General features: G+C 36.9%; 3 protein-coding genes across 4 annotated transcripts; 1 reads left to right on the top strand and 2 right to left on the bottom strand.

Moving 5' to 3' along the window:
- Positions 1-23,372: 23,372 nt before the first annotated feature.
- Positions 23,373-23,795, bottom strand: LOC108996634. Its single transcript, XM_018972633.1, has one exon. It carries the CDS (start codon positions 23,793-23,795, stop codon positions 23,373-23,375), a length of 423 nt encoding a protein of 140 aa, XP_018828178.1.
- An 18,939-nt stretch (positions 23,796-42,734) lies between these two features.
- LOC108996631 (probable serine/threonine-protein kinase PBL7) lies at positions 42,735-46,273 on the bottom strand. 2 transcript variants are annotated; one of them, XM_018972631.2, is made up of 6 exons: positions 45,933-46,273; positions 45,021-45,259; positions 44,636-44,771; positions 43,512-43,770; positions 43,240-43,372; positions 42,735-43,127 (listed from the first exon to the last, which is right to left on the bottom strand). In XM_018972631.2, the coding sequence occupies exons 1-6, from the start codon at positions 46,084-46,086 to the stop codon at positions 42,855-42,857; spliced, it is 1,194 nt and encodes a 397-aa protein (XP_018828176.1). In that variant the 5' UTR covers positions 46,087-46,273; the 3' UTR covers positions 42,735-42,854. The 2 variants fall into 2 exon arrangements, with proteins under 2 accessions (XP_018828176.1, XP_018828174.1); XM_018972629.2 differs by having other exon boundaries at positions 43,512-43,782; positions 45,933-46,227.
- Positions 46,274-52,362: 6,089 nt separating this feature from the next.
- Positions 52,363-53,926, top strand: LOC108999031 (phospholipase A1-IIdelta-like). Its single transcript, XM_018975826.2, has one exon. The coding sequence runs from the start codon at positions 52,468-52,470 to the stop codon at positions 53,734-53,736; it is 1,269 nt and encodes a 422-aa protein (XP_018831371.2). The 5' UTR covers positions 52,363-52,467; the 3' UTR covers positions 53,737-53,926.
- The last annotated feature ends 18,163 nt before the right edge of the window (positions 53,927-72,089 follow it).

Genomic DNA, 72,089 nt, shown 5'->3' with positions numbered 1-72,089 from the left:
GCCCAATCGGATAAGGCTCATTAAGGCCCATGAAATTGCATCACCAATGAAAGGTTGGTGGAGGAAGTTTCCCCCTGCCATGGATGTCCAATCACTGCCCAAGTCAACCTCAAATAATGGTTAATAGGAAGACCAAAAGCAACCTCACTACCACCCTTTACATGGAAGCTTCTTTGGCTGAAAAACCTTGTGCTGTAGCACATGGTATTACCTATAGTTTTGGCTGACACCACATCATCTCCTATCACCCCTATAAATGTATAAGTGTATTCCTTGTCCATTTCACTGGCCTTTTATCACTTTTGAAGCCTTTTATTGGAGGGAAAACTAGAGGAATGCTCGGACAGTTTTTCTGGCCTTGACTGCTCAAAATTTTTGAAACTGTTATAATTTCTTTCTCACAAATTACCCCTCACAGAAGTTGTTCCTCTTCAAGTCTATTTTTTGTTGGTATTTTTCGTGTAAATTTGCATGGTCATTTGGGGGTGAAAAGTTTGTTTAAGCATGAAGAGGTGATTATGGGCGATAGTCTGGATAGTGTGTGACTCTTTGATTTTGTTGACTAAGTTATTGACAAGATCTTGGTCAGATATTTTTATAATTTCTAGTTAACATGATAATATAAGCATTTTATGAAGATTAGCTTCATGTTATAAGTTTTTTATGAGAGTTTTACATAGATCTAAAATGTTGAAAGTTGGGAGTAGGAAAATAGATTATGTTTTCAATCATCTTAGGTCTTTTGTTGTGAATGCATGCTCCATTGGCTTTGATATTTACATATGATGCTCATCGGACTTTGCTCTACATGTTAGAATGTTATTTTGAGAATTTATGGTGTTGATCTTAAAGATATGAATTATTATGCATGCAAAGGTTCAGATATGTCTTGTATTTGAGGTTTCTAGATGGATCTATGTTTTTATGCAATATTTGCCTTGTGATCTTAGATTTGATGCTTAAATATGTTTTAGGAATTGAATATGAACCATATAATGTTATTTATTGACGATTTAGTTCATGGAAGCTTTGGATCTAATAGTTTAATCACAGCCAAATCTCTTAGTGCTCGGTTTTGGAGAAAAGGGTAAAAACCCATTGTAGTTTGATTTTTGTGACTTGTTGTGGTTTTCGCTTAATGATTCAAAGCATGATAGTTTTTAGGAATGTTTTATAAATGTATTGAGAGTATATTATTGAACTTTTGTAGTTCTTGGAGTTGTTTTGAAAAGAGATAGACCATGAACATCAAGGGTTGTTCTTTTAAGGTCAAAATACTTGAAGTTTTATTATGAAGAAAGTTTTGATTTTTATGATATAAGTTTTGTTGGTAATTCTAGCATGTTATTTAAGCATAGGATGTGATTTTTTTATGTTGCATAGTTCTGTTTTAGAATGAATGATAGGGTTTGAAAGAATTGCAACAAAAGTCAAGAGTTTTGACCTATACATGTTTCGGTCTATGCTTGTTTGATCTAGTTGTGTTATGTTTTAAATTTTTTTATAATTAGATATTTGGACTTAGGACAAAATTATATGAAGAATGTAAATTTTGGTGAGTTTTAAAGTTAGGATATGAAATTCTTAAGTTAAGGTAAAATGGTATTTCTTCACGTGTAAAGGGGTCAAATGGTAATTTTACTTTAAGTCAGTATTTTTATGTTTCTAAGTTTATTAGTGAGGATTTTTTATCGTTTAGAAATCTCTCCTTATGGTTTCCTATTTATTCGCGCATTTTATTCTTCACACTATGCTCACTGTAAGTTAGCTTCTAACTTACTGTCAAAATATCGTGTATGTGTGTTGGTAAGAGAACAATCATTCATGTTCTTATATATGTCATGCTATGCCATGTCATGACATATATATCTGTTATGCTTTATTATATCACGATTTGTATATCTATTACACATTATATTATGCCACGAAATATATATCTATTACACATTATATTATGCCACGAAATATATATCTATTACACATTATATTATGTCATGAAATGTTTATCTATTATATATTATTTTATGTCACAAAATTTTTATCTATTACACATCATGCCATGTCCCGAAATGTTCATTTGTTTCATGTTATGCCATGCCATTCATCTCACATACACGTCACATTAAGTTATGTCATGTTATCAGTTATTATGTTTCATGTCACATCATGCATTGAGTACAAAGTATATCTCAAAAACAGCATTCTCCCATTAGTCAAGTCTTTTTACATTTCCCACGACTCTAAATGATAGGATAGGATAATATCCTAGTGAAACTTCTTTTTTCACGCTGGAGTGTTAAACTAATATGAAATTCTATAAGTTAACAAGGTAAAGATCAACAGGCTTCGAATGAGGTCTTAATAACTGGTCACCAGAGCGAAGTCAGGCACCAATGCCGATGGTGTCACCCACATTTCAATTTCATATGATACCTACTCGTGAGGGTGCAGTACCTATCACGGGATACATACATTATGTTTTTCATAGCAAGTGCAGATGTGTGGCACCCTCAACCCCCACGTGTGATTTGGTGAAAGTCGTGACACCGGAATGATGACCACATGGATCATACACCCCATCGCCATGTGCTAGCATGTGCAAGAATCCAATATGTGTGTAACATAAATAACGCAACGGAAAAATAAAAGGTAGTCAAAGCTAAGTATCAGAAAATTCTAAACCTTACAAAAGAAAGTCCTTCGGCTGGGAAAATACATAAAATGGTAACAAGTCTGACGAAAAATACAAATAAAAGGAATCTTTAGCCAAATCACTCCTCCGGCAGAGAAGGTCCCTCCGACTCAAACTCCTCCTTTGCATCAAAGTCTACGGGTTCATAAAACGGAACCGTAGGTAGGAATAACACAGTGAGATTTTGCAATCTCAATAAGTAATCAACATCCAACAACCAAGAGTTTAAAACATGCATTTATACAACCAACAAAGTAAGACAGCCATACAAACAAAATACCACAATATCATTTTTTCCACACTTCCCCAAAATAACACATTTCAACCAAACACTCACGCCAAAAACCCTTTGTCCCAAAATACAACCATTTTATTATGCATGCACCATGATCTCCCATATGGACCATGCGCACACCCTGGCTCCCTTCGTCACACCACGAGTGATGCCCAGCTCCACGTCCAGTCATCCTCTAGCCCCTGCCAGTAGAGGGGCCATGGAGTTAGCACGAAAGTGTTACCATCCTGTCCGAGCCTGTTGTTGCTCGGCGACAATCCAAAGGACGTCACTTAGTTTATTACGCTCTCAAGTGACTAGAGAAGCTCCACTGAGATAATGCATCATCTCGGCTTAGGGTCGTGATACACACGCACCCACATGATATCACTAGTACACAAAAACCCAATTTTCATTTCATGCAATATGGCATAACACAGCAAAGTTAAATAATCATACAAATGGTAATTACGATAAAAATGCAAATGCATGATAGACAGTATATTGGATGACATGACATAACACACATCAGACAATATACAACATCACAACAGTCACAATATTTCATTGTTTCACAAACTAAGCTACACTCGTAATCCCATATTCCATCCGGCCCATGGCCCAATTCTCAACAACTACTACGATTCCAATCCCAACACTTCGCAGGGCCCACGGCCCATATCAACCCAACCAGACTGCAAACAGTGTTAGTAATAAATTTATGTCATAATCTCGAGGGTCACGTTGGAGAGTTAATTACGATGCGGACAAAAAAATCTGGAAGATAGACTATGCGTCGATCTATGGGTCCTGCGATTGGACGAGTGCATGCGTTGCTATGCGGAAGAACACAAAACAATTAGATTATCTCAAAAATGTAAACCAGAAACTAAAAGCAATGCAAGGCAGATTTGGCTCACTGAGATGACGCCAAAAGTAGTGGAGCAGTGGCGGGGCAGCGACAAATTTGGTCGAGACAGAGGACTTTTGGTGGGTTTTTCATGAAGAGGATACCAGATCTAGGTTGCTAGTGGGTGGTAGAGAGAGGTGATATGATGGGGTACAGCAGAGCATGGCAGGACATCAACATATTTGGGCAATGAGAAAGAGAGGGAAAGGGGAAAGGAGGGAGCTGCACCGTGTGTGGGTTAAGCGAGGAGGTGGTTGCTGGTGAGAGGGAAGGTCGCTGGTCCGGTGGTGGTGGCCAAACTGCTACAGCGCCATTGGGCTGAAGAGAGGAATAGAATCAGTGAAGGAGGAGGGAGGCGTCGGCAGTTGAAGGGAGAGAGAGGAGAGAGAGGGAAAGTGGAAAATGGGAGAATTAGGGTTACTCTTAGGGATTAAATCCCAACCATCCATCTAAGGGTCCTTTGATTAATCTAACGTTGGAGATTAATCCTGAAAAATAAAATAAAAATAATAATATTAATAAATAAATTAAAACACCCTAAGTTTTTGGGGTCTCACAAGATGTCTGTGAACTGATACGTATGTTAAGGCACTCATACCTGGTGCAGATACATGTGATGTGATGCACTATCAGTAAGGACACATGACTCACGGGGACCCATGTAGCACCCACATTTCACTTTTAATTAACAAATTTAATTATTGAACAATATTTCAAGTTCATGTTCAGTTTCAATTCAGTTTCAGTTCAGTTCATGTTCATTTTTAGTTCAGTTCACGTTCAATTTTAGTTCAGTTCAGGTTTAGCTTTAGTTAATTTCATGTTCCGTTTCAGTTCAAATCATGTTATTTCACATTCAGTTTAAGTCATGTTACGTCACGTTCAATTTCAGGTTCACATCAGTTTAGTTCAATTCATGTCAGTTCAAGTCATGTCGTTACATATCACGCTATTTGTCAAGTCACATCAAGTTACTCATGTTCACGTTTTGCATTCATGCTTTTACTATCATGCATGCATCTTTAAACTGTCAGTTTAAGTTATTTGTTAACTTGCTGAGATTTGTAATCAAATCTCATCGTGGTAGTCCCAACTACCATTCCCCCATAATGGTAGACCGTGTGCTAGGATCAAGAGATGTAGCAGACAATCAATTGGAGGCAGTCGACTAGACAGTGATGGCCTGACGTGGAGGTCATCGCTTTGATGCTCTATTTTATCGAAAGTATTATGGCATCCTTGAGCTAGTTGCGCGAGCTACTCAATGGATTAGTGTGACGCCCCCAAATTCCGCTTGGGATCGGACGGACATTTGAAGTGTCGAGACATGCAACACAAAGTTACATGCCCCCGTTCAAGACATATAAGATTCAATATTCCTAACATGCATCTAGCATTATGCAATATTCGCAGCGGATAATTTTTTTCTTTAGCAATACTATGCACCAAACTAAAATATCCCAAATACTTAAAACATACTCTATACTTAACGACATACTAAACAACTAAGATCACAATAATAGTCCATAAGGTTGTGATCAAAAGAGTGCTGGAGATTAAACTCCACCAATACAAGTAGTAATCTGAGGTAACTATTGTAATACCATCTACGTCGCACCGTCGCTTAGTCGGCCGTTTCCAGTTGGTCGATTCCCGGTTCTCCTTCAGATCCTATAACAAAATCTACCATTCGGGGGGAATGGTAGTTGGGACTACCATAGTGAGATTTGATTACAAATCTCAGCAAGTTAACGGAAAACTTCCACACAGGTTAATGATGCATGCATGGCAGTAAAAGCATGAATGCATAATCAAATCATAAGTAATCATAGCATAACTTGACATACAACATAACATAACTGGCATAACTTAAACTGAAACTAAAGCTTAGCATGAACGTGACTTGAAACATAGCATGAACGTGAACTTGAAATATAACATGGACTTAAAACATAACATGAACGTGAACATGTATAATTTGAACATGAACTTGAGCATGACATAACATAAATGTGAACTTGGAACATAACGTAAATGTGAACATAACATAACATGAACTTGAAACATATTCTTGTCTCATGGGATTACCATGATTGCGTGAACGTAAACTTGAACGTAACATAACGTGAACTTGAAACATGACTTGAACGTGAAATACATGAACTTGAAATCTTATTCAATAGACTTAATCATTAAAGTGACCATATGGGTGCTACACAGGTCCCCTTGAGCCGTGTGTCCCTGCCGATTACCGCATCACATCATAAGTTTCTATACTAGCTGTAAGTGCGTTAATACGTACTCCACAGTTGTTATGGCCCCACGTATTCTACGTGTCACAATTGTTGTGTCTCACGTAGTGTATGCTCCACAGTTGTTGTGGCCCCATACTTCATGCTCCACAGTTGTTGTGGCCCCATGACTTATCTGTTTGTGTAATACCCCGTGTTTTTTTTTTAGCATATTTATTTATTTTATGTGGAAGATTTTTTTTTATAATTAATTTAAATATTATTGTTCTTGTTTTGAAAATTTATCGAATTTTTCTCGTTGGATTTATTTTATATTTTTTTTAAGTTGTGAAATTTATTTTGATGTGCTTTCTTGATATTAATCAATGTTTGTATTTAAATTTACTCTTTAATTTTTTTGGTATTGTTGAACTCTTCTTGTTCGGACTGGGCCTGTTTAACCGTGGGCCGAAATGCATGGAGTGGACCTGTAAGCCCAGCCCGACGCAACCAGGAAGCAGTTTCACTTCCTTACCGCATGCACGTACGTGATCTTCTAGGGTTTTAATCTTCTAAATGCATGTTTTCTCTCTAGAGAAGTGGCGGTAGCAACCCGTGCAGAGCTGCACTCCACCCACGGCCAGCTCAGGTCAATCTCAACCACGGGCAACCATTGCGCCACGTGAGACGCTGAGCAAGTGGATCGCACGGCAAGACTCGCCCGCGCACGGCCAAAAGCCATCCTGCATCCCCAACCGTCTCCTGGAAAGCGCAACCTCCCAAGGAAGTCAAGTCACCGCTTGCTCCTCCTCAATGCTGCCTTACGTCGCCACCGTGACCCAGCCGTGAACCCGTAGCCTTCGATAGCCATCCCGCAGCCTCTGTTTTTCACTCCCGAAACAGAGGATGGTTCTCCTCCTACCGTGAGCCATTGCAACCTTTAACCACCGTGAGGTTCTTCACGTTGCGGCTCCAGAAACCGCCGGCGAAGTTTTCTGTCACCCCCAGGTCCGCCTCGCTGCACGGTATCTCCCTCTCTAATTTTCTGTCTCTCACGTTCGGTTAATTCTCCCGTAAGCTCTCTCTCACCGTGCATCTCTCTCTCTCTCTCTCTCTCTCTCTCACTTCCTCGTCCAGTGCATAGCCACCGAGTGCACCACCTCCCGTCGCACCTCTCCATCTCGGTGAGTCCCTGCCGCCGCTGCTTGTTTTTCGCTGTTTTCTGTTGTTTGTTTATCGCCTGTTTACGTATAGGGTGCTTATATATATGTGTGTGTGTGTGTATATTTATAAGTAAAGTTTTAACTTGCACTTACTAGTTTTAACCTAATATATATTAGGAAAGTTCACGGTTTGAGTTTCGGCTGAGAAGAAATTTGTGTGATGAGTTGATATTTAATTAGGATTTTGTTTTAAGTTTTAATAAATATTATATTGTATTTTGATAATATTGTTAGTTAATGTAAATAAATCTTTTTTTCATAAGAGGAGAGTTTTTCATGAATTATTTTAGGAAAAGTTTAGTAATCAATGTATTCTTTTTATTTATAAAATATTGTTGGTATGTTAAATATTTTGAATATTAATTTTTATTGAGTTCTATAATTATCATAATACTTTTTCGATAAATTTTTCTTCACCAGTGCGATTTCGATTAAGTGAATATTGTTGGTCTTAGAAAAGGTTGGTATTTTAGGTATTATGAGAATTTTAGGTTTTGAGGTTCTTAAAATAGGTTCTTTTAGCACTTTTAAGTTTTAATATCGAAATATGTGGTTGGTTGGAAATTTATAGAAGTTACGTGATTATTTATAGGTGACGATTAATAATTGTTCGGCATTTTTGAGGAAAGTTCTGAAAAGCTAAGAAGTCCAGGTAAGCGGGGTTCCTATGCTAGACTTTGCATTAAATAAAATGAACTGATGTCCTTTTTGGAAAATGTGCATGTTTTGTTATGAAAAGAAACCTGAAAACAACCTCAGATAATTGTTCTGCATTACTTATGAGATCCTGTTTAAGAAAAAAGTATTTTCTGTCATGACTAGTGTAGACATGAGCTTATTTTTGACATTCTGTTTCTGAAATTTGAAAAAGAGAGCGAATATGAAATTTTATGCATAAAGTATGTTTTGTGATCTGATTCTGTTCTGTTTTGTACTATGTTATGACGTGGCATCTGAAAAATCTTTGGCATGACTTTCTGACTCTGATTCTGACTATGATATGGTGATTCTGATTCTGTTTTGCTCTGATATATGGCCTTGTCACGGGATATAACAGTGACCTCTGGCCCTGTCATGGGAGATAATAGTGACCTCTGGCCCTGTCACGGGATATAATAGTGACCTCTGGCCCTGTCACGGGAGATAATAGTGACCTCTGGCCCGCCACGGGATATAATAGTGGTTTTCTGTTCTGAGTGCAATCGCTTTGATAACACGGTGATTTATGTTCTGCTTGGCTTTCCGCAGGATGCACAACCCTACCACGGGGGTTAAACATGGTCTCTGTTCTGATATGATATGATAAGACGAAGTTGTTCAGTCATGTTGTGCCAAAGGAGTCTTTGAATATTGGTTTCTGAATATGAAATATTTGAGAAGTCGCTCTGGATTTCTGATAAAATGTATTTTTTTGAGATTTGCATATTGATACTGAAATGTTTTGTTTCTGCATTCCGAACTCTATGAAAATGCTCATGTTTACACACTAGTATATGTCATCTGCTTACTGAGTTGTTGATAACTCACCCCTTATCTCCATTTATTTTTCAGATGATTTTTGAATAGACCAGCTAAGGATCAGGATTATGGAGTAGCGGTGAGATGATTATTTAAGCCTAGTGGATTACTCATAGAAGATTTCTGAGCAGTGGCGGATTTTATTAAGAGACTTTGAAGTATTCTGATGACGTTATATTTTGGAGTCTATAAATTTGTTGATGAATTGTGAGTTTTAAGTTATAGGGAGTAACTCTTCGATCCCTACGGGACCGGGGCGTTACAGTTTGTGCCACACTTGCTGTGGACACACGTAACATAATGTGTGGCACCATCGGCGTTAGTGCCTGGCGCGCTCGCGGGTGACCAGCTAATTAGGCCCCATTCGCAACCTGTTGACTGTACTTCGTCAACCCAGGGAATTTCACACCTATTTAGACACTCCAGCGTGAACAAAGGAGTTCCACTAGGATATTACCCCATCCTAGCGCTTAGGGTCGTGATTGACATGAATGACTTAACTGGCAGACATGACATTTCGTAACGTGACGTAACATGAAAGTGACATAAAAGACAGAAATCTTGACGTAGCATAACGTGACATGAACGTAAGACGACAGACATGACATACTTCGAGACATAAATGTAACAGAGAACATTTCATAACATGGCATACTTGTAACATGCAACATTTCGTAACATGGCATACCATATAACAGAAAACATTTCATAACATGGTGTAACATGTGACAGTGAATCTTACATGACATGAAATACATGTAACAGATGGCATACTTAACTTAACATGACATGCTTGCAATGTATAGGAATACGTGACAGAATATCTTTTGTAACAGATGAATAATTCATGACAGAATAAATTATGTGTAACAGATAAATATGTAATGACTTGGCATGGCACATATGATAACATGCATACATACAATTTAGTTCCCTTACTTATCACTCATACACATTAAACTGATAGTAAGTTAAAAGCTAACTTACCTCGATCGTCGCGTTCTACTAGAATAAAGCGCGAAACACGAGGAACTGTAAAAGGTTATTCTAAAAGTTAGAAATTAATTACTAACAATTAGAAATGTGAAAAGAGACAACTTAGAGTAAAATTACCATTTTACCCTCTACATGTGGGCAAATGACCATTTTACCCCCTAACTTAAGGATTTGATATCCTAATTCCAAAAAATTACCAAAATTTACATTCCTCATGTAAATTTTGTCCCAAACTCAAATCTCAACTCAGAAAAATTTAAAACCAATAACAACTATGAAAAACTCACTATGTCGAAACCTACATAGGCCATTTGTCTTATTTTGGTTGCAATTCTTTCAAGTTCCAAAACTCATGAATAAACCAAAATCTTGTAACAAAGATCTTCCTATCCTAAGTTTAAAAAACACCCATAAAACTATCCATTAAGAAAAGGCTAATTATCAATACCAAACTTTTTGTAAAAAGACCCAAACTTTTAAACAAAAAGTAAACCTTAAATCACAAGTTTTGACCTTAATAAAAACATCTCCAAGAATTCCAAAAAATAAAATCTTACTTCTAACATATTCATAACATCATCCTAAGATCAAACATGCTTTAAAACATCAAACAAAACTCACCAAAAAAGACAAAACAACACTTGGAGTTTTTGGTTTTAAACTTAGTCCAAAACAGAAATTGATTTTCCCAACTAACTATGATCAATCTCTTGATCCATGGCTTAAAGACATGTGATCTTCAAACTAACACATCACATGGTTTAAAAATGTGTCCTAAAGAAGATCCAACCATCAAACTTAAAATCACATGGCTAAAATTTAATAAAACATGGATCTAACTCAAAAACATCAAAGTTTAGGCCTAACCGAAATCCTCTTGCATAGAAAATCATATCTATAAAAATAAAACTAAATATCTTCGAAATAACATCCTAACATGTATATAAGAGGCTTAGGATCATCATATAAAAATATCAAAGCCTTTGGAATAAGATTAAACCACGAAATATTCAAACTTTCACCAAACAGAAACTGTTTTTCCACTTCCAGTTTTCAAGTTTCTAACTATAAGCAAATCTATCATCAAAAGCTTTATTCATGCAACAAAACCTCAATGAACATTCATAAACACATGTTAACAACACTCCATAAAATTTTCGGACCAAGATAAGTCCATTAGCTTGGTCAAAACTTCCAAAACATAACATACTCTCCAGTTTCACGCCCAGAATGACCTTTCCATGGTTAAAAATACTTTTGACAGACCAAATGAGAATGGAATGAGACTAATAATATATCCACGGAAACTAGACTCAAAGACGAACAACTTAGGTTAGGAATCATCATGAGAAAATACTTACAAAGGGTCGTAAATGGCCACGCAAAAAGTCCCAGAAATCTGCCCGAGAGAGCTCTTTTGGGTTTCTCTCTAAGAACGGGAGAAAGAAGTGATAAAATGGAGAGAAGTATGTCTTGCACGACTTTAGACTTCTGGAGGGAGAAGTTATGGGCTTGAATGACCCTTGATTGGAGGTGGATATGTGACATAAAGTGGAGAATAGAGAGGGGCAGAGACTGCTTGCAGCAGCTGTGAAAGATGGAGGTTGATGGAGTGGATTTCTCCTTCACATCAAGACACTATTGGGTGCAGCCAATGGCAGTGGATGGTCTGCCATGTGGGGGAGGAAACTTCTCCAAGAAGCTTTGCCAAGGTGGCCAATTTCGTGGGCCTTGGTGGGCCCCACCAAGTGGGCTTCAATTTAGGGTTCAAAGGGGGTTTGGTTAGGGTTTGAGATGCTATCAAGCCCAAAATCAGTTTTTCTTGGCCCAATCAAATTCCCAAGGTTTAAAAGGTTGAATAATGATGTCATAACAAGGATTTGATTAATTAATAGCATGTGGAAGTGATTTAATCAAGTGATTAAACACAATGCTAGAAATCGGATTAAAAAGGGTTTGGAGGCCAACTTTAGGGTTTGGGAAAACCATTTAGGGTTTTGGTTTCAACCAAGCTTTTGGGGTTTCAATTGGATTCCAATCATTTAGGGTTTTGCTAGGGTTGAAACCCTCTTTGGTCTGGCACAATTTGGTTGAACAGATGAAACACAACTTTGCTTAGGTGGCATGATCTCACACCTTGATTCCTTCACAAATCTATCTAATGGTTCTTCTTTGTGTCAAGTGTCTAATACCATTCACTAAGTGTGGCTAAAATCTTGCCAAGTGTCCAAATAAAACTTCTCTAACCTAATTTGGACATTCCACACTGTGATTTTGAAAACACTGCAATGGGTGCGCTTATCGAGGTTACTATTCACTCCAAAAAAATACATAATAAACTTAGTACTAAAAAATTCTAAATATTCATATTAACTTATAGTGAAAATCGTTTAACGAAATTCAACCCCGAAGTGCCCCTAAAAATAATTTCACAATTTTCAACAGACGTTTCGTCCGGAATTATGAAAATAAGTTATTGCGCCATAAAATCCTAAATAATCCTCTGAGTCCAATGGCGTAGACCATAACGCATTCTGACACTTCTAACTACCTCAAATAATTAAACTCATATTACTAGCACCATAGTGAGTGATAACACTAACTATGTTGACAGACTAAAACCTATGCGATTGGTCGATTCGTAAAAACTTATGGGGTTTTCACGAGATTCCTAAAGTCAATAGAAATTCCACCAATGAATTTCTAGCGGGCTGTTACAATTAGTCTAGTTACCTTAGTTGTTGCATATACTTAGAGAGCTCTGTCTCCAGTACTCTTATGGTTACAGATCTTCTAGACTTACAATGTAACTTGAACATCTATTATCTTCAGTTTATGAAATATGTTTTATGTTTGGGCTATGTCGTATCTGGAATATAGTATTCCTCAAAGAAAAAAATTATCCACTACAAATATTGCATTCTGTTTACATGCATGCTAGGTGCATTACATCTTTAATTTTCATGACCAGGGACAAATAATCTTGTGTTACATGTCCCGTCGCTTTACATTCCATTCGATCCCAAGCAGGATCTAGGAGCATCATAGAAAGAATAAAAAATCAACGAGTAAATATAACTAGAAACATAGTGCTGGCAACATTTATTTATGCTTGTAGAAAAAGGGGGAGAAGATTACAAAAGTGATGCAGTGTCTCTCGCACACCACATTCACCCCACATTACCCAATACCGTCTTAGAAGATAATCTACCTTCCTACGTCAAAAATCCTCTTGTTGTCTTCTGCTCATTGCTTTCCACAACAAACACCTCCTCGAGCTCTTTAGTGAATAAGGTCTCAAAAGTGAGATCTTATCCCACATCTAGGTCCTTTAAATAGAGTGAAAATGTCAGATGTTTTTTATGACGTATCACTGACTCCATATATGCTTGGATAGAAGTCTTTCATCCTTGTCATATTGCAGGATGACAGAGACTGGTGACCAGGGCATGGTCCACACACCCTACGATCTACCAACTCCTCAGTTCTCCTTCGAATGAGGGTTCTCCACATGGCGTCGAGCCATACTTCTGCATCCTGACAACACGACTTGTCGACCCTTCACCTTAATTGCAGTCACTCTGGATGTAACCTTTCAGATGGAGTGTGGGCTTCTGCCCTTACTATAGACACTTCTCTGAACTCTTTCGTGTTATCTTGAAACATTCCCATGACTGGTTATGTCAAGAGTTGTCCCTTGTTCTACTTTGGCTAGTAATCCTTTCTGCCCTTAAGGGTGACGACTATCCTTGCTCATATGTCGGGGTCGAGTTCTTCATCTCTATCTTGCTTTGGGATATGTCAACCAGTTTCCCAAGTGTTGGACTAGCCGCACTCAGTGTGTCCTGTTGTTGGTTCCTAAGACCATTGTAATGCTTCTCATGCTTGTCTTTCCTTCAACTCTACGTATGGTCTGTCTCCTTTCACATTAGATAGGACCCTCACAGTTTGTGGACAAAGACTACCCTAATCATGTATACAAATTGCGCAAGGTCATCTATGGCCTCAAGGAAGCCTCTTGGGAATGGTATACTAGGCTCACATAGACATTACAAGGTCTCAACCTCAAAGGTTATCTAATTGACACCTCTTGCTTTATGTTCTATAGGGATTCAATTCATCTATATGTACTTGTCTAAGTGGATGACAATATTATGATTGGGGCACATAAGTTGAGTACTGATTGGTTGATTAAGAATCAGTAAAAGGAGTTCAAAATGAAAGACCTAGGGAATTTATCATACTTCCGTAACGTATATGTACACAAAGGCAAAGAGGGTATGCATCTTAGCCAAGCAAAATATATTTTTGATTTACTTGACAGAGTTCACATGCTTGAGGCAAAACTTTACACAACACCTTGTGTGTTTGGGAAGAAATTATGCTCGAGGGAGATCTTGCTAATGATCCAACAACATGTAGACATATAGTGGGTGTCATGTAAGATTGCTCACCTGCATGCCCTAAGAGAGTCCTTTTAGTAAAACAATTGTGCCAATTCCTACATTGCCCTACTTGCATAGTCCATATGATACCACCAAAGAGGATCTTTTCACACTAGGTCCCTTACAGTTGAATGCTTATTGGGATTTAGATTGGGCTGGTGACCCAACAGATAGATACTCTACAAGTGGATATGGGGTCTTCCTAGGCAATTGCTTAATCTCTTGTCAGGACAAGAAACAATGAATTGTTGCAAGGTCTAGTACATAGGCAATGTGTTGGTCGATGGATATTTGTACCACTGAATTATACTAGATAACATGTTATTTAAATAATTCCAATGTCCACTTACAACAACTCCTCAACTTTGGTGTGATATTATGGGAGTTCTTGTACTAGAATCTAATCCTACTTTTCATGCTAGAACATAACATAATGAAGTAAGTTATCAATTTATTAGAGAGAACGTACCAAACAACAACATTGTTACACGTTATATTGCTATTGCAAACCAGTGTGCAAACATTTTCATAAAAGAGTTTGATCTCTGCTCGGTTTCTTGAACTTAGGGACAAACTCATGGTCATTCTTTAAAAAGGGGGTGTTAAGATAAGTCAATCTTCAGCTCAAACTCGTACCCCTAATAGATCAAATAAGGTGCATGAATCCACCCGAGAGTCAGTGATGCAGTTCATGTTGATTCAGTATAAAAGTCCAAGAGTGTTTTTTTTTTATAAGGAGCTTGAAGCTCAATTCATTCATTAATGATAAGACCAGAGATACAAGAGGGGATTTCCTCAATGTCTACTACAAAATCAGACGACATTAGAGCATTTTTGGCTAGAGCATGAGCCACTTTGATGGCTTCATGCCTTACATGCTTAACAGACCATTTGACATACTGTTAGAGGAATAAGAGTGTCCTGAGACACCATAGACATAGCAGACTCATCCTTGGTTTTTGATACAATAGTGTTTACCACCTGCTGGCAATCCCCCTCCAATATGACCTGAGTCAGGCCAAGCTGAAGTCCAAACTTTGCAGCCTCCAGAGCCCCATATGCTTCAACTAACACAGGCTCAGGATATAGAGATATAGTCTTCCTCAGTGCAGCCACCATCTAACCTCTATAGTCCCTGACTATGACCCCTATGCCCACTATGCAATTTGTTTTATCAACAGCAGTATCCCAATTCATTTTGAGAACTGTATCTGGAGGGGGAGTCCATCTTAGAGGTGTGCAAGCCTCCTTTTGTTGCTGGTCTCTCGAAACCTTGCATGCAACCAATCCATTCAACACTTCTGTAGCCTATTTGCAAACCACTTTAGGGTGTATGAACTCTTTTTGGAAAATATATTTGTTTCTCCTCAGCCATAGGAGCCTCGACACAATGGCAAACTCTACAAGAACTTCCATCTCAGCTGCTTGACATAACTGTTTCCATAAATCTCTGAAAGACATGGGAAGAAAGTATTTCTTTTGAATAAACTTTGAACATTGCCCCCACACATCCTGGGCTGCAGGGCAGCTCCAAATCATGTGGAATACAGATTCCTCCTCTCTCAAACATATGGGGCAATAGGGCTCTTCAATAATTATTTTATGGAAAAGGTTTTTTCTTGTGGGAAGACCATTTTTGCAGGCCTTCCATAAGAAATTTTTTATGGCAGGTGTCACATTTAGTTGTCGTAGAATCTTCCATTCTTCCCCATCTTTATCTCTACTGGAAGTTTGGGCCTGGAGCTGGGGTATCATTTCCTTGTGTAGGTGATATGCTCTTTGAACAGAAAACTGGCCATTTGTAGCACTTTTCTATATTAATTTATCTGGAAGGCTTGAGTAGCTAATAGGAATTTGAGTAATCATCTTAGCTTCATCCTCATCAAACAAAGCCTCCAATTGCCCCTTATTCCAGCCCTTAGTGTCTGGATCAATCAAGCTGCTCACTCTAGCTTGAGAGTCCCTATCTTGGCTAACACTGACCACTTTACCAGATATGGTTTGTGGGATCCACTTGTCTTCCCATATCTTAATGCTCCTTCCATTTCCCACCCTCCAAATTGAACCCCTTTTCACAAGAGTTTGAGAAGCCAAGATACTCCTCCAAATGTATGAGGGTCTAGCACCCATTTTAGCTTCCAAGAAAGAGGAGTGGGGAAAGTATTTTTGTTTTAGCACCTCAGAAGCCAGGGAGTTGGGTTGCTGAATGAGGCGCCATCCCTGTTTTGCCAACATTCCAAGGTTAAAACTTTCTATTTCTCTGAATCTCAAACCTCCTTCTGACTTTGGTTTCCCCATAGAGGACCATGAGATCGAGTGGACTTTCCTTTCCTTGTCTTGTTGACCCCACCAGAATTTGTGCATTATGGAGTTCATTCTTTTGATGAGGGATCCCGGCAGTTTGAATACTCACATACAGTAAGTAGGGAGTGCTTGGACTACAGCCTTTATCAAGATCTCTTTACTTGCTTGAGAGAGGGTCTTGACCTTAAAGTTACAAATTCTTTTTCTCATTTTGTCAAGGATGCTTTTAAAGGAACCTGTTTTTTATCTCCCCACCATGGATGGCAATCCAAGGTACTGCTCATATGAGGAGCAAGATCTAGCACCAACAATCTGTAAGATCATAGTTTGAGTTAGTTGAGGAGTATTTCTGCTAAAATGAATAGAAGTTTTATATTTGTTTAGCCTCTGGCCTGAGGCCTTCTCATACAAGGATAGGATATCAATAAGTTTGCACCATTGCAATACATTGGCCTTGCAAAATAGCAAGTTGTCATCAGCAAAAAATAGGTGGTTGATGTGAAGTCTACCCCTTGCAATTGGAATGCCAGCTAAATCACCTCAGGCCTCAACTTGATTCAGCATGTTGTTAAGCACCTCAGCACAGATGATGAATAGATATGGGGACAAAGGGTCCCCTTGTCTAATGCCTCTCAATGGATTAAACACCTGCTGAGGGGTACCATTGACCAGTATAGAGTAGGACACAGATTCCACACAATTCATGATAAGCCTAATCCATTTTTCTGGAAACCCCATCTTTGTCAAAGCAACTTGGAGGAATGACCATTCAATTAGATCATAGGCTTTACTCATGTCAAGCTTTAAAGCCATGTGGCCTATTTTCCCTTGTAACTTGATGTTCATTGAGTGGAGGGCCTCAAAGGCCACAATTATATTGTCTGAAATTAATCTATTAGGAACAAAGGCTGATTGAGTGGGTGAAATGATCTCAGGAAACACTTTCTTAAGTCTGTTGGCAACGGATTTGGATATAATCTTATAGAGGATATTGCACAAACTTATGGGCCTAAACTCAGTGACCTTCTTAGGCTCTTTTATTTTGGGGATTAAAACTATGAAGGTCTCATTTAATTGCTTTAAACTACCTCCAGAGTTGAGAACAAAAAGAGCAGCATCACATACCTCCCTTCTAATAGAGCTCCAGTGTTGATGGTAAAAGGCTGGAGGGAATCCATCAGGTCCTGGTGAGCTGAGGGGATTCATTTGGAATATAGCCTCATCTACTTCTTGATCAGTAAATTCTTTTGATAAGTGAGAGCTCATATCACTATTGATCCTGGCTTCCACACTGCCCAAACATTCTTCGATCCTTTCAGGGTGGGATGTAGAGAACAACCCTTTGAAAAAAACCTGGAATAGGTCTGCAATATCTTGTTGGGTGCTTGCTTCAGCTCCTTCTTCATTTATAATGCACTGAAGAAAGTTTGTTTTCCTTCTTTGGTTAGCACAAAGATGGAAAAAATTTGAATTCCTATCACCCTCCTTTAACCACTTCAGTTTTGCTCTTTGTTTCCAGGAGACATCCTCTTCTTCCAATAGTTGATCAATTTTCCCTTGGAGACTTTTAATCTCCTTTCCTAAATTCCCTGTATTCGAGTTTTGTTGTGATCTTAAGAGCTTGAGCTTGGAATTAAGTTTCCTTTTTGAGTTCCCAAAGGCCACTCTGCTCCATTCGATTAGCCCCTCCTTACAATTAACAAGTGAAGCCACTGTCCTGTCCACCTTGCTCGTAAACAGTTGGGGTCGCCTCCAGGCCTCCTCAATCACCCTTTGACACTCCTCTCTAGAGGCCCATTTAGCTTCATACCTGAAAGGTCTAACCCTCTTAGGGATCAAACTGCTCGTATTACTCCACACCACCAGTAAATGTTTATGGTCAGAAGAGTGGACAGGCTCTACTTCCATAGAGAAGTACTTCCAGGATTCATACCAATTAGCATTCCCTAAGGCTCTATCCAGTCTCTCTTTAGTGAACTGAGCTCCTTCCCTATTGTTACTCCATGTAAACATATCACCCTTATACCCTAGATCACTCAAGCCACATTCTTCCACAACTTCACAAAAATCCTCCATCTGAGTGTTGTGCATATATAGTACTTATCAAAATTTACTTCTTCTTGTTTCCATCTCTTTGAGTATTTGTATACTTCTCATTATGTAGCAGAGTTAAGCTATGCAAGAGAGTCCAAAACTTCTCAATCTATAACACTTATTAATCTTGCACTTATAACTTTATAAATACAATACATAACGACAAGATCATTAATCTTGTACTTAATTAATGTATAGTTGGCAAATAACTCGTTGAAAATAATTGCAACAAAATTTTAAGTCATGAGAAATATCAAAAAGTTATTTGCGACGACCGACTACATTTATTCTTGCAAATAATAGTTCAAAAAATCTTCACAACCTCCTACCACTCCACACTCTACATTATTTTTAATTTTTATTATTTTTTTCTTTTATTAAATATTTATTATATGAATAATGAATAAATAATTTAAAATAATTTAAAAAGAATAAACTCAAAAAAAAAATTTTAAAAAAATATTAAATATTTAAAAGATTTAAAAAAAATATGAAATATAAAGTATGATGAAGATTATATAACAAAGCTCATAATAGTTATATGCGAATTGTAAAGATATTTCCTTGCAAATGGTTATTTCCCAACGAATTAGCGTTGCTTTTTATATTCATGTTTTATTCAGTACCAACGTCCACGTACCATACGTGGCATGTGTCCTAGTTGCGTCAGTCCTAATTCCACGCAAATAATAATATTTTGTAGTAACGTCCAGACTTTCCTTGCAAAGTACTTGATATTACGTACTAAGGACAACCTTTTTCATTGTAAATAACTTTTTTACCAACAGGTTTATTTTCCTCGCAATTATGTAATTAATGACCGATCTGTTCTGATAATGTTTAGTAGCAACAACCGGATTTTCCTTGCAAAGTATTTCATATTTCCAACAACAACTTTTATAGTTGCAAATAATTTTATGAGTAACACTACATCTATCGAAAAAGTGTCTCGAAAATGTATTTTATTTTTTTATTTTTTCTTTTTTTATGTATTTTTTTAATCATTATAAATATTTTTTAAAAATAATAAAAAATTTACAACATCATTAAAAAACACTTCCTTAATTAAGAAAAAAAAATTACTTCAAGACACTTTTTCGGTAGGTTTAGTATTTCTGTAATTTTATTACCAACCAGTTCAGTTTTCTTACAACTATGTAATTAGAGATGGCTCTGCGTTTCTTGCAAATAATTTTCCTGCTCCCGCTCCCCTGTTTCCATTTCAAACCCACCTCTATTTTCTCTCCTCTCCCCTCACCATTTTCTCAATCTGTTGCTGCCGGCAAGAAACTAGCCCCACCTACAAACCCACCCATTTCTGATTTAAAGATTCCTTTGATTTCTCCTTTTTTTAGTCCATTGCAGGGACAGCTCACTCCATGGTAGAAGATAACACTTCCATCAGCGCCACAAGTGTAACACCCCACCAAATCATGCAAAGGGACCAAAAAGACATTGAGATTTTGGCAATAGTGACTATATGGAAAGGTCTTTTTGAGTATTTAGAGTTAAGGATTTAGTCAAGTAACTTCCATTACCTAGGATAGGATCTTTGGAAAATTCTTAGATCAACAGGCTTAGAAATGAACCTATAGCATACTATAGATCTTAGAAGGATATGAAAAAGGCTCAAACTTAGTTAACAGATAGATCAAAATTTACTCCAAAAATGGGCCCAATAACAAGGCCCAACCCAAAGCCTAAAACAAAGCCTAGCCCAACATACAAACTTGGGGCCAAAGTTTCCCAAAGACCAAGCTTAGAAACTTGCCCAGCACTCTTGGCTCTAGGAATGCAACATCTAAACTTGAGTTTTTGACCATGGCCAGACCATGCGGCGTCTTTAGAGGACCTTGGATGCCAAACCTTGCCTTCCACCATTATTCATGAGACAAATTATGAAATGGTATAACACTATAGGACAAATACACAACATGATGGCATATGGACTAGGTATCTACCGATCAACTCAGTCTCACTTCTCTCAAGAAATTGTTTCTGAAACCAAGCATCTTTTCTTTTGTATTAGGTCAAGCATAAACAAAACTAGGCTAGAAAAAAAAATGCCAGTACATGTCATGCACAATTGAGACATGTCAAAGTCGTCCACTCCACACAAACACCTCATTTAGTGCAATTGGATACCCTTCAATGCATACCATTGATTTCCTAGTCAAACTTGTATGAAACTTCTGCAACAAACACAATCCCCACTCAAGAATCAAATCTGTAAATTCAGACCTAATGTAGGGACAAGAGCTACACTTTCTTACACATTCACAAGAGGAATAGTGCACCTAAACATCAACCGGGTATCATCATGAGCTTACACCATTCAACCAAAACAAGTAAGCCCTATTTACACACCATAAGCTTTGTCCCCAAGCAAAGGAGTAGAGTTCCAATATGTTCAAATTCTAACTTGACCCCCACACATCTTACTTGGTCACAAAGATTGAGATATGGATGGAAGAAGATGGAAGAAGCCAAGTCACTCTTCTCGGCTGATGCACACCTGACTCGTCCTCTTTCAATTCTTTCAAAAGTTTAGGCCAAGTGTCCCTTACCTTCATCTCTCTCATTCACAAGAAAAGAATATCTTGTAAGAAGGAGATATCTTGGCCTCTAACTTACTCTTAAATAATGTTTATATGACATTGTATAAACACCACATTCATATTACAAATGTTATTTTGATTATGAAAGTCTTATGATACATGATGAGCATTTGGCCACTTACATGACATGTGTTGATTAATTGTTAATTTTGTATGAACATGTACTATTGAGCATGATATATGAAAATATGTCATTTTTGCATAAAGCATATTACATGTTATGAAATGAAGCATATGTCATGAAATATGTTTTGTTATGAGCATAGCATGAAAAACATTTTATCACGACCCAATACTAGGATGGGAGAATACCCTAGTAGAATTCCTCTGTCCACTCTGAAGTGACTAAAAATGGAGTGGTAACCCCTGGGTTGACGAAGAGCAGTCAACGAATTTCAATTTGTTCCTCTTAAAATGGTTCCAAGACGAAGTACGTTATGGCATCTAATGCTGGTGGGTGCATATGTTATGGAAAGCTATGAAAAGTTATGATCAATGCATTGAAAGTTCTATTTGCACAGCTTTGATGATGTAGTCTCAACTAAAGTTTGGCTATGGTCACCACCAGCAAGTACTCTTGGTGCAAATGGGGAGCATGATGATACCATATGTGAAGTAAATAAAGGAACTGATAAGAAAGATGAGATGTTTTATGGAATGTTCTCTATAAGAAAAATGTGTATCAAAGTTTTCTAAAAGATGATTAGTAATCTAGATGGGAGACATATACAGTCTTTTTCTCTGCATCATATACAAGCATTGCATGTTTATTATCTGTCATGTTCTTATTATTTATGTATATGTTGGTTGTTAACTTACTAAGATTTCAAAAAATCTCACTATGGTTGTCTAAATTACCATTACTCTCTAGAATGATAAAAGCTATGACAGGACTGGACGATGGTGTTGAATTCCAACCTCTGGCTAAGGATAATTGAGGAGGAACCAGATCCCGTTATGGAAAATGTTTCTTTATTGCAGACTTGGTTGATAAGGGTTTCAAAAGGAAACATTTCAAAGCATATCTTGGATGCATTGAATGATAGACAGGACCATTTCTAGGAACGTCACTATTAACTTCTAAGTAAGGCATTATGTATGTATAATTAAGCTTTGGGATGTTTAGTTTCATTCTCATGCAAAATTTTTACAAGTTGCCCTTTCCACTGTGATTTAATGCATGCTGCTAGAAATATGCTAGGTTGCATAGCATGTTATCTGTCACGAACGAATGTATGTAGCCTTGTATTACATATTCCGATACTCTAAGTCTTTGATCCATCCCAATTGAAGGTAAAGGGTGTCACAATAGGTATATATGCCTCCTCTCTCTCTCTCTCCCCCCATTATTCTTTTGATATTTCAAGTGCCTAAAACCTATAAGCCCTCATCCATTTTGAAACCCTAACCCATTTGATTCTTTCCTCCCCTCCACGATTTTGTAAGATTGTCTAAGATATGGAATACCCACTGATAATCACTATGTTATCTCTTCTTGATATGTCTCTCTCTCATTCTATGCAATGCCCAAACCATCTCTTTCTTTCATTCTATGCGATCAATTTTGAAACCCTAGCCCATTTTCCGTATTGGAAGGTAGTTGAAAATATTTTCATGTACTTTATATTTTTACAAGTTTACATGGCTAAAATGAACCTTGGTGATGAAATGGATATGGAGGATTATGTTTCTCGTCTAGGCAAAATTAGTGTAATTATTAAGGTTTTTTAGTTTGCCCTTTTCCCTCAACCAGTCTATAATTAATATTATTGAGGTTTTTTTGGATGTTGCGTGAATAGCCAGCTTATACTGCATCATTCATTTTCATATGAAAACTAGCATCATGATAATTGCAAGAAAAGAAGCAATTACATGCCCCCGTTTTGGGAAATGCATTGTTATTGTTGTTGTTGTTGTAATGACAACATTTTTGTAATGGCTTGAATAATTTTTCTTTCTTTTTTCACCAAATGAGAGTTTTTTTTTTAACACATTGGAGCTTTTTGTCAAGAAGACATGTGTTTTCTTTTTTTCTTTTTCTTTTTTTTTTTAATAAACCTCAGTATTTCATATATGACTTTCTTGCATACATCTTCTATCAAATTCCAGACTATTAACAATAAACTCTGGAACTGTTTCTATCCAAACTTTTTCCTCAACTAAGTGTAAGGCAACCTTTGCCAAAGTGTGTGTAGCACTATTCTTTTCTCTATAATCGAATTGTAAAAACCAATTCTTCCTATGAAATAAAACATTCCTAATGTCATCAATTAAAGAACCAAAGTAAGACAAGTTTTCTTCATCCCCTTTTACTGCCATTATGACAACCTTTGCATCTCCCTCAAATATAGCATTTTGTATGTTGAGATCATTGCACATCTGCAGAGCCTTCCACAGAGCTTGACATTCTGCAACTTCAGGTAACACAACATTCCTCCTGCTATCACATGCTGCAAGCAAGGCCTCACCCTCTTCATCTCTAATAATCATCCCCATCCCATTCTCCTCTCCTTTATATCCAAAGATGCATCCCAATTCACCTTGACAAAAACTGCTGCAGGTCTAGCCAATCTGTTCTTGTGCAAAGGAACTACAACCTGCTGAGCTTCATTGATTATTCCTTTGTTTGCTTGTTTAAAAGCCTCTAGTGTCTCATTTGCTGTTAATAACAGCATTCTAGGGCAAGTGAGTCTTTTATCAAAGACAAATGTGTTTCTTCTCAGCCATACCTTCCTAAGATGGACAGTTATCTCCTCAAGTTTAATCTTCTCCATACCTCCCATCAGTTTATCCCACAACTCCAGAAAATCCCGACCTTCCTTTTTCCATTTTGAAACACTACTCATGATATGAACCCACAGGAATGGAATCCCTTGAACCCACAATAAATTTAAAAACTCCCCAAGAAAGTCAAAAACAAGTCAATGGATGGAGAACCTAGACCCGATGAGAACTCGTTTCAAGAACCTAGATTATATTAAAATCTAGACCCGTTGAAGAACATGTCTCAAGAACCCAGATTACAAAGGAGGAACGCCACAAAGGTTGTGATTTACCTTTGATAAGTTCAAAAGTTCAATTAAGAACAAGAAGAGATAAACTCAACTCACAATGAACAAATTCATCAAATTTCATAAACTTCTTAATATAAGACAACAAAGTGTATTTAAACTAAAACCTAATTAAAACCCTAGCAAAACTAATGCCCCATCTTCCAAAAATACCCCTGAGTGAACAGTGCCGCGGCTACTGTACGTCGCTACAGTACTCGGCTACAGTAACCCTAACCCTAGTTCAATAAAATAATAATTTTCTCAACATGCCCTTGCATAGGCCCCCTTAAGTGCTTCCCACAATAAACCCAATTATTCTAAACTAATAAAATAAGTTCTTTAAATGAATTAAATAAGTTGAAAGCCTTCAAGTGCCCAAAGCCTTTAAGTCATGTTGTTGCCCTTTTCATAGCTTATCAAATGAATCAAAGCTGAATCTTCATCATTTAAGCCCTTGAACTTGTATTTGGCCCATTTGGAACTTGCAACATATCTTTAAGACTAGGCCCACCTTAGTGCCCATCAACTCAAATCATCTGCCCATACATCATTTGCTGCTGGACACTCCCACAGCACATATAAAATAGACTTTTCCTCCTCAAGACAAATTGGGCAAAAAGGGTCCTCAACATCCTTTTTTTTAAAAAGGTTTTTCTTTATAGGTAAAAGTTCATTTGCTGCCTTCCAAAGAAACAACTTTACCATATTAGGTACTTCTAAACCCCAAATGCTCTTCCATTTGTTGTCAATCTGTTGGTCTAGTGATGTTTCCCCCTTGCACCTCCTTTTCATATCGAGCTGTAGATAGTAAGCACTGCTTACAAAGAAATTCCCTTTCTTTGTAAGCTCTCTATTGCCTTGTCTTCATTCCATCCTCTGCTGAGTGGTATGCTCAGAATTTGGCTTGCTTCTTCTTTCTCAAAAATGCCATTAACCAGTACCTCATTCCACTCTCTTTTATTTTCTACCATCAAATCTGCTACCTTTGAGTCTGCTCTTAATACTAATATTGGAGACTGTACTGAGAAAGAGAATGGCGTGTTCAACCACTTATGGCCCCATATCTGGATCTTCTTTCCATCACCAACCCTCCACCTTACACTTTCCTTGATCAGTTCTCTTGCACTCCATAAACTTCTCCATATTGTATAAGGTTTGGACCCAAGCTTCACATCCATATAACTAGCATTTTTAAAATACTTTTCTCTAAAGACCTTTGCAACCAGAGAGCTAGGGAATTGTATGAGTCTCTATCCTTGTTTGGCTAGGAGAGCTAAGTTAAAACAATCCAAATCCCTGAATCCCATCCCACCCTTCACTTTCTGCCCAGCCATTTTATCTCACTTCCTCCATTGAATCCCCCCCTCCTTTTGCTGTTTCCCCCACCAAAATTTAGAGAACATGGTATTAATATCACAGCATAGCTTCATAGGCAACTTAAACACACTCAGGGTGTAAGTGGGTATGGCCTGCAACACAGCTTTTATCAACACTTCTTTACCAGCCTTTGATAAGAAATTATTCTTCCAGCTAGTCATCTTCTTCCATATTTTTTCTTTAAGAAATCTGAAAGTGTTATATTCAGACCTCCCTACAACGGTAGGTAGACCTAAATACTTCTCATAACTATCACATGCTACTGAATTACCAGCCTCCAGAATGCTTTTTTTAACCTCCATCGAAGTGTTGCTACTAAAGAAAATCGAAGTTTTGTCCTTATGGAGAAACTGTCCAGATGCCTTCTCATACTTCTTTAGAATCATTTGTAGCTTGTTCCACTCCTCAAGTGTTGCTCTCCCAAACAATATACAGTCATCTACGAATAAAAGGTGGTTTATGGAAATTTCACCTCTTGCCACTTGAAAACCTCTTGTGCTTCCCATTCTTTCAGACTGATTAAGCAAGCAACTCAGCCCTTCAGCACACAAAATAAAGAGGTAGGGAGACAAAGGGACTCCCTGTCTAAGGCCCCTTGTTGGACAGATTTTTTCACTTGGCTTCCCATTAACCATCACTGAATAGGTCACAGTGGATACACATTTAATTATGAGAGTAACCCACCTATCACAGAAACCTAGTTTTTTCATCACTGCCTCCAAATAAACCCATTCTATTCGATCATATGCCTTTGACATGTCTAATTTAACTGACATGCTCCATAACTTCCCTTTTTTTCTGGTCTTCATCAGATGTATCAATTCATAGGCTACCATGATATTGTCTGAAATCAATCTACCAGGTAAGAATGCACTCTGTGTAGGAGCTATGATCACAGATAAAACCTTCTTGAATCTATTGGTAATGGTTTTTATAATTATTTTGTACAAGACATTGCACAAACTAATTGGCCTGTAATCACTCACATTCTCAGGCTCTTTTATCTTGGGTATCAATGTTAAAAAAGTGTAGTTCAGAGAAGAGACCCAAGAGTTACCATTAAGAGCAGACGAAGCAGCCTCACAAACCTCCTCAGCAAATTCCAGTGACTTAGGTAAAAACAAGCACCAAAGCCATCTGGTCCAGGTGACTTCAAATGAGACATTTGTTTCACTGCCTACTCAACTTCAATTCTAGTGAAACTCTTAGACAAGGTATCATTCATTTCCCTTGTCATTCTTCGCTCTATGCACCTCAAGCATTCTTTTAAATCTTCACCGGTTGGGTCAGTAGTACTAAACAGATTCTTGAAGTAATGACCGAAAGTTCTTTCAATCACCAAATTTCACTGACTTTTCTATTCTGCTCATTAATAACCTCCCTTATTGTGTTTCTCTTCCTTATTTGATTGGCACAAGCATGAAAATATGTTGTGTTTTATCTCCAAGCTTGTACCAATTAGCCTTAGCTCTTTGTCTCCACCTTATATCTTCCTTCTTCAGTAAAACATTGAGCTCCTTTGACATTTTCTTTATCTCATTAATATTATCTTTGCTCTCAACTGCCTAAAGTTGTTGGAGAGCCACTATTTTTTCCTCAATCTCCATTTCTCCCCCTCTTCTCCTTTGTATGCTTCACATCAGTAAAGCCTTCTTACTTCTATTTAAAGAAGTTAGTACTTTTTCTTGAAGGACCACACAACCCTCATCCTTGTTCCACACATGTCTCATCACCTCTTCACAATCCTCCTCTAAAGCCCAATTTGCTTCATATTTAAAGCCCTAATTTTTAACCTATATCCTTTACTTTCCTTAAAGCACATGAATAAAGATAGGTTTGTGATCTGAAGTTCTTAAGGCAAGTATTTCCACCCATACTTCATTAAAATCTTCAATCCAAGATGAATTTGCAACTGCCCTATCTTGCCTTTCCTTAGTGAAGACTCAGCCCCATGCCTATTGCTCCATGTGAACTTCTCACCCTTCCACCCTAGGTCATGCAAGTTTCTTTTAACTAAAACTTCCCTAAAACCCTCCATCTGTTTTTCTACTCTTGGTCTCCCTCCCTCTTTTTCATCATTAGAAATTATATTAAAATCACCAGCTATGCACCACCCCATCGACCCTTCTGGTTTTAGAGAAGCTAACAATTACCAAGCTTCCTTCCTTTTCCCCACCTCAGGCTGTCCATAAAAGCCAGTGAATAACCACTTGACTTTTGTTTCATCATCCCAAACCCAAGCATTTATGTGCCTTTATGAGTAATTCTTTATTTCCACATTGACCCTATCATTCCAAAGTAGCATCAAACCTCCCCCTTTCCCTATTGAATTCATTGTAAAACAGCCCTCACAATTAAGTCTTCTTTTCAATCTCCCAAAACTATCCCTTCCACTCTTTGTTTCCATAATAAAAATAACACTGGGTTTTTTCACCTCTGCCATATTGCAGAGGTCTTGAACTGTCCAAGGGTTCCCCAACCCTCGGCAGTTCCAACTTAAGATTTTCATTATACTTGGCGAGGCTGGAAGCCAGCCTCCACCACAACATTTACGAGCTCTCCTTCCATCTCCAATTCCTCCCCTCTTGCTTTTTTACTTCTTTTACTTTTCTGCTTCCCCTCCATCAGCTCATAACTTCTTTTTAAACTACTCAAGGTAACATCCTCAGTTTCCCTCCTTACTCCCTTTTCTCTAGCTTTTCTCTTCCATGCTCCTTTCTTCCCTAAATTATTTTCTATCTTGCTTTTTTTTATCCTCCACCATCTTATTAACCAGCCCCTTTTCTCCCATTGGACCATCCTTTCCACCCTCATAGCTAACAACAAGACATGTGTTTTCTATGTTTATATATGGTTGTTCTGGGGAGTTCAAAACCAAAGCCTGTTGAGGAACTAAGTGAGATTGAAAAGGTTGTAGAGTTGCCTTTAATCCAAACTGAGGCCATTATTAATATGGAAAGTGTGCCGAGTATGGAAGAGGAGGCCAAGGGTGGTAGTCCTGTCAGTGAAGATATTCCAGTGGTAGCATCGCAGGCCCTGATGTTAGAGGAGACGGTTGATGCAGTGGTGGTTGTGGAGGCAGAAGTGAGCCATGCAATTGAGGACTTGAATGTTCCAGTGGCATCCGCGGATGTAGAAGGGAATTATAGAATAGAAGAGCTGCTAGACCCAGGGGTGTCTGTGGCTGAAGATGTGAGGTCTATAATAGAGGAGCCAAGTGATCCTACATATTGCACTGAGGGAGAGGAAGAAGAAAATATCTCTGGAATTGCCAAGCAGAAAGGGTATGAGTCTGAGAATATGATAGTATCTGGTTCAAGAGTTCAAGGAAATAATAAGGTTGTGCAAAGACAATCTAAAAGGGTGTTGACCCGCACAAAAAATCTTAACTTATGACTGATTCCATCAAAGTGTGGAATATAAGGGGGTTGGGTAGTTCTTGTCGGGTATTGCGGAACTTGATTCGGAAAAATAATGGTATGCTTGTCGCTCTATTTGAACCATTTGCACAAGAATCTAAATTGCAGCAGCTTGTCAGTTCATTAAATTTTGAAGGTTATACTTGTAATGAAGAAGTAGGGGGGAAATTTGGGTGCTGCAATGGAGGTGGAAAGTGTCACTAATCAGATGATTACAGGGTGGGTATGTATTGCTTCTGTACGAACCTGGTCACTTTTGTTTATGCTAAGTGCGCTCATCTTGACCGAAGAAGTTTATGGGAGTGCCTGGTGGTTTATAGTCAGATTACTTCTCCGTGGTTAGTGCTTGGTGATTTTAACATCATTCGAAATGACCGTGAGCGAGTGGGAGGGTGTCCCCGCCTTTCTCAGGCTATGGATGAGTTTAACGAGTGGATTGATACTTGTGGCCTCCTGGAAGTTCATTATCGTGGGAATCATCTCTCATGGTGCAATGGCCACAGAGGAAATGCGAGAAAATGGGCAAGGCTTGATCGGGCTCTAATGAATATGGTCTTTTCAGAACGATTTAATAGGTTCAAAATGGAATATGTCAAAAGAAAGTCATCGGATCATAGCTCTATGGTATTAAGAGCTGATTGTATGGAAATAAGGCCCCTCCCCATTTTGTTTCCAAAAAATGTGAGTTTCTCATGAGTCTTTTCATACTTTGGTGAAAAATGCATGGGAAAAGCCTACGTGGGGTTCGGGTTTAGTAAAGCTGGCAGCCAAGTTGAAGAGAGTGAAACTGGAATTGCGAGCCTGGAACAAAAGTGTGGTAGAGTTGAGAAGCATATCCAGGTCCTTGAAGAGAAGCTTACTACCTTGGAATTCTAGCTTCAAGTTGGTTTTTCGGAGGAGACAGATGCTGAGTTAATAGCTACAAAAATGGAATTAGATATGTGGGAAAAATGACAAGAGACTCGTTTGGCTCATATTGCTAAGACGAAATGGCTGAAGGAGGGAGGTCGTAATTCCAGGTTTTTTCATGCTATTGTGGCTCAACGTCGGCATGGGGCGGTTATTGCTAGGATGCAATTGGAGGATGGAACGGTGTTGACCTCTCCATAACAGGTTCATGAGGGGGCTTTGAGGTATTTTTAGACATTTCTCACTGAAATGCCACCTATTGAGGAAGCTGAGTTAACGCCTTTGCTGTTGTCGTCTGTGTCAATGGAGGAGAATGTTGAATTATACTTGTTGCCTTCTGAAGAGGAAGTTAAGGATGCGGTTTTCTCTATTCCCCAGCATAGTAGCCCGGGCCCGGTTGGCTTCGGGTCCTCTTTCTATATTTCTTGTTGGCAAATTGTGAAAGAGGATGTGGTGGAGGCTGCTAGAGAGTTCTTTACAGGTGCATCGCTTCCCAAGTTTTATGGTGCATCATTCAGCACAGGACCCGAAGAGCTTTGATAAATTTAGGCCTATTAGCCTATGTTCAATGGTATATAAGATTTTTTCAAAGATTTTGATGGCTCGTTGAATGCAATTTTGCCAAGGTTGGTTTCCTCAGAACAAGGGGCATTCATCCCTGGTCGTAGTTTTTTTGAGAACATTTCTCTCGCTCAGGAAATGGTCCAAGGAATGAATAAAAAAAATTTAAGAGGAAATATTATGGTGAAAATTGACATGGCAAAGGCGTATGACAGGGTACATTGGGAGTTTCTATTGAATGTCCTCATTGGCTTTGGGTTTTGTTGGCAATTTTGTAGTCTAGTAAAGGAGTGTGTAACGTCTCCTTGGTTTTCTGTGATGGTGAATGGGTCCTATAAAGGTTTCTTCCAGCCTACTCGAGGACTTCGCAAGGGGACCCTCTCTCGCCATATCTTTTCATTTTAATGCAGGAAATTCTTTCGAGGCTTCTACGGAAACAATTTGAAGATGGTCGTATTGGCAAATTTTATCACCTTATGGGGGGCTTCAATGGTGTCGCACCTGATGTATTAATTTTTCTTCATGGAGAGAAACAATCTTTGCGTCAACTTGGTTCTATATTGGTAGTTTATGAATGGTGGTCTAGGTAGCAAATTAGTAGAGAGAAGTCTTCCATTTTTGCTTCGGTCTTGATTAGCAGTGCTCGAAGGCGGAGTTTGGTGCGTCTAACTGGTTTTGGGGAAGGACATTTTCCTACGACGTACTTGGGGGTGCCGTTGGTTCAAGGTCGTCTGAAAGCTTGTCATTTCAACCAGATGCTAGTAAAAATTCGGGCTAAGGTTGCGGGGTGGAAGGCAAAGTTGTTGTCCCAAGGGGGGCGTTTGATTTTGCTACAGCATGTTCTTTCGAGTATGACATCTCATCTTATGGCTGTGCTAGCGATTCCGCAAGCTGTGCTGAAAAAAATAAATTCAATGATCTCGACTTTCTTTTGGGGGGAGAAGAATGGAAGAGCAAAGGCTAAGTGGTATGCGTGGTCCTAGATTGGCAAGCCTGTCCAAGAAGGTGGGTTAGGGCTGAGAGATTTCTTAGAACTTCAACGAGCACTGCATATGAAGATGGCTTGGAGACTTCTTTCTAAGGAGTCCTTGTGGTCTCGGTTCTTGTTGTCAAAGTATGGTAGAGGGCAACATTTATCTCTGCTGGAGGTGCAAAGGAATAGTTCTAGATTTTGGAAAGCCATTATGGTTGTCCTGCCTGATGTGTGTGCTGCGTCCAGAACAAAAGTAAGGAATGGTTTGGCCTCCTTTTGGTTTGACCGATGGTTTTCGGATCAACCACTCTCCCACATGGTAGATAGCATCTCAATGTCGTCCCTGATGATAAAAGATGTATGGATTGGTGATAGTTGGAATGCTAAAATGCTTGAACAATTAATTGGTGAGGAGTTATCGGAGGAAGTAGTGAGATTGGTTTCTGCTGGAAGGTCTGGGCAGGATGTTCTAGTGTGGACGCTTGCTAAAGATGGGAGGTTCACTACAGCAACCACCTGGGAATTTATTCACGTAAGAGGGGACCCTATCTCATCGATGGACTGGGTTTGGAATAATTTACTGCCGAAGAGGATCTCGGCTTGTATGTGGCGAGTGAGATTTAAATGCCTTGCTGTTGATGAGAGGGTGCAGGCCTGTGGTATTGTAATGGCATCCAAGTGTGACTGTTGTTTATCACCCAAGACGGAAACGTTGGATCATGTATTGGCGACGGGTCAAGTTGCAGAGAGAGTATGGCGTATTGCGTCCGTGGCGCTGGGAGTTTCGTGTATGTAGACTAATAGATGGTGGCACCGTGTGGAGGCATGGTTTACGTGTGCAAAAAAAGGTAACCAACGGGGCGTGTTAATTGGTCTCTTACCTAGTGTAATTACATGGTGTTTAGGGAGACGGCACTGCAAAGCTAGGATGGAAGGTGTCCAGGAAAACCACATAGGAGTTTGGATGAACATTCGATTTTGGCTTAGTACTTTGGTGAATGACTTGATTGATTTAAAGATTTCCCAGATTGATTATCAATTGCTGAGTGCATTGGATATTCTGACTCAAAGTCGTGTAACACAGAAAGTGCATATTGTCGCATGGGTAAAACCTCCTTGTGGTTGGTGGAAGTTAAATGTGGATGGGAGTTGTCGTGGGAACCTAGGAAACTATGGTAGGGTTGGAGTGCTAGGGGATCATAGGGGACATATTCAGGCTGGGTTTTCCGCATCATATGGGTTTGGGACCAATAATGAGGAGGAGCTACGAGCGCTGTTGCAAGGAGTTCGTTTGTGTAAATCGATGGCCTGTACGCATGTGGTTTTGGAATGTGATTCAAAAATTGTAGTTGATTGGTTGAAGAAGAAATGCTATAGTGTATGGTGTCTGTGGGACTACTGGGATGACCTCATTAAGGAATTAAGTGGCTTACAATATAAGGTGGTTCATCAATTCAGAGAAGGGAACCAAGTGGCTAATTATCTAGCACGAAAAGGTGAAGAGGGACTGACATGGAGCTACTATCAGAGCGTTTGTATGCCAAGAAAACTGAAGGGTATTCTTAGATTGGATGCACTGGGTTTGCCGTCTATAAGAAAGGTTGCAAGTTGAGAGTTTGGTGCGTGATGTGTTTGCAGTCACGGAAATGTTCGTTGGGATTTATGTGGCCTGTTGATTGTGTTTTAGTTATTTGGGATGGTTTTATTGTAATATTTTTTATTCCCACATGTAACACCGGTTTTCCTCCGCCTTACATGAGGGTTTTGCTAATAAATATTGGGAAAGGGTCACTCGTGAATATGTGACCCTGTCTCTTCTTAAAAAAAAAAAAAGTGGTCTTGAGTTTTTGCAAGGAGAATCTATATATGGTCAGGAGTAGTCATAATTTGCAACAAAAGTACGGAGGTTGGAAATACACCAATGATTTTCAACAACTGATAATACCAATTAAGGACGAGAAATTCAATTTGCAATGGTTCTAAAACCTTATAAAAAAAAAAGTAAGCATATCACTGGTCTTGAGCATTGGCTTCTTCAAAAGCCTAGCCAAATACAAAATATGATTAATTTTATCAAAATAGACCTACATTGAATTAGCCAAAGAGATAAGTGAGAAGTTTTGAGCTACAGTAAATTGATGGATTTTTTAAATTTTAAAAGGCTACTATTTACCCATCAAATATATTTTTTATTCACTTTTAATCTCCAAATGTCTTTTTTATTCACGTTTAATCTTCAACCGTCTTGTAATAATAATGTAATAATCAAATTCAATTATTAATTAACATATGATTAGTGTAAATGTAAAATATGAAAAAAATAAAAATATTTTTATTAAAAAAATATTATTATATTATTATTTTGATAAATTCAATAGTTAATTCAATGTGGAGTTATGGCTAGGGAGCTTTTGGATTTATAAAAATTATGTACTTTTCATCAAATTTTAGAGATAACTTTGATGAAGTCAATGCCAATGTTTTTTTTTATTATTATTTATAGAAAAGAACTTCATTTCATAAAGGCATAGCACCTTGAGATAGGTTACAATAGTGTTGATCAATGAAAATTACATTCTCAATGAAAAGAGGTACACTATTCCACCAAATAAACATATCTTCAATGGACCAAGCATGTCTTGCAAGTCGATGGGCTGCCTCATTTGTGAATCTACTGCAATGTTGGAAGCTGCACTGAGGAAAAGTTTGCATTAAACCTTTTACCTCTACTACCACAAATCGTATAGCTGCATTTGACTCAGATGATCTATTAACCTCTTCAACTAGGAACAAACAGTCACTTTCAATTATCAGCTTAGGGATACCCAAGCTCATGCACAATTGAAGGCCTCTCAATAAAGCCACAGCTTCAACTTGTTCTGGTTCCAGAGAAATAGATTCCACTCTACTACATGCCTTAAGAATTTCACCCATATGGTTCCTCAAAACCGCGCCCATACTAGCTTTGTTTAAATCAAAAAAGAGAGCCCCATCAATGTTTAGCTTAAGAGAGTCTTCTGGAGGGGGTGACGATCTGTACACCAGATTTTTAGAAATATGGTTAGAAATATGGTTCCCCAACTGCTGTCTAACCACAACACTATGCAATTTCTTTGTAAAGCAAATCCAATAACCTGCTGAGGTGGTAAAGCAATCTGTTCATGAACCATCTTGTTCCTTCTGAACCAAAAAGCCCAAACCATCAAGAAGAAATCTATCAGATCCTCAGAATTGCCCTTGAATAAAATATCCATTGCAGTAGTGAGAAAAGAGCTGATTTGGTCACCATTTTGGAGAACAGAAAACCTACTCCTTAAAAATCCATAGGTGGAAGGGCATAATATCAACACATGCCTCAAATCCTCGAATGGATGTTGACAAAAGCAACATTTTCCTTCAATGTCCAGCTTTCTTTTCGTTAGGTTTGCCTTTGTTGGTAAACTATCCTTACACGCCCTCCAAGCAAAAACCTTAACTTTATGAGGAACTTGTAACTTCCATAGAGCAGTCCAGAATTTTTTCATCAAAGCCCCATTAGAGGATTCCTCATGTTCTGATTCCAAGATAGTTTTAAAGAAACAGTAAGCACTTTTGACAAAAAAAGAGCCTGACTTCTCATGTTCCCACATCCAATGATCAGCAGCTCCAGTATGACTTGGATGCAATCTGAGAATAGCCTCCACCATGTTTGGATTGAAAAGAGATCTAACCTTGGCAATGTCCCACCATTTAGTACTTTGATCAATAAGAGAGAACACTTGATTGTCCAGCTGGCTACTGTGTTCAATACTCTGCTCATTTCCCAGTGCTTGTCTCAAATTTCTAAATCCAGGGATCCAAACATCATTCAAAATATGGATTAAACTTCCATTTCCCACATTCCATCTGCCACCTTGCACTAGCAGCCTCTTTGCTTCCCAAATACCCCTCCAAGCATAGGAATGATTTCCTCCAAGAGAAGCTGTCAACAGATTCCCATCAGAAAAATATCGAGCAGCATACATTTTATGGAATAAACTATCCTGATTTTGCAATAATCTCCAAGCTTGTTTTGCCAACAATGCCATATTGAAAACCTCAAGCTCCTTGAACCCCATGCCTCCCACAAATTTCGAATTGCACATCTTCTTCCAGCTTAGCCAATGGATCTTTCTCTCCTCCTGCTTCTGACACCACCAATACCTTTCCATCATACTCTCTATTTCAGAGCAAAGCCTTGGTGGAAGCTTAAAACAACTCATGGCATAAGATAGAATTACCATAGCTACTGCTTTAAGGAGGATCTCCTTACCCCCTTGAGAGAACATATTCCCCTTCCAACCTTGCAACTTGAGCCAAACTTTTTGCTTAATGCCTGCAAATGCCCTCGATTTGGACCTGCCCACCACAGGTGGCAACCCAAGGTACTTTTCATAGTGCTGCAATTGAGTTGAGCACCACAAATTCATAATAGCCTGCCTGTTATGCTGATTCACATTAGCACAAAAAACCATTGTTGTTTTCTCTCTATTCAACTGCTAACCTGAGGCAACTTCATACTGCTCTAATAGAGTTTGCAACCTTACATTTGTTTCCACATCAACATTACAGAAAATCAAGCTATCATCTGCAAAAAGCAGATGATTCAGTTTAGGAGCTCCACGACAAATCTGTAATCCAGTAATAGCATTAGTTCTTTCAGCCTCTCTCAAAAGGCTAATCAACCCTTCAGTACACAAGAGGAATAGATAAGGAGAAATAGAATCTCCTTGCCTCAACCCTCGTGAAGGAACAATAAGACCAGTAGGAGAGCCATTAATCAGAATTGAAAAAGTAGGAGTCCTCACACACATCATCACAAGCTGAATTAACTTCTCATGGAATCCCAACTTGCACATAACAGATTCAATAAAACTCCATTCGACTCTATCATAAGCTTTGCTCATATCAAGCTTGATAGACATAAAACCTTTCTTTCCTTTCTTCTTTCTCTTCAAATAGTGTAAAACTTCATAGGCCACTACTACATTGTCCGTGATGAGTCTGCCAGGTATGAAAGAGGACTGAGTATCTGAGATGATCACAGGTAACACTTGCTTGATTCTATTAGCAATGACCCTAGAAATTAGTTTATATGCAACATTATATAAACTAATTGGTCTAAGGTCATTTACTGTTTAAGGACTCTTCTTCTTGGGGACCAGAGTAATGAAAGTGTGATTGAGAGCTTGAGGCATTTCTCCATGATTTAAAACTTGTAGAACAGCATTTGTAATGGAAGTACCAATGTCAGGCCAAAATTTCTGGAAAAAGAGAGGTGGCATACCATCAGGCCCTGGTGCTTTGTTGGGATGCATCTCTTTCAAAGCTTGAAAAACTTCAGCAGCTGTGAAGGGTTTAATAAGTTCAGCATTCATCTCATGAGAGACCTTCCTCTCCATTTTATCAAGAATCACTTTCTGATCTCTAGATCCTGCAGAAGTAAACAAAGAAGAAAAGTGATTAACAATTAGCTTGTCATAATTCTCTCCCTCCTGCCAACAACCACTTGCATCCATTAGTTTTGATAAGCCATTCTTTCTCTTTCTTTGAGATGCTTTAGCATGGAAAAACTTAGTATTCTGATCCCCTTCTGCTAACCATAAAGCTCTTGATCTCTGTTTCCACATTATCTCCTCCCTCTCCATCCATTTTTGATTTGTTCCACATTTGTATTTAATGCTGTTGGAGCCTTACTTTGTTCCATGGAGATTTTGTGCTTTGCTTCTTTCAGCTTGACCTGGACCTTACCAAACTTTGATTTGTTCCACCTTTGTAACTTACTGCTACAACTGTAAATACAGTCCATAACACCCTGCATTCCATTTGAGGAAACTGCAGCAAGCCACTCCTGCTGTATAATTCTTGAACATTCAGTTTCACCAATCCACATTGCCTCAAACCTAAAAGGTTTAGCACCTCCTCGTCTTGACTGGGGGCCCTCCAGCTCAATCCATAGTGGGAGGTGATTAGAGTAAGAGATAGAACCATGAGTGACTGAGGCTCTATTGAATAGATTACACCAAGAGACATTTCCAAGGAATCTATCCAGTCTCTCATAAACTCGAGCCATATCTTGTCTACCATTGCACCAAGTATATTGTGGACCACAGAAACCAAGGTCCCTTAATTCACAATCGAAAATCATTTGTTGGAAATCAACCATTTGCTGTTATGGTCGATCTCTTCCCCCCCATTTCTCCTGTACTGATAAAATTTCATTGAAGTCCCCAAATACAAGCCAAGCCTCCTCAGGATACCTCCTCAAACTTCTTAGCAGATTCCAAGTTTCCATCCGTCTTGCAGTATCAGGTTGACCATATAGACCTATCATGTACTAGGTTCATGTCATGTCAATTACCATAGCATCAATATGTGATGCTGAGTAACTCAGAATGGACAGAGGCACATCTTGCTTCCATAATAAAGCAAGGCCCCCACTTCTACCAACCGCATCAACAGTTAAGCAACAATTAAACTTAAATCTAACTCTATAGAATTCCATTTTTGCAGCATTCAGTTTTGTTTCTTGCAAAAACAAAACATCGGGATCTTCTCTTCTGAGTAAATCAGCAAGAGTACGAATACCACGAGGGTTCCCAAGCCCTCGTGTATTCCAACTAAGGATCTTCATTGAGCTCGGTGGGGCTGTGTTCCAGCCACCACCGCATCCTGAGAAATGGAATCCTCCCTTCCATTATTACATGTAGCATTACTTTTACGTCTCTTAGAATTGCCAGTAATCTCCAACACATCCTCTGACCCATGATGCCGTTTTGACCTCCCATAGGCACTTTCAGAAGGAGAATGGTGAACCTGAGACCTTAAAATTCGCCTCTATGTACGAGTCCCTCCATAAGACTTCCTCAACTCTACCTCTGCATTCAAAACTTCCTTCCCGCCAGAAATATTACCCATATTAGCCTTCACTGTTGAAATGTCACAAATACCCTTCTGTTGAGATGCAACTGCATGGCCCTTATCTTTCGCAGCAGTTACAAATTTCAGCTTTTGTTGACGTTGCTCAGTTGCCATGCAACTCTCCATTACACCCTCATCAGTTACAAGTTTCACCTTATCGTGACTTTGATCAGTTGCCAAACTACTCGCCACCTTATCCGCATCAGTTACAAGACCCACCATCTCTTGTAACAGAACCTGACAAGTATCACAAGCTTGGCCGTTATCCAAACTTTCCTCCACTATATCCGCCACTCCCACGTTAGCCTCATAAGCAATTACGTTTCGATCACTCGAAGATTCTCCGGTAGACTGGTCTGGCCCATGTTCCATCGGAGGACTACTTCCAGCATGGTTTATTTGCCTCCTATGAACAGGTCCTCTATAATCACCAAAGTTCCCTGCACGCAACCAGGGACCATATGGAAACTCAGAGACTAAAAACTTTTCCATCAATGGCCTCCACTGATTACACTCCTTATGATTATGACCAAGCGTATCACATATGTAGCAAAAATTTGGAAGTCGTTCATAAGAGAACCGAACCCAGAAGGGGTTAGAAGAACCCACACAAACCTTTTTACCACGTAACAAGGGCTTAGTGACATCCAACTTAACCCTGATACGCAGGTACTCCCCCCAAGCTAGTGCATCCTTCTCCAAGTCAACCTCCACCACACTACCAACTTCCTTCCCTACTATGTGTCCCATCTTCCAGTTCCTAGCCATAATCGGGAGATCATGGATACGAACCCAGAAGAGCGCCTCAGGGAAAGTAACCTGATGTACCTGCTGCATCCCATCCACCTCATTTGTGAGAACCAAGTGCTTATCAAAAGCCCAAGGTCCCTCTCTGAAAACGCGTTCTTTATCCCATGGATCCTCAAATTCAGCAATAAATAGATTAGCACTAACATCTCAAATGGAGATAAACTTACCAGGATGCCATAGACGCTTCATAGTACTCTTAAACGCCTCCTTATTAAACTGTTTATCAATGAACAATTTAAACAGCAGACATTTTTCACTTCTACCTAGCACACCATCCAGAGACTCTTCATCCACTACCACAACTTCCACTTCCTGTTCGATCAGGGATAGTTTTCCACACATCTTCTCAAGATCTACCTCCATAGTTTCCACACACACTACCACACAAAATAGCTTAAAAAGCCAATGTTAAGAACTTTATTTTGAATAAGTCGAATCATTTAATTCTATAGAGTCCATTCTCTTTCTTCTATTCCCGACGTCTATTATATATTTGATTATTCTTTATCTAGTAAATCAAATTGAATTTAAAATTGAATTTAAAATTGAATTTCTTGCATATGATAGGCCAGTAAAGTCGATTCCTTTCTATGTCTATAACTGCGTTGCGTCTTCTTCATATTTTTCATGTTTTGTTATTGCCAAACAGAGTAATTCCCTTCATGGAGTATTTTTCATGCTATTTCTCGTTATCTGAGAACGCTTGTAATTTGTTTGGAATACCTTTAAAAGATATATGTTAAAAGGAAGGAAAGAAACTGTATTTTTTTTTTTTTTTTTATAAACGGAACGCATTCCTTCGTTAAAAGATGACATTATAAAATTTACTAGAAAATAAGTTAATTACAAACATTAACAATTTCTCTATATATTTTCGTGACTGATATGATCTAGTCTAGATATTAAATCTTTAAAGATCTAAGTCTAAAAGATAACACAACTCTATATACAATAGAAGTAACAAAACCCCCTATTCTGACTATGCGAATCAATAAGGATCACCAAACTCTACCAAAACACCGACTAAGTGGAGGGAGATCCCCTTAGGACAAAGGTCCGAAGGGAAGGAAAGAAACTGTTGAGATGAAAGAATACGCATCAATCATAATGTCACTCATTTATTTATTGAAAAAATCTATTCATAAGCCTCATACATCACACACCATATTTTTTATATTTTTTTAATTTTTTTCTCTTATTAAATATATAATATATAAATGATGAGTAGAAAAATTTAATTATTTTAAAAAAATAAAACCAAAAAAAATTTTTAAAAATAAAAAAATTATACGTGTGGTACGTGGGTTTATAAATAGCAATACTCTTATTTATTTAGATATGAAAGCCGAAAGCAGTGGACCACAATCATATCATAGTTTTACTTTTTGCGACGATGGAACTATAACGGAAATAAATTTTTATTCATCATTTATATATATATATATATATTTTATTTTCTGAATAAATATGTAAAGTAGAGATAGTAACTAAAAGAATTTAATTAGTTTAATAAAATTAAAACTTAAAATTAAAATTAAAATGTAAAAAATATGTGTAAAAAATAAAAATGACGAGTAAGAGCACTCTTGTTGGATTAATTAAAATTAAAATATATTTTTTATGAATGCAAGATAAATTTAGCATTTAACTATTACATTCACATAAGTTTCTATATTGGAATAGCCATTTTTTCATTATATGATAATAAAATAATATAAGATAAATTTAACTTTGACTATTCATATCAAATCTCCACATTGGATTATCCATTTATTCATTATATAGTAATGAGTAATTAATAATTTTGAAATTTTTTTAATTATGAATTTATTTTATTTTATCAAATTTTACTATTCATAATGTTATATATTAATTAGTAATTGTATTCTAATTATATTTTTTCAATTGTCATTTGAAATAGAGAGAGAAATAATTGATATTAAAATGAAAGAGAAAAAAAGAATATAAAATAGATTTGATAAATGAATAGTTCCTTTTAAATTTAAAAATTATTTTAAATATTATTTTAAATATTACTGTAGTTATATTTTAAATATTTAGAATATAATTATTTTAATATGAACTATTTTATAATTTAATAACTAAATTTTTATTAAATTTAATTTTTAACTAATTCAACAAGACTAATCTAATAAAAGCAGACAAAAAACTTGAGGAGATGTAGGTTCAGTTTGGTGTATTTAATATTTATATGCAACGAACGAGGCAAAATGAGCTGTCTCTGTCCACCCTCTTCCATCAGCTTCAAAAGGTAAAGGAATGTTTTTTTTTTTTTTTTTTCTTTTGCCGAGTAAAAGGTAAGGAATGTGTCAAAGTGGCAGAGTGCTTTTATGTTTTAATTGCAGTGGATAAGAATTTGGTCCCACATCCAACTTGGATTGGATGAGTAGTCTAATCAGGAAAAGAAAAAAACACAATTTTTTATTCAATTAAATTTTATATTACAAATATTTTTATAATATAATTTATAAAAATAATATTTTTTAATATAAATATCTTCAATTTAAAATATAATTATAAAAAAAATTAACATACATCATTTCTTTCTTTATATAAAACCCTGTTATACAATTATTTTATAAAATAATAATATTTTTTCGAATTTCTCAAATTCAACGCTTTAAGTTCGGAGTAATTGCCTAATACTTTGAAAAATAATTACTGTGAACCGACATTACAGTACTGGCTGTATTAAGATTTTTTTGTTTAAGAGATAAAATGGGATGTTTTATTAAAAATTAAATAAAATATTTTTATAATATAATTTATTAATATTATTTTTATTTTAAAATTTAAAAAATTAAATTATTTATTATATTTTATATAAAAATTTAAAAATATTATAATAATTATATAAAATAGATAGTTTAACTAAACCAGCCGGAAGATGTGTCGATTGTTTAATAAACTTTAGGCAGTTTGGATGATTCTTCTATCCGTCTTTTGAGAGTTTTTTCTATTTTTTTTATTTATTTTTATTTTTTTAAGTGAGAACTTTTTTTATAAGTGAGAGTTTATAGGGAAATATATATATATATTTTTTTATAAGTGAGAGTTTTTTCCATTTTAAAGGGATATATATATATAAGTATTTGGCCACTAAATATATCTAAAGTATTTAAATATATATATATATATATATATATATATAAATCAACCACTAATATATTTTGATGGTCAAAGCGGTCCCATTTTACGATCTTTCTGTAGGCCTGGTTTGTTTTGGCATATCATAGTCTATATAAAAGTTAAAAATTAAATAAAAATATTGTTAGAATATATATTTTTAATATTTCTTTTTTTTTTTGTGTAAAAATTTAATAAAATTATACTGATTAGATGTGATAAAATGAGTTGAGAAATACTATGAAAACAAACGAAACAGTTTACTCTAAATCGTTCATAGACTACACAGTTCATGTTAATCCAAGTTAGCTAAATAAGCACATGGAGATAATTTAAATTTTGTAATAGGCTTTAATCAGTTTCATACACTAGCTTTTCCAAAATCATGTGTTGTGGGCGATTTAACTTGGAAACTAGAGCAGCTGCCTACCTTTGAACTTGACCTGTAAGTCCTCACCAGCGGAACCAGTGATTGTACAACATCAGCCATCAGCGGCCTGTAATCTGCCTCTGGTTGCACGCACATTGCAGCAATTGCAGCTACCTGAATAACCTCCTTCAGTGAGTACTGACCCTGCAGAGCAGGATCCATAATCTCTACAACCTTATCTCTGTCTGTCAGCCGGGGTAATGCCTTCAAAACAATCAGACAGAAAGGTATAAGAAAGCATAAAATTTAACCCAAGGTTTCAGAAGGAAAACTCAAGGGAGAGACAACTGATCTTCTAAACTTCATGGTGACCCACCCAAGATGCTAGAACACCTTCCCCAGGAGGTCTCTTCATATCAACTGGAACTCTGCCTGTGAGCAACTCCAAAAGGACAATGCCATAACTATAGACATCAGACTTAGTAGTCAGATGGCCGGTCAAGGCATACCTGCATAACAAACACAACGGAATATAATATTAAAATGAATTACAGCTGAAAGCTTTTAAATGATGTCAACAAAATAAATAAAAGTGAAATCAGATAGAAATAAGAATACAGTATGAACAGAAAGATCACTGGTTCTTACTCAGGGGCAACATAGCCTTGGGTGCCTAACACTCGGGTTGAAACATATCCACCAGCCTTTTCTGATCCAAGCTTCGCCAATCCAAAATCAGAAACTTTGGCATGAAAATTTTTGTCTAATAGGATGTTACTGCTCTTAAAATCTCTGTGAATCACTGGAGGACTGACGTGTTCATGTAGATATTCTAAACCCTTCGCAGCTTCAAGGGCTATTCTCAATCTAGTTTCCCAGTCCAATTTTATGGAGATAGAACTGGTCCCTGTGAATTCAACTCAAAAAGTAGCATCCAACAACAAAACCACTAGATTAACACAAACTAGCATCAACAATGAAAAATAATTATTATAATGACTATAGAACTGAAGTATGCACGTAAGGGGCAATGCGAACTACAAAAAAATATCAAATGCCTAAGAACTGGAAATAATATCAAATGCATCAAGAATTTTGCATGCTAAATATTAGTTCGAACAAGAAAACTTCTGCAATTATCTCAAATATTTAAGAGTTGAGCAAGCTTCTTCATTAATTAATCAAACCAGCTTGTCATATACGATCCAACAGAATATTCAGCAAACCACTCACATAGCAGTACAAACATCACAGCATATACGCCTGACAAGAGACAGATGCAAAGGGCCATGCTTCCATGTTTTATAGTTCAATAACTTGCATCCTGTTCAAACTTATATGCATGATACTTCACATCATACCATTCAAAGAATTCATCGGCTGATTCAAAGAATGGAAGTCAAGTCTAGCGTATAAGAAGCGAAGAATTTAAACAGTGGAAACTCAAGAACCACAAATACACGCTATATATAGTCAATTCCACTTTCATTTTTTCTTTCTTTCTTTTAATTTCATGTTTTGTTTCTAGTTAACTTGGAGCAAATAATGCAACCATAAAAGAAAATTACAGAAAAATTCAAGAAACATGTCTCTCATTTTATTATGCTCCTGAGATCTCAAGTGGAAATAGAATAATTACTGAAATATGATGTGAATGGCAGAAGGTCGGAATCAACCTCACACTTTGGGATACCTCAACCCGGACAAAGGCTTCATTCATTACATGTGTAAATGTCAAAAGAATAAAGATGTTAAAAGAAGTTACTACTTACTGCTCACAGGATATAAATGTTCCTGCAGACCACCATTTGCCATGAACTCGTACACCAGTAATTTATGGTTATTATCAGAACAATACCCAACCAACGCCAACAAATAAGGAGAATGCAGCCGACTTAGCAATTCCACCTATGGTAAAATATACTCGTAAATAAATTATAACAACTCAATGGAAAGCCCAAATTTGAAAATCTGGAAAAAGAAAGGTCATATCATGCTCCATTTGGTTGCTGAGAATGCCAAGGAATAAAAATCGACATTTATTTAAGAAAAAAGCTTAGTAGGGATGTGAATATTCAAATCCAGCCCCCTTCTCCATTTGTTATCTCAGAACCCGAACAAGTTCAAGGAGGAAAAATTTGTATAACAGGATCAAACCTCTACTTTAAATTCATCTTCTCCTTGCTTTCCTGCCTGATCCATCAACTTAATAGCAACTTTCCTACCATCATTGAGCACCCCTCGGTACACTAGCCCAAATCCACCATGCCCAACTACATTTGACTTGCTGAAACCAGCAGTTGCGGAATGAAGCTGCTTGAAAGTGAATACCTGAAGCCCCTTCTCAGCCGCAACTTGCAGATTTTGAAAGCTACCTTTGCCCTCATTATCAGCCCCTTCAGAGAATAAAAACAACCACGAGTTACCAACTAATGCACCGTTAGATTTTAAGTAGGAAAAAAAAGGAATTAATCCAAAGCATCCAGTGTCGCCCAAAAGCACCATAGGGTTTCAGATTAGAGAAAAGCTACTTGGATTGGCTTAGAACTGAAAAGTTCAGTGTTTAGAAGCTTAAATAGAATAACATATCATTCCTATATCGTTTTACTTAATTCAATTTTCGATTCATGCATGCTTTAACCGAACCAGTAAACTGGGACTAAAGCACAGTGTTTCTTTATTCTTTAGGATTTGTTATCATTGTCACCACAAAAATTTTAATTAAAACCCGTCCCAAAAATTTCTGAGCAAACAAAACTCAAAAGCTTAACCTCTTTTATTTTCTTACCCCGAAAGTTTCATCAGCTACCAGAACAACATACAGAGACGTATACTAGACCATGTCAACGCCACCAGAAAAGTTTTTCCGAAAAAACAATGAAACTTTATACATTAATTTACACAAATCTTCGAGCACATTTTCGAACTTGGAACATTTATTAAAAGGGAACAAGAATCTTCTTCAAGTTTCCAAATACTTTTTTTTTTTTTTTTTTCTGTTCTCAGTAGGCAGGAAAAGGATAAACGCATGGTGAAAGGGGTTGGAACATAAGCGAGAAAGTCACTCACTTTGGCGGTCCTTGAGGCGCTTAGAGACCTTGTTCCGAATGTAGCAATAGTAGCTGAAGGCGACGAGCAAGGAGGACACGGCCACCGAAGCCAGTACCACTATTACCACCAGCACTGTGCGCTCTCTACTTCTGTACGCTTCCTCTGCCTCCATTTCCTAATGTATCTGTTACGCCATTGCAAACACCTAAAAGGAAAAAAGGACAAGAACCCTAACCCTGTAAAATGGATTGGTGAACACAGTCAGTGGATGAGATACCAATTTTTCATAGCTTGGGAATGTCCTTCTATTTTATGATTTTCTTCTCTTTATTTTTTGTTCTCTCTTTACAGAGTACGGTAAATGACGTAGATTTGGGCCATTTGGCAATATTAATATTATTAATTTAAACAGTATAATCTTGAGTGAGTAATTAATATTAAAATATATTTTTATCAATTTAATTCGATCCAATAATTATAAATATCAGGAGGAATGATGCGACAATCGGATAATTAGGTCTTAACGAAAAAAAAAAAAAAACAGAGAGGGAGAGGAGCTCAGTGCTCACTGAAATCTTGCTCATCTAAAAAATAATAATCTATTAACTAACCAATCAAAGAGAATATAGAACATCCTTATTGGATTAATAAAAGTTAAATGATATTGTTGATGGGAGGAAGTTATTCCATTCAAATAAAGTCTTATATTAGAATAGTTATTTTTTTATTATACAACAATAAGATTACGTTTGAATATTGAGTTGAGTTCAATTTTTTATAAATAATAATGAGTTGAATAGTAAAAAGAGTTATATAGAGTCTATTTAAACTGAATTTAGGTTGTGTTTAGATGTTGAAATGAGTTGAGTTGAGATAATAAAATATTGTTAGAATATTATTTTTTAATATTATTATTATTTTGAAATTTAAAAAAGTTGAATTATTTATTATATTTTATGTTGGAATTTGAAAAAATTGTAATGATGAATTGAGATGAGTTAATCAAGTTGTGAGTCACATATATAAAGATGTTTTACATTGAAAAAGGTTGTGGATCCACGTGTAAGAAGGTTTTAAGTTGAGATGAGTTTAATAATTTCGTTTGGTTCCTTAACTCCTCTCAACTCATCTCAACACATCATTACAATTTTTTCAAATTCCAATATAAAATATAATAAACAATTCAATTTTTTCAAATTCTAAAATAATAATAATATTAAAAAATAATATTCTAACAATATTTTATCATCTCAACTCAACTCAACTCACTTCAACATTCAAACACAACCTTATTAGAGTTTGACGTTTAGATATTAGACTCAGCTTAAAATTAGACTGAACTCAACTAAGCTGAGCTCAATAACCCAACGCACCCTAAAATAGTATAAGATGAATTTGACTTTGACTATTCACATCAAATCTCCATATTGAATTACCTATTTATTTATTATATAATAATGAGTAATTAATAATTAAAAAAATATTTAATTTTTTTTAATTATTATTTTATATGTTTTATCATATTTTACAATTTTTTTACTTGTAATATGTTAATTAATACTTATATTCTAATTAAATTATAAATTAAAAAATTATATTGTTTTAATTGTCATTTAATGCTAATTGTCATTTTAAAAAATAAAAAATAATTAAATAACAAAAACAGTCAGATCTACAAAATTCCAAAAAGAAAAAAAAAGTACCAAGGCCTTGATCCCTTCGATTCAAGAGCTCCAAATGATGGGCGATTTCAATCTCGATTTCAACCATACTTCACAACACACTTTTTAACTACGCTCAACACTTCACTACACAGTACATCACATCTCCATACTACATAGCAAACTCCACAATATTAACAACACATCCCACAATCTAACCAACCAACCAACATTAAATAACAAGGGATAGAGGGTTATACCATCGACAGGATAACTCGTGCGTTACTCGCTGATCGTCACGGTTGATGACGTAGGAAGGGTCGTACGTGGCGGCTAACCCACGTACAATGGCTGTTTCGGTCCTTAAAGATGGCTACGGGTGTGGATCTATGCATAGGAGGGTTGGGTCGTGGTCCTGGGGTGGTGGTCTCATGGTGGTGCCGAGGTGGCACATGGCGGCTCGTGAAGGAGTTTAGGCCGTGGGTCTCAGGGCATGGAAAATAGAGGGGGAGCTTGGCTGGTTGTGGCTAGCCATGGAGGGGCTGAGGGAGGTGTGGTGGAGCTTGTGGTGGCGCCACGGTGGTTGGAGGCTGCGAATCTAAGTCGCACGTGAGGGAGAGTCCGAGAGTGAGTGAGAGAGAGTGGGCATGCATGAGGGGTAGATCGGGACTATGGGTGGTTGAGGTAGGCTGATGGTGGCCAGAGGAAGCTCGAGACAGCGGTTGGACGCTGTGGGTGGCGACGTACGGCGGGGGATGGGGAGAAACCCGTGCGTGTGAGGGAGAGAGCCCGTGTGTCTGAGGGAGGCTATGGGCCTCGGGCCAAGGAGAGGAGGAAGGGGGAAGGCTCAAGGGGCTCGTGGTAGTGGTCGGTAGCCGCGTATGGCAATGGAAAGGGCTGCGCACAGTGAAACCGTGCGTGGGTTGCTGCGTGCGTGCTACGGGGAAGGTGGCTACGAGGTGGAGGCTGAGTTCGGTGGTAGGGGCTCGCCGGCGTGAGAGGAGGCTGTTGGCGGTGGAGGTGAGACCGGGCGGCGCACAGCGGCGCCAGGTTGAACTGATGAGAGAATTGATGAGAGGGAGAGAAGCGTGCGGTGTACGCTGGGGGAGAGGGAGGAGAGACAGAGAGGGAAGGGAAAAGTGGGGGAGAAAGAGAGAGAGCTTGGGTATTTAATCCAGGCCCTTCATCTTGCGATCCACAAAACGATCTAACCATGGGGGATTAAAACACTGATTTGAAAATGCGTAAACATTAACTTAATTAAAAGCATTGAGAGGAATTAAGGTAGAATATTATTTAAACTAAACTTTAGTTATAAAATAATATTACTTCATCATAAATAAAATGATGAAGTCTTATTTAATATCTTTAAAAAAATAAAATCATTTAATTAATTAGAGTTTTCAACATAATTCAAATCCCATAATATTTTAAATAACTGAAATCATTTTAATAATGATATTAAAATATTTTCTCGACAATTATAATATTTTTAGAACTCTTCAAAATATTATAATTGTCTTATTTAAAATCAAGCTTAGTTCAATAACATTGGAAATACCTCATATAAATATTTTTAATGCATTTAAAACACTCTGCATACTCTAGAAATCACGTAGTATCTTTAGAAACATGTCATCGACGTTTGGCACGCATAATGAGACTCGCAGTCGCTAGAGAGAAGGGCAGATTGTTGCATAATTTCCATCTTCAAAATTTGCTTACGTTAGAAAGAAGGAGCGGGTTGTTACACGCGTAAAGGCCACACGTCACTCTATGAAAGTGGATGTTGGTCGAATTTGAAGGATTTGAGGTCGCTGGTCCCGAATATGCCGCATGTAGTAGCAACAAGTACAATCTGGTGCGGCGGCGCCTAGATCTCACGCACGGGTTGAGTCGATCGTGTGAAGCATGCACCACTCCTTTTGAAATTATTCTTAAGCCATCTAAGGGATTGGTAGTAGGGAGTCCTGTGGTGGGGCACATGGCAGTCGTGGGGGCTCATAAAGTAATAGATCGACACTTCTCGTTGCTAGGACGGAAAATACAATAAGAACAAAAAAAAAAAAAAAAGCTGGAAAACATAATAAACACTGAAAAGCAGAGGGAGAAAGGAGCCAAAGCTCCACCCATTCTAGGCGGCGAAGATGGGAATTTTTGTTTTTAGTTGGGCGAAGAAATTGCTAGGAGAAAGACGGGCGGGAGACTTACCTTTAGTTGAACAAAAAATTATTTCAATTCTTCTTTTCCAACACTAGTTTTTTTTTTTTTTTTCTTAAATATTATTTCTTTTAAAGGAATTTCAACCATGATGATTTAGAAATTCATAACTCTTCGCATATATGAGAAATATAGTATGTTAACGTACCATTATTAAAAATCTTGTGATAATTAAATCTTTATGAAATCATCAATAGCGTATAAGGATGGTGGTGTGTTGGTTGAATTATACCTCCAAATCTAATTAAAATCCTTCCTATATATGAAAACTAAATGATGATAGTCAAGAGGAGATGAATATTATTTCCTTCTAATAATTTCAAAATGCAACCTATCAACTTTAATTTATAGTTTAGATACAATATTACAAATTATTATTGATTAAGGTATGAATCTTATTGTTCTAACGACTTCTCCATTTCAAAAATAATTCCTCCACGATGGTGGAATTCGTTACAATGATAGCCACATATTCCAATATCTACGAACCTCACTCGATACTCGCATTCGAGAGAGAGAGAGCGCCATTGATATAATTTGTGCAATCATCACCTGTCTCTCTCCATGTAACCCACTGCCGAGTACTTGGTCCCAGCCATAAAGCATAATAATGTAGTGGCCTATAAATAATACTTGCCAATAAGTTGGACATTATATACCTTTGCATATTTAGCACGAAGCTGCATGGCTTAATATACTCGTACACAATGAGCATAATTCCGAGTTTGCATTTTTTAATGTGTTCTGAAATTTAATTTTTGAGATATCTGTGATACCGTCGAGGGTGGCTACGTTGAAATGTAAAGGAGTGGAGGAAGAGAGAGGTGCGAAAATCTAATACTGGATCTCAAATGATGTGCTAAAACTAAGGTTGCTATCCGCATGGTGTTCGGCAGGAGTGCGCTAAAACTAGGGGTGCTACACACTATATACATTTTGCATTAATAATACAAATACAATAATAAAAAAATATAATTTATATATATTATATTAAAAATATAATAAAATGATAAAAAAAAATATAACATATTATAATAATGAAATGAAGGTGGAGGTGAATGTGAATGTTTTCTTGTGTTGTTGGAGGAGGGAGAAGAAGAAAGAGTTGAGAGAGAGAGAGAGAGTGGGAGGAGAGAAAAATTAATAAAATAACATTTTAGGTGCGAATAGTGCATATCCAAAGATGTTGAAATACTGTTCATAACTATGTAAAATTATAGTGATGCATAATCCAATGCAATCAAATTAAGGATCATATTATGTAAATATATCTTTGCATCTACATATGTAGATATAAATGCCAATGCTCTAAGCGCTTTCATCTTTGTGACGAGAAGATCAATAGCTTGAAGATGACTAATTTGGGGGTTGCAGCCAGCAGGATGCAAGGAAGGAAAATGTAGGTATAAAGGAAGGGAAAACGAGACTTCTCAATCCAACTTGCAATACTAAATTCGAATTCTTTAAAATTATTGAAGAATATAAAGGTTTTTTTTTGTAAAATTATATCAATAATGTAAATGTTGTATTTTTTGTATACCAATTTTGTGCATCTAATCAAAACCTCTCATGGTGTAAACTGTAAATCGTGATTGGACTGAAGATATCTTCTTTCTATATCACCAAGTTATATTTTAAGAACATTTGAATAGCTCAAGTTCATATGCTTCTAGAGGTCAACTCCAGCTTTTGTCTAGCACGTTTTCTTTATGAAAAATGATCCGTATAAATTTTAAATAAATAATTTTTATACAATTTTTTATAAAAAAAATAGATCTCATCTAAAAAAAATATAAAAAAATTATTTAATAATAAAATTCATTTTTTTACAAAAAACAATTTATATGTAACTTAACTTAACTTACCTATTTGAATTCATCGTTTGGATTCGAAGATAAATTTAAATGTATTATAAATAGTAATAAAATTTATAAATTAAAATTATTGAACAACAATAAATAATAGTTGAGATGAACCGTAACTACGAGGCGGATCAACCTTCACGCGGACCATATCTACCGACCAAAAAGCAACATTATTTAATTGGGTTCTTCATTTCTTTATGGGGTCAAAGCCATCTGCACCACCTACCGGCTACCTGCTACCGGCTCCAATTTTATTAACAAAACTTAGATATATATTATATTAAATTGACAATGAACTATTCCTGCAAGAACCGTGTCACACGTACGCATTATTTTATTTATAATCTTGTGTATATTGAGTGTTAATCTTATTTTATCAGTAGTTGTTTCTTTAATTTGAATTTCAAAATTTTGAATTAATTTTTTTTTTTGTAATTTTCAATAGCTGATCCATCGTTAAGTAGGATTATATAAGTAAAATTGTAATATAGATAGCATTTGAATTCTTAAAAATCTTAGAAAGGACATTATAAAAGTTTAATTTTTTTTTTTTATTGTCGTGAGTTGTATTCAGATATTCTATGAGATAATAATAAAATATTAATAAAATATTAAATAACAATAAATAATAAAAAAATAGATAATAAATAATAATAAAATAATAAAAAGTAAGAAAAGACTCACTGCACAAAGTATCCCCTATTCTACAATCCCTAAAATCCTATAAAAACCATTGCGTTCTCTTTTCTCAACAACCATCACGAGAAAGCATCCAAGGTTCCAAACACACACACCCCAATCGAGACCATGAACACAATAATCGAAGCAGAACAACCCACATGGCAAGAACTGCTCGGCAGCAAAAGCTGGGAAGGCCTTTTGGACCCTCTCGATCTCTCCCTCCGCAAACTCATCCTTCGATGCGGCGACTTCTGCCAAGCCACCTACGACGCCTTCAACAACGACAGGAACTCCAAGTATTGCGGCTCCAGCCGCTATGGCAAGGCCTCCTTCTTCCACAAGGTCATGCTCCGCAACGCCTCCGACTATGAAGTCGTCGCCTTTCTCTACGCCACTGCCAAAGTCGGCCATCGCTCGGCCTTTCTTTTCCACTCCCACTCTCGCGAGTCATGGGACCGCGAGTCTAATTGGATTGGCTATATCGCCGTCACCACCGACGGGGTCAGCCGCACCCTAGGCCGGCGCGAGATCTATGTCGCGATGCGTGGAACTACTAGGAGCTACGAGTGGATTGACGTGTTGGAGGCTAAACTCAAGCCTGTCGTGTCGTTGTTGCGTCCAAATGCGCGTGCTGAACACAGGGATGATGGTGGTAGTAGTGATAGCAATGGAGATAATGAAAAGGTGCCAAAAGTCATGAAGGGTTGGCTTACTATCTACATGTCGGAGGACCCCAACTCGCTATTCACCAAGAAAAACGCAAGAACGCAGCTTTTAACCAAGATCGATGAGTTGATAAAGCAATACAAAGACGAGAAATTAAGTGTGACGTTAACGGGGCATAGTCTTGGGGCAAGCTTAGCAGTCTTGGGAGCTTTCGATCTCGTGGAGAATGGTGTTTCTGACAATATTCCAGTTTCAGCCTTTGTTTTCGGCTGCCCGCAAGTAGGGAACAAAGCTTTCAACGAGAGGTTCAAGAAGTATCCAAATCTCAATGTCTTGCATGTAAAGAACACCATTGACGTGATCCCACATTATCCAGGGGAGATGTTGGGGTACAAGCACACGGGGTTTGATTTGGTTATAGATACAAGGAAGTCTCCAAGCTTGAAGGACTCGAAGAATCCGTCAGATTGGCATAATCTGGAGGCGATGTTGCATGTGGTGACTGGGTGGAATGGGGAGAAGGAGAAGTTTGAGTTGAAGGTGAATAGAAGCTTGGCTTTGGTGAATAAGTCGAGTGAATATCTCAAGGATGAATACTTGATTCCAGGATCGTGGTGGGTGGAGAGGAACAAAGGGTTGGTGCGTGATGAAAATGGAGAATGGGTTCTGGCTCATCCAGATGAAGATGACGTTCCGGTTCCCGAGTATTATTCATCAATTGAGTTATAGGGACATGATTTGAATGGTTGGTGAATCGTGGCCCTACGTGTTTACGTATAATTTCTACTTATTTATTCTTTGGTCTTCTTTTTGTGAGATGTATGTATCATTGTATGCTTCCTCCCTTTTCATCAATTGGAACTACATTATTAGAGTGTGCTTCTGATCTGCTCAATGATTAACGTGTATAATTTTATGCTTTCATTTTCCATCGAGTAAGAATAGATACAATCATTGATTTTGTAAGCGTCGCTCATTCTTTTTGAAAAAGAGCAGAGTCTATCATTAAAAAATTAATTTCTTCAAGTAGATTTGATAGTTACTTTTTTCAAAATGAATGCAAGACACTTATGCATTCTAGATTGTAAATATAATTTCTTTTTCTAAAATTCTAATAGAAATTATTATATTTAGGAGGAAAAAGGATAACCTGAGTCATGTGAACTTAAACTCTAAATTTTCATTTTTACTCACCAAAATAATGGAATTTTTTTTTCTAATTCCAAATATCAAATTAGAAAAATTTAAAACACAACCCAACTAGATCAAACATGTATAGGCCAAAACACGTAGAAGTCAAAACTCTTGATTTTTGTTATAATTCTTTCAAACCCTATATTTCATGCTAAAACCAAAATATGCAACATACAAAAATCACATCCTATGCTTAAATAACATGCTAGAACAACCAACAAAACTTGTATCATAAAAATCACAAATTCATAATAAAATTTCAAGTATTTTGACCTTAAGAACAATCCTTGATGTTCAAGGTTTTATCTTTTTTCAAAACAACTCCAAAGACTCCGAAAGTTCAATAACATACTCTCAATACATTCATATCACATTCTTAATAACTATCATGCTTTAAATCATCGAGCCAAAACTACAAAAAGTCACAAAATCTAACTTAACACATTCGGTTTTCACCCTTTCACTAAAATAGAAAGCTGTGGTTTGGTTTTGATCAAATCCTTAGATCCAATACCTTTCATGAAATAAATCATAAATGATCAACATCATATGGTTAATAATCAAGTCATAGAATCGATCTAAGCCTCAAACCTAAGATCTCATAGCAAAATTTGCATCAAAACATAGATTTACCCAAAAACCTCAAATACAAGACCTATCCGAACCTTTACATGCATAAAAATTCATATCTTTAAAACCGACACCATAAATCCTCAAACTAACATTCTAACATGTAAATCAAAGTCTCAGGATCATCATAAGTGAATATTAAAGCCATTGGAGCATGCTTTCACAACAAATGATTCAAGCTTATTCAAAACATAATTGTTTTTCATACTCCTAGTTTTCAGCTTTTTGGCTCTATGCAAAAATATTATAAAAAACTTATAACATGCAATGAATTTTCATCAAAATTGTACACTAGCATGCTAACTATAATTCATAAAAATATCAGACCAACATCTTGTCAAGAAGGCCATAAAAAAAATCAATGAATCACACACTGTCCAGTTTATTGCCCAAAATGATTTCTTCATGCTTAAACGAACTTTTCACCAATCAAACAACCATAAAAATTTACACAAAACATACCAACAGAAACTAGACTCAAAGAGAAACAACTTATGTGGAGTATACTTTATGAGAAAAACTATCAGAGAGCTCCTTTGATTTCCTCTCCAAGAAAAGGCTTCAAAAGTGATCAAATGCTAGTGAAATGGACAATGACAATACTTATACATCTGGAGGGGTGATAGGAGATGTGTGAAAGATATTTTGGGTGACGTGGTGTCAACCAAAATTGTGGGTAAAAACTGTTGGCAATAGTGCATGGTTTTCAGCCAAGAAAGCTTCCATATGAAAGGTGGTGGTCAGGTGGCTTTTAGCCTTCCCATCAACCACTAGTTAGGGATGACTTGGGCAGTGAAAGAACACCCATGGCCTAGTAGTAAAATTGACTATGCTTGATTCAAATACAATAGAAGGGTTTAAACCACAACCCTTGTGTTTGCCAAATCCATGTATCCAAAAATCATATTGTTCCTTAACATAAATTGAAAAATGTCCTATTTTCCATTGTCCTTTACTAAAATCTTCTGCAGGTCCTCAAAAAGTTTTAGCACTTCACTTATGAACTTTTTAGCAGACTCGAACTGCTCTACTAGCGATGGTTCAGTAGAGCGCTCAAGGCTCTGTGGGGGCTTCCTTAGTTTTCAGGGGATCCTCTCTCTTGCATTTCCTCATCGAGGTCTAACAATCCTATCACCTTATACCATTCAGGGAGAAATGGTAGTTAAAACTACTACGATGAGATTTCAAGAAATCTTAGCAAGTTACACAAAAAATATATACAGAGATAACGTATGCATGTATAAGGTAAACCATGAGTATGAATGCATGAGCATGATCATGTACTTTGACCAAAACACATTTTTGTTCCATATGCAATCTTTTTGAAAAAATCACTGATCTTGTAACTATGTATCAATGTAGCAAAGTAAACATGTAACAAAACATCATCTTTCTGTTTCTTATAAAGACTTTAAGGAACTTATTCCAATATAACAATGTGGGTGGATACCTCACGACCATCCCTAGATGAGCTCCCTACTAGTTACCACATCACATTGTTGTCCCTCTTGAATATGTGTGAGTATGTCAGAGTCCATATGATATGGTAGTTCACAATTCGCCTTCATCACATTTTATAGTGTGTTGCACCCAATAGCATTAGGTGAGGTTACTTTGCTTTGGAATCCTTTAAAAAGAACCTATTTGAAGTTTGTTGACTACACTTCGTCAACCTAAGAGTTATCACTCCAATTTAAATACTCAAGAGTGGACAGAGGAGTTCCACTAGGATATTCCCCCTTCCTAGCATTGGGGTCATGACAAAACCATTTTTCCTTTAACGTACAACCCAAAAACATGTGACATGTGACCATGTAACTTTTATGCAACAATGTCATGTAATGTACTTCTGCCATATACAAAGAGTGCATCACGTGTATAGCTTGAGAAAATTAGAACATGCCAAAACATATATTTATATATAACATATGAAAGATCAACAAAACATATACCATTTCTCAAAATTCCGAACATGTCATTTAAATCAACAATTTTAACAAGCAACTTTTAAGCATAGTGTAACACCCCGCCTAAAATGCCCGTTAGTACTTAAACCATTAGCTCCATCTTAATCTTAGTTAGTGTATGTTGTTATTGTTGGAAAATTTATTTTTTGAGATTATTGTAGCATGAGAATCACATTTTGAATCATTGGAAGATCTCTAGTAGTTTATCTTGGATTGATTGCCGAGAAGCCAATAAGGGAATGACACTTGGCATCATCCATAGTAGGCTAAGCTAAAAGGGCTAAGTATGGATGGATTTAAAGGTAAGCTCAATAATACTTTATCTAGGGCCCTCAATCACTAAGGATGTGATGAGCTAATGATAGATGCCATAAGCCAAGACCCATGTGGATTTAAGAAGCTTAGGCTTTTCTTAGAAAGCTTTAGAAATTAGGCCCAAACATGAAGAAAGCATGAAGCCTTTGGGCCTAACTTGGCGATAGTAGAGGCCCTTGGCCCAACCTTAGAAAGACATGCCATTTTGATCCAATCTTGGTAGACCTTTGAGGCCTTATATGAGTTCACAAATCTGGACATAAGGACCACTTATTGACCCACACCAAAACCCCATAACCAAGAGATTTACACAAATAGCCCTACAAGTCCAACAAGGCCCAAAAGCCTTGTCTTCCATTTTTACACTTCTAATTGAAGCTCACATACACCATACCATTGATTTCCCCTCAAGCCCAAGAAGTACCCCATGCCCCTAAGGTTCCCACTTGACCATAATTAAACTTCTAACTTGAGTTAAGGACATTAATCAAGTTACACATGATCAGTGACATCGAAACCATGTTTTAAGCTTAATTTTATTTTTATTTATTTCCCACATTTTTTATTTGAAATTTATTGATTTTATTACTGAATTGCATCATTATTAGACCAAATTATAAGTTTAGTCTAGACCCAACACATGTAAATAGAGGTAGAGACATGTCAATGCCCACATTACCACAATCGGCACACATGTGCACCTTCATGTGCATTGCACCAAATCCGCCCCTGGCCCACGCCTTTTGCACCATTTTCTCAAAAGAAATTTTATCATTTAAAACCTCACATTACCCCTCATAGTTCAGTTCTAATTATGGACAAACGGGCTCCAAAGAACTAAACCAAAAACTCAACTGATTCCACTAGAAATCTTGTTGACGCTAAATAGAGTGACATTGTGTTTTTGTTTGAATTTCTACTCTTGGTTGAGCCAACACCACACACCACCTCCCTTTACCTCCAATCTCCATGAGCCCCTCAAATTCATCATGAAGTGTTGACCAAGTTTTCCCCCAAGCCAGACACCACAAACCGATGGGCATCAAACTTGAACCACTCGGTAACTTCATCGTCTTCCATGAGTTGCACACACTTGAGCACTTGGCAGCCAATCCTCCAACTTCCACCACTTGAAGAAGCCTTCAAAGAGTGACATTATACTTGCATAAATCAGCCATGGATAAAAGATGAGTGATGCATGCATGAGATGAAAATCTGTCTAGATTTTTAGACTCCAATGACGACATCATGGCATGACTTCATGTCATTTTTTTTTCATTTTTTTTCTGCACCATGGTAGCACCTGCACCCACATAGCACCTTTCAACACCTGAAATGAAGAAATCGTGAAAGGTTAGGACACTATTCACCTGCACAAGTGATGACACAAGCTGAAATTTCATCACCACACTCCACCACCCACTCAGCCATTCACCCTTCTTCATCCAAGGCCAATGTCTCCCTCCCCTCTTGAATTCTATAAATATCTCCCTCACTTCCTCATTTCTCTACACCTTTCCTCCAAACCTTCTGTTGAGTCTTGAGAGCATTTCTCTCCTTTAGTAAGCAATAGAGTGAAACCGAGTGAAGTTCTTGAGTGAAGTTGTGTTGGGAGCTCTAAGAGCCATGAATATTTGTAATTAACCTTGTCCTAATCTTTTTTATTATTAGCATAGCATGTTAGACTTTAATTTTTGCCATGGGAATGATTTTTTAATTGAGTCTAGTTGAGGTTACTATGCTTAGCTCAAAACCGGGTTAATTGAGATCATTGATTTAATAAATTATTTTTAAGTTGCATTTTTAGCTATGACATGTTTTAGAATAATTTTATATGATTCAAGAATGTCTTAGAGTGAATCATGAAGGTTTAATTTTAAAGTTAGAAGCTTGCCATAATAGGCTTTAATTCTATATTGTGTTGATCATCTATGCATGCATCGGTTTTGATTAGTTTATGCTTAACTTATGAAAGTTTTGATTAATTTACCTAGGCTTGAATAATGTGCATTTAGAAAAGTCTTGTGATTAGGATAAGAATGATAATGCATGATTTGGTTAAGTTTTTAAAACATCTCTTGGTATATAAAGCTATAAACATCATGCATGCTTAATGGATGATTTAGTTGTGACTATGGTCTTGAGCCATGTTTAAGTGTTGGGATAAACTTGTATAACCTGAACCTAAGTTTTAATTTTTTATTAAGGTTGCAATTATTGATTGCACTTGATGAAATTGAGTACACATGCATCCATGGAGGTTAATAGTTGAAATCACACTTAGGCATTATGGAATGCATGCCACGGGTTGGGTGTGATTAGCATAGTTGCACTTTGATTCTTAAAATTATAATGGAATAGATGGCTTTAGAACATAGAAAATATGAGGCTTGTGAAGTTTGGTAAATTTTGGGACTTATTTACAAATTGTGAAAACTTATTTTTTAATATAAATACCCATTTTTAAACCCTTTTGATTATGAATACCTTCATTAGAAGCTCAAATCCTAACTTATTATAAACGTTGTTTACAGCTGCTACGATTTTCCAAATTCGGATAGTTTATAAGTTGGCCTCTAACTTATACTTTGATACTTTATTTATAATTTATTGATAAATGTCACATTCATGATATAAATATCTTTTGAGCATGACACGTCATGTTATATGATACATTGAGTACATGACTACTTGCTCACATGATATGTGCAATTTTCATCATTTGAGCATGTTACATAAAATTGTAATTTTCACATGAAGCATGTAACAGCCCACTAGAAATTCACTGGTAAAATTTCTATTGACCTTAGAAATCTCGTGAAAACCCCATAAGTTTTTATGTATCAACCAATCGCTCAGGTTTTAATCTGTCATCATAATCAGTGTTATCACTCAATATGGTGCTAGAGTTGAGTTTAATTATTTGAGATAGTTAGAAGTGTCAGAATGTGTTATGGTCTACGCCATTAGACTCAGTGGATTATTTAGGATTTTATGACACAATAACCTACTTTCATAATTCCGAATGAAACGTCTGTTGGAAATTGTGAAATTATTTTTAGGTGCATTTCGGGGTTGAATTTCGGTAAACGATTTTCACTATAGGTTAATATGAATATTTACAATTTTTCAGTACTAAGTTTATTATGCATTTTTTTGGAGTGAATAGTAATCTCGATATGCGCACCTAGTGCAGTGTTTTCAAAATCACAGTGTGAAATGTCCAAATTAGGTTAGAGGAGTTTTATTTGGACACTTGACAAGATCTTAGCCACACATAGTGAATGATATTAGATACTTGACACAAAAAGGAACCATTAGATAGAATGGTGAAGGAAATCAAGGTGTGAGATCATGCCACCTTAGCAAAACTTTGTTTCATCTGTTCAACCAAATTGTGCCAGACCAAAGAAGGTTTAAATCCTAGCAAAATCCTAAATGATTGGAACCCAACTGAAACCCCAAATGCTTGATTGAAACCAAAACCTTAAACGGTTTCCCAAACTCTAAAGTTGGTCTCCAAAGTTCCAAACCCTTTTTAACCCGATTTGTAGCATTGTGTTTAATTACTTGATTAAATCACTTCCACATGCTATTAATTAATCAAATCCTTATTATGAAATCATTATCCAACCTTTTAAATCTTAGAAATTTGATTGGGCCAATAAAAATCGGTTTTGGGCTTGATAACATCTCAAACCCTAACCAAACCCCCTTTAAACCCCAAATTGAAGCCCACTTGGTTGAGGCCCACGAAATTGGCCACCTTGGCAAAGCTTTTTGGAGAAGTTTCCTCCCCCACATGGTAGACCATCCACTGCCATTGGCTGCACCAAATAGTGCCTTGATGTGAAGGAGAAATCCACTCCATCAACCTCCATCTCTCATTATTCCTCTCACTATTCTCCACTTTATGTCACATAGGTAACTCCAATCAAGGGTCATTCAAGCCCAAAACTTCCCCCTCCAGGAGTCTAAGGTCGTACAAGGCACATTTCATTCTATTTTATCACTTCTTCACCCTTTCTTAGAGAGAAAACCCAAAAGAGCTCTCTCGGGCAGATTTTTGGATCTTTTTGCGTGGCCATTTTTGACCCTTTGTAGGTATTTCCGCATGATGATTCCTTCACATAAGTTGTTCATATTTGAGTGTAGTTTCTGTAGATATCCTGTTAGTCTCATTTTATACTCATTGGATTGGTCAAAAGTATTTTTAACCATGGAAATGTCATTCTGGGCGTGAAACTAGAGAGTATGTTATGTTTTGGAAGTTTTGACCAAGCTAATAGACATATCGTGGTCCGAAAATTTCATGGAGTGTTTTTAACATGTGTTTATGACTATTCATTGAGGTTTTGTTGCATGAATAAAGTTTTTGATGATAGATTTCTTTAGATTTAGAAACTTGAAAACTGGAAGTGGAAAAACAGTTTTTGTTTTGTGAAAGTTTGAATATTTCGTGATTTAATCTTATTCCAAAGGCTTTGATATTTTTATATAATGCTCTTAAGCCTCTTATATATATGTTAGGATACTATTTTGAAGATATTTAGTATTAGTTTTAAAGATATGATTTTCTATGCAAGAGGATTTCGGTTTGACCTAATATTTGATGTTTTTGAGTTAGATTCATGTTTTGTTAAATTTTATCCATGTGATTTTAAGTTTGATGGTTGGATCTTCTTTAGGACACATTTTTAAACCATGTGATGTTTTATTTTGAAGATCACATGTCTTTAAGCCATGAATCAAGAGATTGATCAAAATTAGTTGAGAGAAAGTTTCTGTTTTGTACTAAGTTTAAAAATGAAGAACGCCAAGTGTTGTATTGTGATTTTTGGTGACTTTGTTTAATGATTTAAAGTGTGGTTGATCTTAGGATGATGTTATGAATATGTTAGAAGTAAGATTTGATTTTTTTTGGAATTCTTGGATATGTTTTTATTAAGGTCAAAACTTGTGATTTAAGGGTTTACTTTTGTTAAAACGTTTAGGTATTTTTACAAAAAGTTTGGTGTTGATGATTAGATTTTTTTTAATGGATTTTTTAAGTGTGTTTTTAAACTTAGGATAAGAAGATATTTGTTACAAAATTTTGGTTTAATCATGAGTTTTGAATTTTTGAAAGAATCGAATCTTCAAGAGAAATGACTTATGTAGGTTTCGGCCATAGTGAGGTTTCCATAGTTGTGAATGGTTTTAAATTTTTCTAAGATGATATTTGAGTTTAGGACACAATTTACATGAGGAATGTAAATTTTGGTAATTGTTGGAGTTAGGATGTGAAATCCTTAAGTTAGGGGTAAAATGGTCATTTTTTCACATGTAGAGGGTAAAATGGTAATTTTGCTCTAAGTTGCCTCTTTTCACATTTCTAATTGTTAGCAATTAATTTCTAACTTTTAGAATACCCTCTTACAGTTTCTCGTGTTTTACGTTTATTCTCGTAGAACGCTACTATCGAGGTAAGTTAGCTCTTAACTTACTATCAGGTTACTGTATATGTGTGATGGGTAAGGGAACTACAGTTTATATTCGTATATTTTTTTTATATGTCATGCCATGCTATATCATGCCATGTTTATCTTTTATACGAATTATTCTGTCACAAAATACTTATCTGTTACATAATATATTCTGTCTCATGTTACTATCTGTTGCAAGTATGTCACATTACGATCTGTTACATGTATGTCATGTCACGTAATATTCAATGTCACATGTTATGCCATGTTATGAAATATTGTCTGTTACATGTTATTCTATGTTACAAAATTTTGTCTGTTACATGCATGTCATGTTATGAAATGTTGTCTGTTTTATTTATGTCTAGACGTATGTCATGTATGTCGTCTTACATTCATGCCACGTTATGCTACGTCAGGATTTCTGTCTTTTCGTATTCATGTCATCCCGTCTCGAATACAGTTTGTGTACCTCGAGAATAGTCTTGTTAAGTTATTCATGTCAATCACAACCCTAAGCGCTAGGATAAGGTAATATCCTAGTGAAACTCCTTTGTTCACACTGGAGTGTCTAAATAGGTGTGAAATTTCCTAGGTTGACGAAGTATAGTCAACAGGTTGCGAATGAGGCCTAACTAGCTGGTCACTAGAGCGCGCAGGACACTAACGCCGATGGAGCCACTTTATTTTATGTGTGTCCACAGCAAGTGTGGCACAAACAAATCATGGGGCCACAACAACTGTGGAGCATGAAGTTTGGGGCTACAACAACTGTGGAGCATACACTACGTGAGATACAGCAATTGTGACACGTAGAATACGTGGGGCCACAACAATTGTGGAGTACGTATTAACGCACTCACAGCTGATATAGACACCTGTGTTGTGCTGCAGTAATCGGCAGGGACACACGGCTCAAGGGGACCCGTATAGCACCCGTATGGTCACTTTTTAATTAAGTTTACTAAGAAAGATTCCAAGATCATGAATTTCGCGTTCAAGTCATGTTTCACGTTATGTTATATTCAAGTTTACGTTCATGTCAAGTTTCAAGTTTATGTCACGTCAAGCTAAGTTTCAGTTTCAGTTCAAGTTATGTCAGCTCATGCCATGTTATGTCAAGTCACGTTATGCTTATTATTTCATGCCATGTTATGTCAAGTCATGTTATGCTTATTATTTCATGCCATGTTATGTTATGTTTACTATTGACTTTAATTATGCTTTCATGCATTTATTGTCATGCATGCATCATTAACCTGTGTGAAGGTTTTTTATTAACTTGCTGAGATTTGTAATCAAATCTCACTGTGGTAGTCCCAACTACAATTCCCTCCGAATGGTAGATCTTGTTACAGGATTTGAAGGAGAAATGGGAAACGACCAATTGGAAACAGTCGGCTAAGTGACGGTGCGACTTAGATGTAGTTGCCTCAGATTATTACTTGTATTTTGTGGAGTTCAATCTCCAGCACTCTTTTGTTCATAACCATTTTGGACTAGTGTTGTGATCTCAGTTGTTTAGTATGTCTTTATGTATGAAGTATGTTGTAAGTATTTGAGATATCATAAGTATGTCCGTTCGATCCCAAGCGGAATCTGTGGGCATCACAAAGCATACCTACAAACGCATGTCATGAAAAATATTCTCAAACATAGCATGAAAATTTAATTTTTGTTGTGAACCCAAAAACTAGGATAAACATTTATCCTAATAAACTCTTCTGTCTGCTCTGAAGTAAGTAAAAAATGGAGTGGGTGGAAACCTTTGGGTTGATGAAGAACAGTCAATAAGCTTCGAATGAGTTCTTTTAAAGAACGCCAGAGTAGTCAAATTTTATGCCATCTAAGGCTAGTGGATGTATATGTTACGATGTTATGATGATGATAATGCTATGTTAGAAATGAATTGAGAACGAGTCTGCAGTCAACATAGTTACAACATGAGTTGTCCTACGGTCACCAGCAGGTACTCACAGTGCATATGAGAAATTTTGATAATACCATATGTTATGATATTATGTTAATATGATTGTTAATGTTGCTTAATGATGATGAAATGTCATGTTTTTGAAAGTTAAGTTGAAAAATGTTCTTTGTAAGAAATATGCATCAAAGTTTATCTGAAAAAGTTGAGGAATCTAGATGGGAGACAAATACTGATTTTCTACATAACATGCATTTCATATTTATCATTTATCATGCATAATTTATCTTTGCGCACATTAGTTGTTTAACTTACTAAGATTTCAAGTAAATCTCATCCCTTATGGACCACTATCAGTCTACTCGGGATGATAGAAGTTGTATCAGGACCAAACGAGAATGGACTGGATGAACCAATGAATTCGACTAATTGAAGATGAGCTAAACCTCGATCAAAGATTAGATCTTATTTTGATGTTCATAGTTCTAACCCTTCGTATCTTAAAGCGTATGAAAGAGTTAATCAAATCATGGAGACTTATTATTTGAAGTATTTTTTATTGAGGATATGCTACCTTATCGTTGGAACTCATGAAGAATATTAATGCTATTGGGATGTTTTAATTCATTCTGGAATAAGTTATATTTAGTCACCCCATTATTCTGCTGCGATTATTGCATATTGCATTCTAGGATGCATTGCATGTTAACTGTCATGAACTGGGGTATGTAACCTTATGTTGCATGTCCTGACACTCCAAGACTTCGTTACATCCCAAGCAAGGCATTGGGGGCGTCACACATTGTATGCACATTGTATAGCGTGTAACAAGTAGCAATTCTATAATCCAGTTTGAACAATCAGAATGAAAATTTTACACGTAAACATAAATATATTATCTAAGAGTAAGTTAGAGGCTAACTTACAAATTTCCCAAAATATTTTCCATTAGTCAAGCAAGCTGAAGTATATATTTTCAAATTATTAGACTTTGGATAACAAATATCAATCCAAACGTGTGTGTTGTGTACTAGGGTTTATGCTCCTAACCCTAAATTGACTATAAGCTCTTCTTGTGACTTTTATAACTCATATACACACGGTTTAAGGAGCACAAGTGAGTGTGTGTGTGTAGGACAAGTATGGTTTCAATCGACAAAACCCTAATAGCCGAGCATGGCACTCTAGATTAGGCTTCTTACAACAATGATTGAGTAGAACCTTATACGAAACCCTAGTAAGGGCTGAACATCTCTTGCCTCTACAAAGACCACTCATTTTTTCCATTTCCCATCAAGATATCGGATTCTAACCCTAGACAAACCATACTCAATAAGATTTATGCATGGCTACCTTCTAGTGGTCGAACCAATTACTTCTTCATTCCCATGAAGCTTACAACAGGGTTACGACACAATCCTTCACTCCATCCCTCTGAACCAACAGCTCCATTGCAAGTGTGTGTGCATGCATAAGAGGAGAATGAGGTGGTGGCTTGAAGGTTCTTACCACGCAATCATTTCCAACAAAGTGTTCCCTTATCTCCAACCCTTGCTTGTACGAAATGGGTGTCTGGATAAAAAGAAAATGATGTTGGATTCTTCCTAAGGTTGGCAAGATAGAGAGAAAAGGAGAGAAGAAAAGATTTGAAACCAAAATGACATTTGAGCTCCTTCTAGCAAGTGTATGGACGCAGGTCATAAATGCCCATATTTATATTTTCCTTTGCTCCCACTTATTCTCTCCCTTCTATCATTACTTTGCTGTAGAATCCAAAAAGTCTCTGATCTCCTACATGCATAGGTGCCAAGTGGCGTCCCTTTCTTGTTATGGTCGAAAGTCCCTTCTTCTTCCCCTCATTATTCTTCTCTTGGGAACCTAAGAGCTTCTCATGCATGAAGGACAAGTGGTGCCTTCTATTCTAGCCAAACCCCTAAGTGTCTCTCATCATCTCCTTTGTGGTCTAGGTATGATGATCCTATGGAAAGAGATATGCATGGTTGCCAAGTGGTAGTGTGGGTGGCGTGTACTTCACATGACCAAAACCCTAAGGTCATCTTCCTTTATCATTTGCCTTCTAGAAACCTAAAAACCTATCTTGCATGCTTGCCAAGTGGTGTGCTTCCTAGAAAACTGAAGTTCTCTTCATGACTGCATTTCTAGAATTTCTAAGGTGCCTATGCATGAATGCCATGTGGCAAAATAAGTGAAGGTGGCATGTGTGCCTTAGTATTTTTGAAACTCCCTTATTCTCCTTCCTTCTTCCCTTTTTGGTCAAGGCACAATGAATCTATACAATGCAATTGCATGATTGCCAAGTGGAATTGTGAGTCATAGGGTTGGCGTGTGCTTTAGATGAGTTGAAACCCTATGGCTTTCTTCCTTCACATGACTTGTTCTAGAAGCTTGGAGCTTCATTGCAAGTGGCTGGTGTCTCTTAGAAAAATGAAATTCCCTTTCCCTAGGACCCTAATGATTATGGTTTAGGGAAATGCAAGTGTCTCTCATGGGGCGCCTCTCCCATCCTTCCCAAACCCTAATTAGGTTTTCAAACCCTAACCCTCGTCATGTAGCTGAAAATGACTAGGTATTGGAATTCTTCTTGGGCTTGGGCGCCTATTGCACCATCTCATAACAACACTCACTTTAACCTCATGCTCTTAACCTTCACAATCCAATGGGCTTAATTCTAATTAGATCAATACCGAAATTAGGGTTTAACCTCAAGGTCCCTAGCTTGGGCTGGGATATCACATTTGTTTTACTATGAGTCAGCTCCTTGTAGTTTTCAAAGGCAATCATAACTTCTTGAACCCTACGGTTCATGACTATTTTCTCAATGAGCTTTTACTTTTAGGCTTCTCGAAAAAGTGCTTGCCAAACAAGTTTTTAGATGAAAGGATTTGTGTGGATGCCTTTCTATACATTTTTCACATTTCTCTTTAAGAGATTCATCAATTAGATTGTGAGGCTCATGATCTTCATAAGAATGTGGAAGTAGGATAAGCAACTTCATCACAAGCAGCAAAAATTTTCCAACCATTGTTTTTCTCTTGTCTTTTGGTTAAGTAATATCTTTGGCTAAGTCCATAAGAATTTGAAGCAGTTTTAATATTCATCCATGAATTAAGCCAATATGTTTTATATGAAGAGTAAGATCCATTCAAAGGTTGAGTATAGCTATAAGAGCACAATTAACTTCATGACCATCCAAAGAGTAAGATCCATTCAAATTAGTTTTTATGACAAGACTCATTAAAGGTTTTGGAAAAACATTTAGCTCAAGTCATGGTATTCATTTACAAAAAAGGCAACATATATATGGGAGTTTTCTTGATTTCAAAGACGCATTTAAATACAATATAATAAATCAACTCGCGCTTACTATGATATACTACTCTGAATGGGTATAAATTCATTAATTCAATACTATGACTTGAGGATCTTTTGGATGATTTTTGAAGATCTAAAAGGTACGAAGGTTTGTTTCTCAGAGATATTTGGTTTGGTTGGTGATGGTGGTGGGAGGTATCTTTGCTACCAATTCATCATACAATATAGAGAACACACGAGTCACATTATCCATTAGGCCTTTTGCTTTCCTCTTTCCTTTTCTCTCTATACAAAAAGGAAAAGTGGGGGGAGGGTGCTTTCTCCTTCACTCGTCACACTTCCTTCCTTCCTTTATACTCTGCCTTTCCCCAAAGCTTCCTCCTTTACCGAACCTGTCTACAAGTCTCCCCTCTTCCAATCCCAAACTGCAATGCGTATGAGTATAGACTAGAGTGAAGAGTGGGAGATAGAGGTGGTTGAGAATGGTTGGAATGTGATGTTAATAGTCATTGAAGAGGGTGTGGGTGGGAATGGGATTTACAACAGAGTTAATATTTGTTGTACACAAATGTGTTTGGGTTTAACGTAATTTGAGAAAAATGGTGTTGGTTGTGGCTCAACAGCATAGAGAGAGCAGCAATGTGAGCATCGACAATGACGAATGTTAATGACACAAACGATGATGAAGTCTGTGGGGCGGGGGCTAGGGTTTATACAAAGGGAAGGTTGAGGATGATGGGGATGATAACGATGACGATAAGGATTATATACGAGGTAGAGGAGCGACTGAATTCGTCGAACATGGAGTAAGCAAATGAGGATGGATCGAGTCATCTCGGTGTGTTTGTATGTGTGATTTATTATGACTTTTTCTGGTGCATTTCAATTTGCTACCCATTATTCTCCAATTGACTGATATTTGCCTTCACCTGGCATGATGTAGACGGATCGAGTCAGATGATGCGAACGGATCGGGTTCACGGTTTATTTGCATAGCCCTACCATGTTATACCACTTTTTCCAAATAAAGTTTTGATCTACTGATTAGACATGCAAAACAAGGTAATCATATTGGAGTAGATGCTAGACAAGAAGAAAGTATGTAGGGACAAAGATTATTGAAATGTAACATCTTGTGGTATTTTTATAACATTTAAAGAGCACTAATTAAATTAAGAATCATATAAACAGATTGAAAAGGGTGTCGGAAAATGATATATTGTTAAAAAATGTGATCTAATAAATCATATTAGAATAGATCAAGTACAACTCATCAAATGCAGGATCCAATAAAAATTGCGATAGCGACACATGAAAGCAACAAGCACAAAGATAGTACCTTCTTTTATTTTTCTTAGACCAAAGAATAAGAGGAAAAAGAGTGATCCTTCCCATTAGAAGCAGTTCATTAAACTAAAGAAAAGTTATACTTTCTATCCACTAACTTCAACCTAACTCAAATTTTGTAGTACTTAAAATTAAAAAAAGTTTCAATTTACCTGCTAAACTACCAACAGGTTCTCAGTTCAAATCTAACCATTAATTAATATTATTTAAATATAATCCAATTATTATGTAGCTAGGTTCTTGGAGCTTGCTCGTTTGCCAACCTAGCTATCGAGTTCCCACTGACACAAAGCGAGTAGAAAAGTCTTAATTATGAGCAGTTGCACAATTACTCGGTTTCGGTGTAGGGAAACAGAGGTTGTGGAGGTCGCATGGCTGTAACTACACGGTGGTTACAAGGCTAGGCTACGGTGGATGAGCAGCTTCTTCCATCCAGGGTTGGTTGTGGTTGCACTGGGTGCGAAAGGGCTTTGAAACTTGAAGCGTGCAGAGTTGTTATCATTATTTATCTAGCGTCATTCAACTATAAATAGAGACATATATTATGTATTAAAAAACAATTGAAAATAGTAGACATCAAATTCTCTATCTCTCATTCTCTCTTTTCAATCTCTTTTTCTATTTTATTTTTATTTTTTAAATGCTATCAGAGCCCTTGGCTAACGTCAAGCTCGATTCTGTGGACTTGTTCTTTTAAAGTTGTTCGCTAGCTTTACCTCTAACAAAGTTTTTTGGCATAACCGCTATCTATAACGCCCCGTCCTTAAGGTCCGGAGAGTTAACTCATGTTACCTGATAATCAACTCCAACACTACTAATAAACTTTTAAAAGTTCTAAATCAAACGTAAACACTTTAAATTTAATTAACTACACAAACTCATGTATTAAATCCTTAATACAGTAACCAAAAAAAAAAATATCAACTTCTCTGCATGTCACTTAAACTCATATTTCAATAATGTAATTAACAAAAATCACCAATACTCATCGAAAATTTTCTATTCTTAATCCACTATTCTTAGGTCATCTCACCCAATACTTCATAGTCTTGATTCTCAATTGAAAAATTCAAAATCATTTGAAAATATTGTGAAGATAACGGGGGTGAGTTATCAACAACTCAGTAAGCAGAGAACATATACTAGTATGCAAACATGAGCATTTACAGATTTCAGAATGCAGAACAAAACACTTTTTATTTACAGAATGCAGAATCAGAACATGTTATCAAAAATACTAAAGAGAAAGTTCAAAAATATTCTTATTCAAAATTTCCTTGGCACATCATAAATGAAACATCATATTAGAATAGAATTCAATGTTTAACCCTCGTGATAGGGTTGTGCAAACCCTGGCGGCCAACCGAGCAGAAACAAAATGTGAATCTTCCCCTTATCATTCTCGGAGCCCCGAGTGTGCACATAGGAAAGACCACGCAGAAAATCACTTTATTTCCAAAGTGGGTGTACTAGAAACAAAAAAACTGATACCAACCCAAACAGAGGCCACAGTTTTACACCCGTGGTAAGGTCAGAACAGAACATAAACAGAATATCATGCCAGAGGTTTCAGAAATCACATCATATCACATCAGAGTACAAAACATTTTCATAATAGAATTGAATCAGATCACAAAAATATAATTTATGCACATTTTTCATATTCGCTCTTGTGCATAGTTCAGAAACAGAATGCCAAAACTTTGCTCATGTCTACACTAGTCATGACAGAAAATACTTTATTTTTAAATAGAATTTCATGAGTCATGCAGAACAAATAACTGAGATCGTTTCAAATTTCTTTTCATAACAAAACATGCATATTTTTCCAAAAATCAACCTCAGCTCATTTTATTTATTTTTATGCAAAGTCTACCATAGGAATCCCGCTTACTTGGACTTCTTACCTTTTAAGAATTTCCTCAACATTACCAAACAAATATTAATTGTTACATATAAGAATAGTCACGTAATTTTCGTAAGTTTCCAATCAATCATATATTTCGATATTTAAGCCTAAACTTATAAAATAACTTATTTTAATTCCTCAAAACTTAAAATCCTCATAATCTCAAAATATATCATCACTTTCTAAAATAATCAATATCCACCATAATCAACGTCAAACTCAAAACACTAATATTTAAACCCGAAACAGCCAACAAATCTCATTGCATAAACCAATCACACAAACAACTCCATCATTCAATCCAACCGACCCCCTTATTCCTCAAACTCAGTACAACACAACCAACCAGTTCACAGTAAATATGAGTTAGTGTAAAAATACATTCAAATCTCAAAATTTCTTTGGGAAAATATTTACAATGTTATAATATAATTTTCGAAAGATTACGGAGGTGCTAGAAGTGGTGACACAATAATGTAACAGTAAAAAATGGACAAAGGCCGTGGGTCTTAAAAACCCAACTTTTGAACAGGGACAAATAAAGACTTGAGATTACTAGGGAAGAGCTTAGGGGTGTTAGTGAAACTAATCGTGGTGGTGGTTGGCCTTGGGTTGCGGCATGGGCGGCGGTTGAAGTCCAAAAACTCAAATCGGAAAATGAGTTAGAGGGTCTTCAAAGGTGGCGGATCGGGGCTGAGGATGAGTGGGTTAGGTAGCTAGGGGGTCACCGGTGATGTGGTGAAGAGATGGTGGCCAATGGTGGCACAACGGCTGCGCGAGAGCTCAATAGGTGCTGCGGCTGGAAGCCATGCGTGGGGGTTGACGGCAACGCAAGATGGGCTAAAACTGAGGGCTGAGGTTGCCGGCTGGTGAAGAGACTGTTGGGAGGGGCAGTGAAGGAAATGGGTGGCGCACAACGGCGCTGTGGAGGACGACGCATGGACGGAGAAGAGAGGGAGAAGTCGCGTGCGGGAGAGGAAGGAGCAGAGGAAAAA

Source organism: Juglans regia, chromosome 10 (assembly GCF_001411555.2).
Source record: "Juglans regia cultivar Chandler chromosome 10, Walnut 2.0, whole genome shotgun sequence".
NCBI lineage: Eukaryota > Viridiplantae > Streptophyta > Magnoliopsida > Fagales > Juglandaceae > Juglans > Juglans regia.
Note: the sequence above shows the minus strand (reverse complement) of the source record. Positions and strands in the feature narration are given on the sequence as shown.

Coding starts and splice junctions, on each gene's coding strand:
- LOC108996634 (XM_018972633.1), bottom strand. CDS start 23,795: ATGATTATTAGAGATGAAGAGGGTGAGGCCTTGCTTGCAGCATGTGAT.
- LOC108996631 (XM_018972629.2), bottom strand. CDS start 46,086: ATGGAGGCAGAGGAAGCGTACAGAAGTAGAGAGCGCACAGTGCTGGTG. Junction 43,373..43,511: donor CAAGGCTATGTTGCCCCTGA/GTAAGAACCAGT, acceptor TTTGTTATGCAG/GTATGCCTTGACCGGCCATC. Junction 43,128..43,239: donor AAGGTGTTCTAGCATCTTGG/GTGGGTCACCAT, acceptor ATTGTTTTGAAG/GCATTACCCCGGCTGACAGA.
- LOC108999031 (XM_018975826.2), top strand. CDS start 52,468: ATGAACACAATAATCGAAGCAGAACAACCCACATGGCAAGAACTGCTC.